At 43.5% G+C, this 72,089-nt stretch overlaps 1 long non-coding RNA gene across 1 annotated transcript; it reads right to left on the minus strand.

Moving 5' to 3' along the window:
- Positions 1-6,002: 6,002 nt before the first annotated feature.
- On the minus strand, positions 6,003-32,626 carry LOC125323595. Its single transcript, XR_007202578.1, has 3 exons — positions 32,516-32,626; positions 9,962-10,182; positions 6,003-6,083 (listed from the first exon to the last, which is right to left on the minus strand). It is a non-coding gene; the product is annotated as an uncharacterized LOC125323595 (long non-coding RNA).
- Positions 32,627-72,089: the final 39,463 nt, after the last annotated feature.

Consider the following 72,089-nt stretch of genomic DNA (forward strand, 5'->3'; position numbering starts at 1 on the left):
GCTTTATCTGCAGAATCTTCCTCCTTGTCACACACTCATCGCAGGGGCCAACACCAGCAGGTCCAGCTCCTCACTACAGAGGCCAGTGTATTTTTGCTGGGACTTCTGCAATGCAAAAGTACAAATGACCCTCAGATATCACCTCCCACCAGTACCCAGTAGCACCTCAATATAATTTTTAGTTTTTGTTACTTCCCATATTTTCAATTCTTCCATGTTTTCACTGACTCAGATTTCATGTTTGCCAGCAGTTTGTCTTGAACCCATCAAATATTTATAATCAAGTGAAATGTTCCCAGAAATACAATCCCCAGCAGCTTCCTTTAAAAAAATAAAAGTTATGTTGGGGGGAAGGAAGGGCAAAAGGAATATTCAGCCTTCACTGAGCCAAAGGCAGAGCAAGATCAACCTTCATCAAACCCCAGAAAAATCTACCAGTGACAGGATACAGTCAAGGAAACACTACATTTGGCATCCATGCCCAGACAGACTCCTGAGAACAAAGCCACAAGACCCAAACACCAGATTTAGTCCACTGTACTGATAGCTTTCAGGAGATTATTTTTTTAAATTTAAAATTATTATTATTTAAATAAGGGTTGGATCACAGAGGAACCACAAACTTAGGACCCTCAGGGCAGCCTCCAGTGCCATCAGGGGCCCTCAGCTCTCACAGGTGGCAGCAAAAGCCTCTGGTTGGTACAGACAGCTTTTTAAAATTATTAGTAGCATCTCTCTCTAACAAACTTTAAAACCAAGCAATTACTAACCCCAGGAAAACCTGGCAGATTTGTCAACCCCAATCCTACACAGACTGGGTTGCTTACACTACACTCAAGGTGACTTTGGTTTGCTAATAAAACAAGAGAGAAGCATTACAGAGCAAGGAAAACAAGCAAAATCTGCTCAGCAGAAGTAAATGCCCACAGTTCACACATAACACACTCAAATACATTAGTTTGTCACTGTTGAAAGGAAACAAAGCTCCAGATTTGGCTGCACATGTCCCAGCAGTTTACACTAAACATCTGAAATAGAGGCTCAGCAGGTGAAGCCTCTGCAGATGTAATTTTGTCCCTGAGCTTTCTAAGACATTAGCCACATATCCAGTTAAACATAACAGCAACCAACCTTAAGGCTTTAGAAACCATAATGAAAGGAGAAAATGGTTGGTAATAGGGCCTTGCATCACAAAGCCATCACACACACTAACTGTTTCCACATCACACTGCCCAACAGAGGCCTTTCACAATTTTTTCTGCTGGGACAAAAGAGCATGGATGCACCAGCAGGTTTGAAAATGTCAAGATCATAACAAGCCCATAACATCAAAAGAAGTCTTACTTGCTGCCAGCAGTAACTTTCAGTCAGATCAGACTACTCACTGCCCTTGGTTACAAGCTCCAACACCGAGATGCTGCAAATAGTCAGGGATGAGCAACCCAGTGTTATCCAGCTCTGCTGGCCTAAAACACCTTGGCTTGCCACAGCTGTGACAGGGATGGGCAATAAGCCTTTATTTCCCTGCCAGCCCCATGTGGCTAGTGATTCCTGGGTTCAGGTGGCTTCTATTAAGCTGTAGATAGTGCCACTGCCTTCCAGCTCTTGGCTTGGTTATATGAACTCAGATCTACCAAGGGAATAACCCCCTCTATGGTGCATTCTAATAAATTTTGCTACAGCCTGTCTCACTTCGTAAAGGAGATGCATCCAACACAAACAGTGGGATTCTGTTCTAGAAGAGCTCAGTGCTTGAGGAGAGAAGGGGAAAAAAGGCTTAAAAATCAAAATCCAGCACTGCCAGTTAGAGAAGGCTGAACACGAGCACATAAAGCTGGATGTGGAGGCTGGTACTGTGATGAAATTAGCTGCTTTCCCCACAGAATCTTACTGGTTTTCATGTACAATTTCCTTCAGGTTCCCAATGAAATTGACCCAATGCTCTGACCTAGAAATTAAAAAGAAAAAAGGGAGGTCTCTCACTGCTATAGGTGGAGGAAGCAAAACTCAATGGCATTCTTTTACTCAGACTGCAAAAGCAATGTTCCTGTCCAACAGCACTGGCCAGCAGCTCGACCTGCACTGGCACAGCCAGCAATGACCCTGCTCTGACACTGGCTGGTGCTCAGCGAGCCCTTCCAGCCTCACACATTTATTCTGTTTTGCTAAGCTGCTTTCATGCTGCTCCAAAGGAGGAAGCAGGCGGTGGGGCAGCCTGGCTGAGCTGCAGGGCTGCGAGAGGCAGGGATGTGGGGGGAGCGCTACAGGGGGAGCAGGTGTCTCTCAAGATTCCACACAATCCCTCACCAGGGATCCCTAATCCTGTCAGAAGCAATTTGTTCTCAATTTTTCACAGTGCTCAAGTACCAATTTATCACGGGAAACACTTCCTCTCCAAAGCTTTAATTATTTCCATATAGGTTGGGTAGGTGTGAATGTGTGCAGGAGTGATTTACAGGAAGGCGAGCTGGAGAAAGAGAAGAACAGTGCAGGGACCAGTCCAGATCATCTCCAACACAACACATGACTGCTCCTTATAGATCCTGATAGTGTTCCATGCCATTTGGTTTCTCCCACCCTAGGGGACTGCAGATTGTAAAGCTGCACTTCATCATAACAACATTAATTCCTCTGCCTGTTCTTCTATCAAGGAGCCTCCTGTGCACAGAGAGGGGTTGGTCCTTCTCCCTGGCAACCAGAGACAGAACAGGAGGACACATCTTAAGCTGCACCAGGGAAGGTTTAGGCTGGACATTGGGAAGAAGTTCTTCACAGAAAGAGTGATGGGCATTGGAGTGGGCTGCCCAGGGAGCTGGTGGAGTCACCGTCCCTGGAGGTGTTTAAGGAAAGCCTGGATGTGGCACTCAGTGCCATGGGCTGGTTAACATGGTGGTGTTGGGTCACAGGTTGGACATAATGAACTCAAAGGTCTTTTCCAACCTAGTTAATTCTGTGATTCTGTGAATCTTGGCCCAATTGCCATGTCTCAGACCACGGAGAATAACCGTCCCTCTTTGCACTAATTCATCACACCAATCTGGCGACCTTGAGGTGTCTTGATCTGTAGAATCAACTCTTTCCAGAAGCCAGGTCACTAACACTGGGCAGCAGATTTACTGATCTATAGTATAGCTGCAAGAACTTTTACATACTGGCTCTTGCAGCAGAGTTACAATGTTTCAACTACTGTTGGGAAGACTTGAGAAATCCTTCCAGAAAAGAAACTTCTGATTTCATTGCCATCATTAAAACTTCCCATGCCCCTTCTTCATTATAGTGTTTGGATGTTGTTTGTCACAGTAAGACTTGATTATATTCTTCCAGCTTCAGGATGAATTTCTCCTCAAAACCAGAAACAGAGAAAAGGAATCACACCAGAAGAGCCAGATGAGTTTCCTAACCACTGGGCTGGTGGATATTCTGGGTGGTCTCTTGCATTCTTCAGTGAAAATTACTTAAATGCTTGAGCGTTAAAACCAGATGTCATAACTTTGGAAAGTGTGGGAAAAAGAGAACCTCATTTCTCAACATGTTCTGCCTGGACTGCAAGTCCACCAGGAGTTCATGAGAGCTTCTGAGGCTCAGCATTTGCAAAAATCAAGTTTCATCCTGGATTCCTAAGAAAAGCCCCAGACTGGACATGCACTTGGGGCAGACAGGCATGCCCTCCAAAGCACAGAAGACATCCAAGAGAACTTGGTTTCTGGAAATTCAATATGGCTCTTACTTTTCTTACACAGCCCATACTAACTTAAAACTGGTTTTGTACTCACTTAGAGGGGTTTATCAGCCACTGCAGTAGAGCTGATAAAACTTCCTCTTTTACGGCATTGCTTCAAATCTGAACAAATTACTTTAAAGTTGGCATCATTTCTATAAAGACACAGTTGTAAAATTGTCTGGAGAAGAATGAACTTCCTACACACTAGTATAGTAAAATTTACCCTCTAGTAAATAACAAAATGATCGAAAATGACACAGAGTCACGGGTGGTCCAGATGCCCCATTGCCTCATGTGGTCAACAGATCCAGTCTTTAGGAAGGATGACACCAGCTACAACATCCTAGAGGAATTCATTTTTGAACAAAGTGTTTTAATGAATGTCCAAACAGTGTTAGAAATGAGTGCAGGGCTTGTCTGCACTCTCCAGCTTCTCCATTAACAACCCCAGTACATTGTTAATCTGATGTTTTATCCTGCCTGGAGGCTGAGGAATATCTGAAATATTCTTGACTCCTCCCTGTTCAAAATAGAAATCAGAGGCTCTCAGTTGCTGCCCTGAAATTAGCAGAGGAATTTCTTTAATAAGCATAAGCAAATAATAATTTTCCTATGGAAAATTCAATATATGGAAAATCTAGACCACTCTGCCATGAAAGCAAAGAAGGAAGTAAACCCAAACCAAACCATTCACTGGAGATGTCTCATTAAAATAAGAAAAACCAAGATTATTATCAATAATAGATTATTTAGAAGGTTTCTAAGTAAGAGATTCCAGGGCTGGGCACGGATTCACCTCCTTCATTACGAAAATCACTTGGAAAAACAGTGCTTCTTTCAACATCATTATCTTGAATTAGTTGTTGTGTCCACTTAAGACTCTTTCAATCACATTTTTCCTTCACTCAGGCTGAAAAAAACCAATTTTTCATAAACATCTTCAGGATTCTTCCTCCTCCTCAGAGCAACTCATCATTCCATGCTCCTGAAATGAAGCAAGCAATTGTTCAGCAATGTCGTGTCTCTCTCGGTAATGGTGATATAAATAAGGAGAAATAAACCCTGGGGCAAAAGATTCTATTAGTTGCTCTCATATTTTTACTGGCAGAATAACTGGCTGCACTGTAAGCCTGCCCCTACTTGATTTTGCTATCTGTCACTTCTGTGGCAGGTTACAATTACTTTCTCCTTTCCCTTCTCTCTGTCCCCTGGTCCCACGTTTTCCTTCCACCTGGGCTTCTGCCATCACCCCTTCCTACCAAAGTCTGGTACAATGCTGGCAAAATTCACTTCTTCCTTCAGCTTGTCTCCTCTCTCACTGTACCATATAACAAAATACCATGGGATAAGGGATTTCAGGAGGGAGAGGCAACAGCCAGAATATCTGATGGCAAATGAAGTTGCAATGGCATGGTGTGGCAAGGAGGGAGGAAGGAAGGACAGTGCCACTGAAGCAGAAAGATCAGCCAGGTGCCATGGGAAAGCTGAACAACAGTGATGTGACTTAGCACAATGAGGGCGCTTCCAGAGGGCAATTAAGCATTGTAAGAAGAAATAGCCTAGCCTACTTCCAAACTTCTCATCTCCTCCACTTGCACTCCTAACTATGATAGAGCTGGAATTGTTTTAACTTGGAGGTAGGTGAGAAAGAGGATTTTAGAGATGGAGCTGAGCAGCAGCCAAGTTCAGGGTGCCGTTTGCCTGCCGGACCCTGATAACAACAAGCTAAGCCTCTGGAGCACAGCTTCAGGGATCAGCTTGGCTGACATCACAGTCAAGGTCTGTGTGTGCAGTGGGACTCGTAGCATTGAGCTCCTTGCCTGCTTTTAATATCATTAGGACTTTCAGGGCAGGGAAGGTGTCTTTTTTGTGAGAAAAAAAAATTAAAATGCACAAGGGGTTGTTCCCCACAGCTGAAAACAGGAATCTGTGGGAGGAAACAGAGAAGAGGGTTTTGGTTCTAGTTCTGAAGGGCTTGTCAGGTTTCAGAGCTGCCAACTGAGCAAATTGAACTCCCACGTCCCTACAACCTGAATGTGAGCAAAACTGGTTTTGAGATGGAAGGCTGAAGAGGAAGGAGAAAGAGGCCAGATTAGCATCACTCCACTGAGCCCAGCAGAGAAGAACAGGAGTGGATAATGCTGTATTCTGTGACCTGTATTTTCACTGTCCTTTTATTTATTAACAGCCTGCCAAAAATAAATCTTGCAGAGCAGCAACATGGGCCCTTTGAAATTTTCCTGCATTTTGGACTCACCAGTATGGCACTCATGACACAAACACACTCCCAGAGACAAGACAGGAGGCAGGCAAATCAGGAACCCCCATGGTGTGGCCCATGCTTGAAATCTCCACAAGATAGCTGGGAAAAAGGAGGGGAGATACATGGGAGCTGACTTTAACCCACAGAAGGGAGTCATTTAGTGGATTAAGCATAGCCTCTGCAAGAATGATATTTCTTGCCTGTACATTTTTCATTCCTCTCAAGGCAGACACACTCAATCCTTACTAAGATACATGAGCCAACACCCCTGTATTTACTCTCTGAAGCACAGAATGTAAGTGTATCAAGGCTCCTGGAATAGATAACAGCAGTTTGCACTCATCTGGATTTGCTCCAGAGTGAATCCAGAGTGAAAAGAACTGGATAAGCACAGTGATTCATGGGGTTCCAGGGCCTCAGGTTCACCCCTTTGAGCAGGCTTGTGGCTCCACAGACAACAGGAGAACTGTCAGTGAAGACTAAGGCCCTCTGTGCTGTAAATAGGCACCATTTACTCAGTTCTCCTTGTCCATGTATCTAAACAGTGGCCTGCTGTCATACAGGAATATTCAGTATCTTTAATTAAGGTCTGCATCTTTTTAGAATAATGGGATTGATACCTGGCCCAGCTGTTGGGAGAAGGCAAAAGACCAAGCCCTGACCACGGCAGGAAGCCAGTCCCTCAAGACTGGCTTTGCAGGGACACCAAAGACAACACCCAGGAGCAGTGAACCAAAAATGAATGATTATCTAAAGTTATTCACTTCAGGGAGGCAGAAAGAAGAGAAAGGAAAGTTCAGGAAAATTTGAAAATTCAGGGGAAAGGAAAGAGGAAAGGAAAAGAAAGGGAAGAGGGGATGGGAGGGGAGGAGAGGGAGAAAGAGAGGGAGGGAGGGAGGGAGGAAGGAAGGGAGAGAGGAAGAGAGGAAGAGAGGAAGAGAGGAAGGGAGAAAGGAAGGAATTCGGAAGGAAGGAAGGAAGGAAGGAAGGAAGGAATTCGGAAGGAAGGAAGGAAGGAATTCGGAAGGAATTCGGAAGGAAGGAAGGAAGGAAGGAAGGAAGGAAGGAAGGAAGGAAGGAATTCGGAAGGAATTCGGAAGGAATTCGGAAGGAATTCGGAAGGAATTCAGAAGGAAGGAAGGAAGGAAGGAAGGAAGGAAGGAATTCGGAAGGAAGGAAGGAATTCGGAAGGAAGGAAGGAAGGAAGGAAGGAAGGAAGGAAGGAAGGAAGGAAGGAAGGAAGGAATTCGGAAGGAAGGAATTCGGAAGGAAGGAATTCGGAAGGAAGGAAGGAAGGAATTCGGAAGGAAGGAATTCGGAAGGAAGGAAGGAATTCGGAAGGAAGGAAGGAATTCGGAAGGAAGGAATTCGGAAGGAAGGAATTTGGAAGGAATTCGGAAGGAATTCGGAAGGAAGGAAGGAAGGAATTCGGAAGGAAGGAAGGAAGGAAGGAAGGAAGGAAGGAAGGAAGGAAGGAAGGAAGGAATTCGGAAGGAAGGAAGGAAGGAAGGAAGGAATTCGGAAGGAATTCGGAAGGAATTCGGAAGGAAGGAAGGAAGGAAGGAAGGAAGGAAGGAAGGAAGGAATTCGGAAGGAAGGAATTCGGAAGGAAGGAATTCGGAAGGAATTCGGAAGGAAGGAATTCGGAAGGAATTCGGAAGGAAGGAATTCGGAAGGAAGGAATTCGGAAGGAAGGAATTCGGAAGGAAGGAAGGAAGGAATTCGGAAGGAAGGAAGGAAGGAAGGAATTCGGAAGGAAGGAATTCGGAAGGAAGGAATTCGGAAGGAAGGAAGGAATTCGGAAGGAATTCGGAAGGAATTCGGAAGGAATTCGGAAGGAATTCGGAAGGAAGGAAGGAATTCGGAAGGAATTCGGAAGGAATTCGGAAGGAATTCGGAAGGAATTCGGAAGGAAGGAATTCGGAAGGAATTCGGAAGGAAGGAAGGAAGGAAGGAATTCGGAAGGAAGGAAGGAAGGAATTCGGAAGGAAGGAAGGAAGGAATTCGGAAGGAAGGAAGGAAGGAAGGAAGGAAGGAAGGAATTCGGAAGGAAGGAAGGAAGGAAGGAAGGAAGGAAGGAAGGAAGGAAGGAATTCGGAAGGAAGGAAGGAAGGAATTTGGAAGGAAGGAAGGAAGGAAGGAATTCGGAAGGAAGGAAGGAAGGAATTCGGAAGGAATTCGGAAGGAATTCGGAAGGAAGGAAGGAAGGAAGGAAGGAAGGAAGGAAGGAAGGAAGGAAGGAAGGAAGGAAGGAATTCGGAAGGAAGGAAGGAAGGAATTCGGAAGGAATTCGGAAGGAAGGAAGGAATTCGGAAGGAAGGAATTCGGAAGGAAGGAAGGAAGGAAGGAATTCGGAAGGAAGGAATTCGGAAGGAAGGAATTCGGAAGGAAGGAAGGAAGGAAGGAAGGAAGGAAGGAAGGAAGGAAGGAAGGAAGGAATTCGGAAGGAAGGAATTCGGAAGGAAGGAAGGAAGGAAGGAAGGAAGGAAGGAAGGAAGGAAGGAAGGAAGGAAGGAAGGAAGGAAGGAAGGAAGGAATTCGGAAGGAAGGAAGGAAGGAATTCGGAAGGAAGGAAGGAAGGAATTCGGAAGGAAGGAAGGAAGGAAGGAAGGAAGGAAGGAAGGAAGGAAGGAAGGAAGGAAGGAATTCGGAAGGAAGGAATTCGGAAGGAAGGAAGGAAGGAAGGAAGGAAGGAAGGAAGGAAGGAAGGAAGGAAGGAATTCGGAAGGAAGGAAGGAAGGAAGGAAGGAAGGAAGGAAGGAAGGAAGGAAGGAAGGAAGGAAGGAAGGAAGGAAGGAAGGAATTCGGAAGGAAGGAAGGAAGGAATTCGGAAGGAAGGAATTCGGAAGGAATTCGGAAGGAATTCGGAAGGAAGGAATTCGGAAGGAAGGAATTCGGAAGGAAGGAAGGAATTCGGAAGGAATTCGGAAGGAAGGAAGGAAGGAAGGAAGGAAGGAAGGAAGGAAGGAAGGAAGGAAGGAATTCGGAAGGAATTCGGAAGGAAGGAAGGAAGGAAGGAAGGAATTCGGAAGGAAGGAAGGAAGGAAGGAAGGAAGGAAGGAAGGAAGGAAGGAAGGAAGGAAGGAAGGAAGGAAGGAAGGAATTCGGAAGGAATTCGGAAGGAATTCGGAAGGAAGGAAGGAAGGAAGGAAGGAATTCGGAAGGAAGGAAGGAAGGAAGGAAGGAAGGAAGGAAGGAAGGAAGGAAGGAAGGAAGGAAGGAAGGAAGGAATTCGGAAGGAATTCGGAAGGAAGGAATTCGGAAGGAAGGAAGGAATTCGGAAGGAAGGAAGGAAGGAAGGAAGGAAGGAAGGAAGGAAGGAAGGAAAGAATTCGGAAGGAAGGAAGGAAGGAATTCGGAAGGAAGGAAGGAAGGAATTCGGAAGGAAGGAAGGAATTCGGAAGGAATTCGGAAGGAATTCGGAAGGAATTCGGAAGGAATTCGGAAGGAATTCGGAAGGAAGGAAGGAAGGAAGGAAGGAAGGAAGGAAGGAAGGAAGGAAGGAAGGAAGGAAGGAAGAAAGAAAGAAAGAAAGAAAGAAAGAAAGAAAGAAAGAAAGAAAGAAAGAAAGAAAGAAAGAAAGAAAGAAAGAAAGAAAGAAAGAAAGAAAGAAAGAAAGAAAGAAAGAAAGAAAGAAAGAAAGAAAGTTTGTCTCTAATCACTTTCTGCCTTTCAGGTGCTCTGATCACCTCACACCTATGGGAAATGGGAAAGAAATAAAGAAATATGGCCTTTTCTAGCAGTTCCGTACCTGTCTACATCAAACAACTCACAGACCCCTTGGCAGGGAAAATCCTTGTCAAACTGGGACAACGTGTTACTCGTGTCACTATCCACAGCTCTCAGCCTTGTGCCTGCAGATCTCAGCCACACCTTGGCAGGCAATATGCCCTTGGGCGGGTAATACAGTTGGGGTTCCCTCAGGCTGAAACACAAAGTATAATTTTAGTACACTGCAAATGATCCATTTACATTACCACTTCCTGTGGTGCTCCGACCCACTCAGGCAGGGAACAGTCACCAGAAGAGTGCTGTAGCTGTGAGAGGTGGGTGGTAACACAATTAAGGTCTCTTAGTCCCAGGGAGTGAGTAGTGCCCACGTACACCTTCCAGATCGTTACAATAGCCTCATTTCCTTGATGTTTCTTGTTGGTGAGGTCACATTGCTGTTATCCTCTGGTGTTGTCTGACTCAGGAACTGAGGAAGGAAATTACAAAGCAAAATTTAAATCAGGGGATTTTTTGAAGAACTTGAAGTAGCACATAATAAAAATGCTAATAATATGTTGCAATCCAGTTCTCCTCCAGTCAGTGGTTTTGCACCAAGAGGAAGCTGTTGCAGATGCCCTGCAAACTGGTTAGTGTAATATCTGGGCATGAGAGGACATCCCAGAACAAACTGTTCTGCTTTGACTTCCCTAGAGAACGATTAACACTGACAGCTCTTTCCTTTTAGGCTGGGAGGATTTAATAATTCAAACAGTGTTACTGCATTTTCATCTGTTTCTGGTCTTCTCTTTGCTAGTCCTTGATGATGTGAGGTGTAGGAATCAGGGTGAAGAACAAATCCAAACTGGTGGACAGACATGATCCCACGTTTTTAAATAGCTCCCAATCCTCAATACATTGCTCTCTACTGCAGTAGCTGTGACGAGAGGCTGGTGACTGGTACGAGTGACCTTCAAGAGGATTAGCCAGAGATGTGTGACTGCCAGTGAATAACTCCATTCATTTATTATGTGTGACGAACACTAAATCATTCTAGTAAGATTCTTTCCCATTCATTCGTTGCTTGAGAATGATTAGGAGCAAATAGCTCTTAGAAGCTTTTCCAGTGGAGCTGAGCAAAACACGCACGGGGAGAGTCAAAAACTTTGTCCCGTTCACTCGTGGTCAGCTCCCATCAATGGAGTTGGTCAAATATTGGGGGAAATGGTGGGTCAGTGTGTATCTGTGTGATACACAGGTATGTTTACATCCTAAATCTTCTATCTTCTAGTCTCCTCACCATGCCCATGCTGCTGCTGGAGACATTTGCCAGTTTTTTGTTCAGATGGAGCAATGGTTACTCTTTGAACCACAGAGTTTCTCTGTAAACTAGCACAACTATGGGTAAAATGGAGCATTTCTCTTCTCCAGACAGCCAATGGATGACTGCTAGGATGACTCTACACCTGTCTATCACTGTGCACACCAACAACTTTTCAAAACCAGCAGGCTTAAGCTGCTGATTAAGACATGAAGCTGCCATTTCCACCCACCCAGAGGTGTAAATACCATACCAGAGTTAAAATGAAAGAAACCAGGGATGCTGAATCAAAGTGGAAAGCAACCTCCCGCGTCATGTCCCCATGTGTTGTTCCCCTTTCTCCTCACATATTTGAAATATTCCCATGTCATGCTGACCAGCGTGGTATGAATGCACCACAGGGCTGAAGCATGGCCAAACTGGATACTACCCAGTGTGTCCCAAGACTGCTGCACCAAACACTGCCCTGATATGTGTGAGACCCCGGCTCGAGTCCCTGCCACCTGATTTGGAGCAGAAGCTGATCTTCACAGTCTAAGAGATCCCATGGATTGGCTGCAGAAGAGGTGAACCATGCCTTCAAGAGGCAGATGGCCTAGCAGCTCTCCTACCCGGCATAACTCAGCACACCTTGCTTATCTTACCTCTTTCCTATGACCTTGAGCAACTCTGTCTCCCCAGTTGTCCCCACTCAACTCGACCATTACTTCAATTTTACTTTTGAGGTAGTGACTGCTACCAGGTTTATCCCAAAGGGACTCCTCTCTCTATATAGGCATGACTGAAATTCAAATAATAGCAAATGGATTTCTCTTTTCAACTACACTTCAAAGTCAAAAGAGGTCATGTGTACATGTACACAAATAGAAAACCGGTGGGGCTATTTGCTTCAGATAATAATGCTGTATTTCACATTTTCCAGCAGCAAAATTGTTGGCTTTTTGCTCAACATCATATGACTCTAGAGCAGTGAGGACTCTACGCATCTCCACGTGGATTTCACAAAATAATTAACTGTTATTCAGCACAAAGAGAAAGTCACAAGATTGCAAAGAGCAGCGCTAAGAATGCAGCTCCATGGCAGAAGAAGAAGAGCAGCTCTCTCTGAGCTGATGATGAACTGCCCATGTAGCCAGAGCCCTGGCTGCAGCACTGTATCATTTTCTGTCTATTCACAGCTGCTCTTGGCCAGTAAGAACTGGAATGAAGCACGGGCTCTGGATTAGCTCATGCTCATGCAGAGCTAACAATTACCTTTGGTTTTGCCTGTTGCAGGGAACTCCAACTGCTTCCTCCCTGATCCAGACTCAGATTTTCCAACCCTCAAAAATGTTGTGTGCTCAGAGAAATAAATTTACAGTGGGAAGGAGTGGGTAAAAAACTTTTGTATTTTACTGGTCGGAGGGATTTCTTGGGGTAATGGCAATTTTCCTAACTTACATCTTTTCTCTATGTGACCTTACGTTTCCTCCCTCTTTTCTCTGGAAATCTATGCTGCACATTTTTTTCCCAATACCCATAACATTTATAAATTATTCACAAGATGTAGCCATAAGGAATGACTAATGTTTCATCTTTTAAAAAGGGCTTACAGCGCTATCCCTCCAAATGTACAGTGGATGTGGGACTCCCAAGGCTTCCCCAGTACCATTGCCAGAGCTCCAAATGGCACTTCATCCTTTCCTGAAGACCACGGGGCCTCCATGAAGACTACTTTGCAAAGATAACCAGTAACAGCCACAGGGTTTTCTGCTGGGTCTTCCCACACAGCACTAACTAGGAATTCCCACCGAAAATAATCAGACTTCTCATGTGAGTAATAATGTATTAATTTGACAGAAAGATGACATGTACTCATTCAAACCAGGAGCAGCCAATAATTCAGCCTTTTAATTAAGGAGGCAGTTTGTTTGCTTCGCACAGTTTCCTGAGCAGACAGATCTCTCAGAGACTAACAACTGGTCTTATCTATGGCTCAGCACTGCAAAAGCACAAGAAAAATGCATTCCAGTCTGGAAACCAAAACAAATAAATCTGGCTTTATGAGCAGAATAACCACAAATGGTACATGATTGATTGATTACATGTCGTCATCCAACAAGCCCACAGCTAATGAAGCATAATGCTGAATAGATGAACATGAATTGAACACCATTAAATAGCCTATAATAAACATTTTTCTAGACTCTTTTAAAAGCCAAAAAATCACTGTAATATTTAATACCTAGACTGCTACAACACAGCTAATGAACTCTCAAAAACTTCATAACAAATGTTGCAGTAAAAAGAAAAAAAAGTACTTTGGTCATCCACGATGGAACGCTGTACAAGACCATCCACACTGGCTATGTCAGAAACTCCCTCCTGGGGCAGGGAGAGCAGTGGAGCCACCAGTGAACTCCAGCCTTCTCTCAGGTGGTTTCCACCTCACTGAGGACAACACAAACAGCCATTTCCAGGTGGCTGAAGTAAATGGCTCAGCTGGCAAACGATCCACTTCAAAACCTGGCAGAGTTAAACACAGCAGTAGAGAACACAGCGCAGGGAGGAGACGGGAACTCTGAACACGTGGTGTTAACTGGGCTGTGGAGGTTGAGCCACCATGGATTCTAGAAGCACCTGGTCTGTGCCAAGCCATGTGGGTTTACTTCAGCTGGAAACTCAAGTGCCAACTGTCTGCTGTCCTCACTAGCATTCTGCATGCTACTTCTGCTCTGCATTATCGACAATGATCATTTTCATGGATTATTTCCCCTTACTGGGACAAAACCAACATTTCCTCAATGCCAGCCAAATGTTTTTCAAACCCAAGACATGAAATCACAAATTTTTGAAGGCAGGTAAATGATCAAGGCTGAAAAAACACTATCTTTTTTTAAGCAGTGACAGACTCCCAGAATCAAGATAACACTGAAGCAAGAACACCTATGGGCATATTACAGGAGTGAAAAAGAAAAATCAAAGTATTTTCTTCTTCTGCAGCATCTCACAGCCTGATGTATCACAGCACTTTACAAGTCAGTGATCCTTCCAATGTATCTACAAGTTTTGCAAATACTATGCCAGTCTGAAAGCTGGAAAAACTGAGGAATGCAAAAAGGGTGTTTCTGCCTATAGAAATGAGTTCTCTCAACCACCATGGGTCAATATGTTATTTAGAGTCCTGAAATGGAAAGGATGAAGAAATGTTCACCAGGACTATCGTCTTCCACAGGTAAGGAAAAAATGCTTCCAACAGCTGAACTTTATGATACTTCTAAGGAATGACGGTACTCCCACAAAACACATTTGCAGGATTAGGCATTTCAGGCAGAGGCAACTCTTATGTTTTCCTTTCAGAAATGTTCCCAATGTTTTTGTTGTTGTTGTATATGCTGGAGTGACTATTTTTGCAGGCGCTCAAACAGCAAATATCTCCCTTGACTCTCCCAACTTTTGAAAATCTCAGTAATAATTATAAAGGATTGAATGGAAAAAGGAAGCTATTTTTCTTTCTCTAGCCAGTGAGAATCTCAACAGGTATCCATGGCTTATGGTCCCTGCAGGAAATGGGCAGCTGAGCGTTTAAAGACTCCAGCTTGCCAACCTCCTTTTGTACCTCCAACTTCTTCCCACTGCATCACCAGAAGACAAATATGCACCTTCACCCCTCTGAAATGAGTTAGTGTAGAAGGAAGTAAATTAACACATGAGAACTTGGGCAGATCATTGACAGCAATCCATTCATCCCCCTCCAGTAGCTGCTCTTAAAAAGCACAGTAGTGTCAAAGAAATAAGTGTTTCCAGAGGTTCCCTGTTCATACTAGGTTTCATGGGCCATGCTGACATCAACACTTCTGATGGCATGGCACCATCAGACCTGATAAAACTTATTCCTGTGGAGAGTCTTGTCTATCATAGAATGGTGGAGGCTAGAAGAATATTTCTGTTCCCCTGGAGTTTCTTTACATTGCAATTTTGATAGGACCAGACAGTCAGTGCGTTCCTTCCATCATTACCTTAATAAAAGAATACAAGTGCATTATCTCTCAGTAACTGTGCTGACTCTGTAATAGTGGGTTGTGATGGCTCAGTGTGATGGGAAGTTACTCTAGAAATCCTGCATGACCTTTCATGCTCCTGGTATAAGGAGCACCCTCCCTGTTCATCTCTGTTTATGCCGATCACATCATAGGCAGCATTTCCACCAGAGAGGACAGCTAGGAAAGAAGAAAGGCACACAGAAAGAGAGGAAGGAAAAGTGTGTTTCCATACATATTATTTCTGTTCTTCCAAGGACAACAATCCTGAGATTCAGAAACAGAGTGAAAAACTACATTTCTACTAAAATTTACAATACCTATTTGCCACAGCCCTCTGAAATAATTTCGGCTGCATTTTTAAGTGTAGGAGTCAGGTTAAAATACTTTAGCTGGACTGGCTTTATTAGGAGCTTATGAATTAAAATTGAGAAAGAATGCTTTAGTAGAGGTTTTCTGGCATCAAAGAACTAGCTGCAATAAGCTTTCTTGGACTAAGCTGAATTATTAATGTTGATTATGTAAGAGTACCATTCACCTTTCAAACGCTGAGGGTAATTAAGAATCACTCAACAGAATAGCTGGGGAGAAATCACTCGAACAACTTTCTTATGCAGCTCCCTTGAAAGAAAAAGAAAATTAAAACCCTGAAAGAAAGGCTGCTCTGCTAATATGCATGCTTTCAGCAGATTTCAAAGGCAAAAAAAAAAGAAGAAAAAAGAATTATTTTCTCACAAATTACATTTGTAGTTAAACATTTGCTTTTGAGATGGGATGTGTTTTCAGCACCACAGCATTAGAAAGGAAATGGAGACGTTGCTCTGAATGTTTAACAATACACTGAGCTGCTCTCTTTTAATGAAATCTCATTTCACTACCATCATTCTGCTGAGAAAGATGTGTTGAATAATGCCAGAGAGCCACCGAGCCAGCGCCTCGATATTACATCATCGCTATTAAATATTCCTCTTTGTGCATTCACGGCATGCTTCCACACATTTGATGCATGAGAAGTGAAAATGGCAGTGAGCTAAAGCACCTCAGTGTTCCCTTCAGCATTAATCAAGCTTCCAGGATGTTAAATGCCTGCAGGGTTACATCCCTGACCCAGCCACAGCACTGCCACCAAACTTTATCTCATGCAGGCAGGAGGTATCACCGAGTGAGTACCTGATGCGGGCAGCTCGCGCAGCACGGTCACGCACAGGGCTGATTTTAGGTGTGCTCTCTTCCCAGACTATGTTTCTCCTAACCTCTGAAGGATGAAAAAGTACAGCAACAGAATGTATGGATTAAAGAACTGTTTGTCTCTAAAACCCCCAAACGAGCAGTGCCCCAGATAGAAGAGAAACCAGGGCCTGACTCCACACCTGCTGCTGAAGCCGAGCCTGCCCCACCAGTGGAGCTGGTAGAGCCAGTTGTGCTTGTTCCTGGGATGGGACAAGCCCCCAGAAGCCAGACCCATGCCCTCTACTCACAGTCTTCCATCTTCCTGTTTCTTCCCAGCCCCTGTGCCTTTCTCCCCTCAATACCCAACTATCCTTTCCCTTCAGAATTAGCTTAGCTCAGCTGAGCCCCAACAGCCTCCCTCTGATTCCCAAAATCTCATTCCCTACTCACTTCAGTCCCTCTGGGACTGTTTTGAACATCAGAACACATTAACCAGCTGTATGCAAACACTCAAGTCACCCCACGGATGAAGAGAAACTGAAAGGAGTAAAACCTTTGAAGAAGTTGGGGACAGTATGCAGTGCCCTACTTCCCTGTGCACCAGAGGGAATCTGTTGCCAAAAGCTACTTTTAGGGGGTTTCTCTGTTTCTTGGCATCAGTGTTTCATAGCTGTTTCTGCTACTTTTCCTGATGTGTCTGTTCTTACTCTTCTCTCTCTCCTTCAAGCACACCCCAGACCAAAACCTAGCAAAGTCTTCTTCCTGGAAGGCAAGGACCAAAACCTAGCAAAGCCTTCTTCCTGGAAGTCAAGGTCTTTGGGTTTGTTTCTGGTACCGTTCTGTGCATCTTTCTGCTTAGGGGCCTCTGCATCTGCCTCCTGCTACAGAAAGTTTGCAATTTCTTTCTCCACAGGGCAAAGGCTGCCTCACTATAGAATTATTTAGATTGGAGAGCATCTTTAAGACCCTGGAATCACTGTTAACCCAGCACTGCCAAGCCCAACACTAAACTACGGCTCCAGGTGCTACATAGCGGGGAATAAGTCTCCCAGATACCTCCAGATTAAGGGTACAGCAGTAATAGAAAACCTGGAGGAGACAGGGGAAGGAGAATGAGGGGGGCCTTGTTCCAGGCTTTTAGGAAAATCTTTCTTTAGATTTTTAAGGAAACTTTGTTTCAAGTTTTTTAATTTAGACATTCTTTAGGAAAAAGGAACAAGGTGTGATTTATTTGGACACTCTCCTGTTTCCCTCGCCTTGACAAAATTCTGCTTCTTCAGGCAATTGTTTCTGCCAGGAAAAACAGACCACTGAGCTCAGGGTCTTCAAACGGGGTGAAACTTGACTGGGGCTGCTGTTGCTGCCAGTCATGCCTTGGCAGAAGGGTTACACACACAGTAACTGATCCCTCAGGACTTCATCTGCTGGCTCCCTCACCAGCAGAACAGCCAAACACATAATACACACTTGCCATGTGATACTTTAACAAACCTTTTACTGTCTACATCTTCATAGGCTTCATCTCAGCCACCTGGGTTCATGTGTGTGAGACGGACAAGTTACACCAGCTCCCCTGCACCAAATGTGTGATTTCTCTGCAAATCAGTGGCATCTGAGCAACGTCACACTGTCCTTTGCCCTACAATACAAAGGTATTCCTGTTTCCTTTGCAGGACAAAAAAGCACGCCTGCACTTACCAGGCTGATGTCACCCTAGAGGGACAGACCAGATCCTGGGGCAAAACTCTGGACCTAAACTTCAGTCACACTGGAGAAACAGGCCTCATTCCAATCCTCATTCAGGGACTCTTCCATGTCTTAAATGGGGCAAAATGAAATCCCCATTCAAACTATTTCTAAATGCTGAGGCAGTTCATTCTCCCTCTGGTTTGAAAGGAGGGAGTTCAAGAGAAGTTTTGGGGGACCAGGAGAAGCAGCTTGTTCTCAGATTTGGGGGAGAAGAAAGGTATTGCTTGTCCACAGAAAAAGCAAGCAAGCAAACAAGTGACCCAGTCTTTACTTCAGAAGATCACATAGACTGTGAGGTTAATAAAAAGAAAGCACAAGAGCAGGATTCCACAGGGACACCTAGGCTGGCAGTCAGTGCTGTAACAGACCTGGAAAGTCTGTCTGTCCTGTCTGCAGCCCCAACCACCTTGAGCAGATGTGCAGCACACAGAAAGCAGCAGCTTGGTTATCAGGCAGCTAAGCCAGTCACACATAGGGGCCAGAATATACAGCTCAGCCCGAGCTCCTTGTTAACTTGAATTTGGTTGCAAGACCAAGGACACATGACCTACTCGATGACGATGCTGCTCTCGCAGTGGTGTCCTTGTGATTTGATTAGCTTACCCGAGCAGATAATAAATAAGGGGACCTGCTAAGCAAGTACATGCATACAGAAAATAACTTCATGCTCAGTAACATCAGGGATGGCTCTGCCAGGTGAGCAATGCCTTTGCTGTGGAAACTGACTGTATACCATTTATAGGAAAAACATTTAAGAGAAGTTCTCCCGGCCTTTACAGCAAAGGATTGCCTACAGGGAGCAAGTTTCACTTTCCTTAGTGTGCCACACAAATGCATTGCCTTCCTCAGGGCAACATTTCTGCATCAAGCAGAAGAAAAGTGATCGGGAGGGGCATAGCTCCAGGTGTGAGCTCAACCAGGGCAGGTTGGAAATGCCCTGCCCCTCTTATAAAACCAGCCTTCAAGTCCTTAACATCCTCCCCTCCATGCACTGGAAATTGCAACTGTGCAGGGGAAGGGTAATTTGGGCCCTTAGTTCATCAGTTTACCTGTGAACATTTTCCACAAATTCATTTTAAAATGTTGCTCTACGTAGAATCATAGGATCATATCACAGAATCATAGAATGGCTTGAGTTGGAAGGGATCTTAAAGATCATCCAGTTCCAACCCTTGCCAGGTGCAAGGATGCCTTACACTAGATCAGGTGCCTCAGAGCGCCATCCAACCTGGCCTTGAACACTTCCAGGGATGGGGCATCCACAGCTTCTCTGGGCAACCCATGGCAGTGCCTCATCACCTCACAGCAAAGAACTAATACAGATGGGAACATATATCTCGGGCCCTACCCACCCTCAAAATATTGTTGAAACCCCTTTTTGGCCCCAGATGCTACAGCAAGGTGAAGAGGAGTGCAGGGAGCAGCTCTGGGTACCACCCAGGCTCTGGGGGCTGAGGCAAGGCTGGAAGCCCTGGTGCCAGTTCCAGATGGCAGAAGCAGGACTGCCTGAGGCTGGGCTCCAAACAGCACAACCCTGTGATTTTTCTGTGGGTCAGCTTTTTTCCAAAGAGGATGAGGTAATCAGAGTCCCCATATTCACCTTGCCTAAGCAGTCAGAGAAGCCAGTCTGGAGTATGGGATATCCAATTTCTCATTTCTCTGCAAAGGACATGCACACGTATCTGATTGTGACCAGTATGTACATATAGCTAGAGCTGATCCAAACCTGTCTCAGCAGGCAAGAACTTACAGTGCATTTTTACCAAGACTGTAGAAAAATATGATTGCACTTTGCAAAACATATGTTAATCTGTTCCATTTTACCTTGGGCAGGCCAATGGTATGCGTTTCATCTTGATAAGGAAACCCTGATCTCATCTGGGACATTGCTTTTCTAATGTATCCCTAGTAATGATGATGACAAATCTAGTCAACAAATAATTGGCATTATTGGGTGAGTGTAGCACTTGATGTCCTTAGATCTTTCTATAGATAGACATAAATGCTGTAGATGAATCAGACTACACTGATCATTCACAGTTCACTGTTACCCTTTTCAGGGTCAGTACTTTTCCTGTCTTCAGCTCCTCCTTGTGTACAACCACAATATGTTCTAAAAATCGACTGCTGGCTGTGAAACTTCCAAGTTGAAACTGTTTAGCCTCCCTTGCTAAAAAAAATAGCACCGGTGTTGCCATGGTTTGTTGCAAACTCTTTGTGAATCTTAAGAAACAAATGGTACCCAAATTTATGTATTTCTTGTTTTTCTGTTCCAAGTTCAGATACAGACTTACCTTCCCACAGAAGGTAAATCCGAAGTGCAAGCTATATGCTCCTGAGTGGTTATTAATAAATTTAATCAGCAATAATTGTCCAAAATAGATGCTCAAAAAGATCAGATTACTTTTGGCTTCATCTCCCTGCCTAAGAATGCTCTTTTATAACAGGCAGTTGCAGTGCAAATGACAGTGGTTTTCTATAGTTGCTGTCCAAGACATACCTGGTAAGTCAATGCTACTGGTTAGGTGAGGGAATGCTCACATGCTTTGCACTGCTGGGCAATCTAATCAATGCAGAATTGCCTCACTACACAACTCTGCATCTCAGTAAGTATTAGTATGAATGCCAACACACTCCCTTCTCTCTTTCACTCACTCAGGATGGCTTTTGAGAAAAAGATTCTGCTACCTTTGCAGACAAGAGTGGATTTAGGCTTGCCCTCGAAATAACTAAGAAGGTAAATAAACTCCAACATTCTTTCACTTTTTTTGCCTGAGTTTGGGGAACAAAAGATTTAAAGGCTTCCTTCTGGAGCATGGTGTCCTTGCCTCCCCTCCCTCCACTCCTGGCTCAGCCCTTTGGCTGACTGCACCCTTGTGTGCTGCAGCTTGTTCTGGGCATTCATCTGAGACCTCTGCCCTTCTGCCTGTACCTATTCCCATTCACTGTCTTTCTTCTCCCTTGTCTCCCAGGGAGGATTCACCCCCTTTAAAGAGAACAGCTTTAGAGGGAGAGAGCAAAGTCTCTGCTTTGCAGCCCCATCACCCAGGAGTCAGCGGCAGGTTGACCACAACTGCTGCACCACTTCATCTTCCAGGTTTTAAGCTCTCATCTCATCCCAGGAAGGAATTGGATTGATAGGGTCCGATGGCCAAGCAGCTTTCCCACTTTCAATCACAGTCCCTGATGGCAAAGAAACGTCAGTGAATATGAGGCAGGTAAGCAGCCAGGAAAAGGAGTGAAGCAATTAAAGCAGATTATGGATAAAGGGGGCTGGATTAATGTGGCATGGTAGAAGCTCACAAAGCTCTTGTTTAAGGGGAACCAGAGCTATTAGTGCCTCTCCTTCTTCATGGCATTTTACCTCCGGAAAATCAATGAGAAAGTTGATCCTGGAAATATGAAACAGGTTCACTACAAAATGAAAAAGTTGCACGTGTCAGTGAAGCTTTGCAAGCAAGAAGAAACAAATGCTTATAATTCCTAAAAACCAAGATAAAACACAGATCATTGGCCTGCAAAAAGTAAAGGGAACACAGTAACACACACTGTTCAAAGTGCAACCATATTTTTCCTCAACGCCTCTGAACGAAGGATGCATTGTTTGATTTCTGATTTCAGTATCTAAGGATCCCTTCAACCAAGAGCTTGATCAGTCTGGAAGGAGAGCACTAAATGAGTATCTGCCTTCACCATCACAGTTACAAGATGGACAATCATCTGTTTTCTGCAATAGAAATAAAATATTTTCCACCACTGACTCCCACCTAGCTTTCAGAGCCTAAAATTAATAGGGAAATTTCCAGGAGTTTCAAAACTCTTCCCATGGCAATTTAGGGCCACTCAGATGCATTAATTTACTCAGAACCTGACAATGTCTTTCCTGGCACCTTTTCCCATCCTCAATCTTCCAATGCAGCCCTCAAACTGTTCTTATCAAAACTTCTCATGGTGGAGAAGCAGAAACCACGAAAAGCAAAGTCTCGCTGATTTCGTTACATCACCTTGCTGACACAGTGGCATTTTCAACACCTCTAATGAAACTTCTGCCAGTGTGGCTTCCCTGCAACCATCCAACAAGTACGTGCTTCTGCTTATCAGCTCACTAAGATGAGCTAATCCCACAGTTCCACACAAAAACCTGGTGTTCAATACCTTTGGGTTGTGCCTCTATCTGTTTTCAAGATGGGTTATTGCCCCTTTGCCCAGGTGAGTGAGACACCACTTGAAACCATAAGTAGTCTGTGTGAGTAAATGACCTACCAGGAGCAGGTGGCACAGTGTCAGCCTCCAAACATGTAATATTAAATACCCATTGGATTATGTGGATGTTACAAAGCTTCCACAGGTTAAAGGAAAGTCTTGTTATCCTTTAGAACCCATCACTTGAGTAGGATCTGGAGCCCAAAAGACAATCTCTGTGGAAGAGCACCCATCGGTTGTCATTAGTGTTTCTGACAGCTTAACGGACACAGAAGTGACAGGCACTGAATAAAAGCATTTCTAAATACATATCTTCTGCTTTAGTCAAGATTTATTGCAGAGATTATACATGATTGCTCCAGTTTTCCTTTAGAGAACCATCACTTTGAATCAGCATCCAGGAGCCCCCTTCGTACCCAGTGTTTAGATTGCGAGAGTTAATAATTGAATGAAATCATTTCTATGTTTAAGAAGGGAATATATAAATCTTCAGACAGATAGTGGACAGGGTGAGTCACTGTGCTATTTCTCCTCCTTCCCTAACCCCTCTCCCTTCCTTTTCTTGGTTCATATACTCAGTTACTCACAGCCTATAGCTGGTGAAAGGAAAAACGCCATGGAAAATAAGGGGATTTGCTCCTGTTTATCTTCCTCCATTGGAATAACGACTGCCTAAGTGAAAAACAAAGCTGAGGATGGAAAGGAGCCTGAATCCCAGTTTGCTTGGAGGGCATGACCCAGCTGAATCTTCAAAACTCTGTGCTGGAAGATGACTGCCAATGTACACAAGAAACAGGAGGAGGATGACCTTGTACCTTCACAGTCTGCTTTCTCCCATGCCACAGGAAAAAGTGACTATAAATATAGTTTCAAAGAGTGCAACCTATTGGTTGTACAAGTTGTTTTCTGGGTACAGAGACATACTGAGATGTCAGATCTCCTTTTCTGTCTAAATCACATCTGCAATTTTATTTGCACCACAGTATGCTAGAGAAACCTGAAAATATAGACACTCTTTAACAGAACTAACACCTCAACATTTCTTTTCTTTGTTCTTCTCACCATATAAACTTCAAATAATTCTACACAAAACATTTAAGATGGCCCATTAACACAAAGAACGCAATTTACTTTAGTGAATTTTCAATAAGGCCTGGTCAATGAAACACAATATTACTGTTAACTTACATAAAATGCATTTTTCAATACTATTATAGAGGATTGATTCCATAGTCACAACTATATGTCGCCCCAACTTGTACTTTATATCTTTCATTGGCCTGTTTTCTTGGGATTCCAAGCCTGGGCCATGCTGAAGACAATTTTACGTTTCAAAGATAAAATTCTTCTAATTGATATTCTCACTCGGGTCTGTTCAAAACAGTGGAACAATTAGCTTCATATACCAGTTGTGCTCACTGGACATAACTCGCCTTTACACTTTAGCTCAACACATTTTCCTTTCTTTCCACCTCTCACTCTAAAAGTGATAAATTCACTTTTTATAGGATGCTTAATAATTTATCTATGCTGTCTGAAATTGGTATGATAATTTTTATTCCCTCTAAAATCTTCACCACAGTAAAAGCCAGAGCAGTCCTGATTTTGGACTATCATTGCCTGAACATATATTGGTAGAAAGAGTAAATGGATCATGAGGAACCATGTGTTAATTGTTTCAGAAATCAATATGCTCAACTGGAATATCCCCAAGCAAAGACTGTCCTTTGCTGTGTCAAACCACAGATATTTCGTGCTTGCTTGCTTTTTCCCCAGCTCTGAGTACACCACAGACTTATTGCCCTTGTATTCCATTTGTGGTTATGATCAGTGTCCTGAAAGCTTAGATGCAATAAATATTGGGGTAAATGGACCCACTGGCACTGGAAGAGTTTGTGTATTAATCTGACAAATCAGATACTTTAGCTCCAGACATGGGAATTAATTATTTTTAAACAGTGCTTTTTTAACTACAGGAGACTGAAAGCCTTACTTCTCCAGCCAGCTGTTACAGCACTCCTCAGGCAGTGCTGGGGGGGGTTTATTTCTGTTGTACTGTTCTTCTCCACTGCAAAGGCACTTGCCATTTTAAGTTCAAGCAGAACAAAAGCAAATGCCAACATTTTGGGGCTCTGAAACAGTGTGTCCCCTTGTACCTTCACCAGAAGAGGTAATTTTCACCAGTCAGTATGTAATGTATGCCTGGTTTAAGACTCAGCCAGACACTGAATTAAACTGACTTATTTTAAGTCACAATGGTATAATCAGCATCCCTGGGTTATTTCTTGCTCCTCCTTGAAGGCCAAATGTTTTTTCCTTCCAAAGTCTGTGTCACCTTTGAAATCATTTACTTTTCCAAGTGTTTCTTCACAGAACAATTCGCTAGACACAAACTCAAACACAAAAGTTCGCTCGGTTTTTTCCTCTCCCCCCTCTCAGGCTCAGTTTAAAGGCACAGAAAGGCACAAAATTAATTTCTGGGCACAGAGCAGCGATAGAGGATACACATCATGAAGTCACCCCAAGACAACTCCTCATCAAAATAATCTCAGGAAAGCTGCTGGTCCCTTTGGCCACAGATGGCACATACTGCCAGGTCCAAGCATTTGCTTTGGAGGTCACATTACAGAACAGCTACTCAGGTATTGCTCCCTTCTCCTGGACACCAGGCTTTTGGATAACTTTCATTTTGCTGTTCTTCCAATGGACTAATCAACGCCATCTCCTGGAAGCGATGCACCTGCCCATGGCTGTTGTAGGACACAAACATCATCTGGTTTCCTACGCTTGCCAGCTGGCCAGGAGGAGATCGTCTCACCGCTGAAAGAAACCACAAAGTTCCATGCTCCCTGTGGCACACAGAGCTCCTGTTCTGCCATGCTGTGTCCATAGCTACACCAAATCACTTCATCACAGTGGGCAGCTGAGCAAATGACAGCTACCCCAGGGGCTTTGTCCGACAGCCGCTTCACTCGTGCACTTGACCAAATTACAAAGACTTCCTGGCCATTACTGGGACAAGCAAAAGCAAGGGCTCATATCAAATTATTTTAATCTACATGTACAGGAATAAAAACTATGTGATCTGCTGTTAAGCACAGGAGAACATTTATCATGCCATAACTGTAAATGCCATGTTGGTTTTGTATCACTGTGCCTCTCGTTATTGGAGCAAATGAGGCTCGGGTGACATCGGCTGCCACATTCCAGCTGCTTTTTGAAGCGCCTCCACCTGTTGTTTTGCCCTTCTTGGACCACAAGCAGTTACATTTAATGAATCCTTGTCATACCAGAGGAAGATCATTGTTGAACAGCTTCTGTCACACAGACAATGTTCTCAGGATTTACATAATTTTCACTCAACAGCTCCCAGGGTTGGGCTGCAAGAAGCCTGCCCTCCCCGGGGTTCCTATGTGGCAACCAAAAATGAGTAAATAAATAGAAGAGGAAGAGAAGAGAAATCCGGCTTTCTCAGTGTCCAAAATAACACCAAGAATGCATCCTGAATTACTCCACCCTCTACCCTCAAGTGGAAGAGGAAGAGCCACGCTCTCTCTCCCTCCCCTACCCGAAACTGTTGCTCCCTCCCCTACCCGAAACATTTGCTCCATTCTTCCTGGCTATAGCTCTCAGGAAAGTGCTTTCTGTCCTTGGAAGACAACCAGTGACCACAGGCATTGCCCCACAGGGTGTTAGATGCTGCAGCCTGCCCTTCAGGTCACTGCTCTCCGATGCAGAGCAGGATGGCACCTCCCTGGAGCTGGTCTCCAGAGTACATGCAGGGGCACAGCAATGGCCATCTCCCTGTATGTCACTTGTACAGGAATGTGTCAAGGACTCCTTGGCCAAAAGGATTTGTCTTCAAAGATATGGGTCTTTGAAGGTGAGACATCACCTTTGAAGAACAGCTATAAAAAAATAAGCTTTGCAACATCTCATTGTGTTTTACCCATTTCTTCCTCCATCTGCTCCAGCTGTAACACGTTTCTGTTTCTCCTTCACCTCTCTGGCTATTGTTTTGTTACCACATCTGTCACTGCAGCTTTTGACAGATGCTCCTGCAATCTTCTTGCTGTAGAGTCCCATTAACTTCAACAATAACTTCAATAAATAACTTACTTCCCTTAAGATGCTCAAAAGCCTGTTTTTGGTCATTTTCTTTTTTGCTTAAATCTATCATTAGAATTTATTGCAAAACATCTGGACATTCCCTCGTCTCACTTTTTTCCTGCATGGCTCTGTTTTACTTTTACTTTGCACTGTAGCTCTTCTGTACTTTTTATTTATTTATTTGCAACTTCAGTTAAATGTCTGTTTGGTTTTCCAACAAAACAAATGTCATAAATTCATAGAAACATCAGTTGGAGGGGAATTTTGGTGGACTCTAGCCCAGCCCAACAACTGAAGCAACACTACCACCAGCACTAGAGCAGGCCACCCAGAGCTTTTTGTCCAGTCATGCCATGAAAATTCTCCAGAGGCTTTCCACATCATCTTGGCTAATGGGGTGCAGCTCTGCACATCCCTCCTGGCCTCCTCATCCCGCTGGGGGGGAAACAGATACCCTGCAGCAGGAATGGGGCTGGTACAAGAGGGTCATCACTGGCAGTTGGGGAATTTTGCAGCCATTCAGCTGGTTGTTTTTACTTCAGCTGATCACAGGTCCACCAGGAGTCAAGGAGAAGGAAAAGGGAAGTTTGGGAAAGATACACACACAAGTGTCTTCTGGACCCAAGCATGCACCCCCCAAATACTGCACTCCTTAGAAGGTATGAGGAGAAAAATGGACAAGGCACAGGCAGGCAAGCCAAACTCTGCAGTGGGACAGGACTCAGGAACAGCACTGCAAACCAAGAGTGTTGTGTACTTTTTCACACGGCCAGAACAAGAAAAACAATTTCTCATATATAATAGCAGAAGGTATGGAAATGTTTCTACACATTAGTGCTCAGACTGGTGATCCACAGAAGACATGCACCATTCCAAAGGAACCAGTTAGGAAAAAATTCCCTGGGAAAAGATTTGGCCCCATTGAAGTGTTTACACGAACCATTCAACTGTTTTGATCAATAGCCAAGAGAATCATGTTGAAAAGGGAGACACAAATTTACTCCAAAAGGTGGACTATCTCTTTTACTAAAGGAGATGGATATTGCTAACCTTAAGAAATCAAACTTAAAGTGATTTCAAAACATTATGTGAATCCCCAATACATCTCAGCCTCCCTGTTTTGAACCACTGTCATGTAATTGAAACTACATTAGCTTAATGTGAATCATTCTCAATTTATGCTGATGTAAATAAGAGCTGTTCAGCTATAACAGATAAAGAATTAAGCTATACACTGGAGAAGGATGGGATAAGTCATCTTCTAATCTAGAAAATGGAGATAGGTTGATTAACATCCTTTTATGAAAAACATTTTAGCCTGCTGGAGCAGCCCAGGTCAGATTAAGCTTACAGAGACAAACTGCCTGCTGAGATGCAATCCAGATGACAGATGTTCTTCATATATTTCTTTCTGGTTCTGGCCTAAAATTCAGAGGCTCTAAAGCAGGTTTCATAAAAGTGAGTTGTGTTGGGAAAATAAGAATGAAAAGACTGTTTGGAAGCTTCCAAACATGGACAAATTGATTAAGCATTATTGCCTGGTAGTGGTCCACACATTAATTATTTCAGTGGTGCTTTATGGAGTTTATAAAGCTGTTATATAACTGCAGGCACAGTTACTATTATGGATAGCGGGATCTACAAACAAATCTAAAGGAAAAGGGTCACTTGAATCCCGTGACATTAATCCGCGGTGGGGCACGAATGCCTTTTGCTTCTTGGGATTCCCCAACCACTTCTACCAGATAAAACGGGAAACACTTTCTACAGCTAAGCCCTCATGACTGCCATCATCCCTTCCCTCTGCTCATTCTTAAAACATCACTGGAAGTGCTTTTGGTGTGAGTAACAAAGCACAGTGGATTCTAAACTCGAAATAATAGGATGTGATTTACCACGAAACGCTAACGCTAACAAATTGTTTTCAAAGGCTTGGATTTCAGAGACTGGGGAAGTTCATGCCAGGAGGTGCAGAGCAGAGCTTCCACTGGGGTTTCCTCCCGTAAGACTCTTGTTTGCACACAGAGATCTGCTCTGTGAACCAAACCAACACACCAGAGAGTGGGGGATTCACTTCCCCACTGCACCAGTGCTCCAAAGGGACTCACTACTGTCAGCTCAGCTGTGGAACAGCTCTGGCTCAGGGCAGTGGTGAAACACACTGCCTGGGGCTGTGCACTCTCAGTTAAGAGGGTATTGTGGTACTGCTGAATAAAGCTGGAGAAGCAGATACTCTTCCTCCACATCATTCAACTGACAGCTGGCTTTGGAGGGACTGCTCAAAGACAATTCCTGGGCATTTTCCAGAAGATAGTTCACTCCAAAGGCTGCTTCCCCAACAGCAAGACGGATGATGTGACATCAGCAATCATCTTTTTCCTTACAGTGTATTCCAAAATACCCCCAGAAAGCCTGGAACCTTCGGGCATTCCCAGCATTCTTCATGCCACATCCACCTCATCCACCTCCCATTTGCTGCTGGAAGCACACCACTCGGAGTGGGGGGACAGGACATGCAGTATTTATAATTATGACCCAGGGTCACACAGGCAGAAACTAACCTTGGAGATGGCATGATCTCCACCCAGCATTTTCCACGTGTTTCATGTGTTCTTGAAATTTGTTTTCACTTTGGTTTAAAATAGCCACTAAACAGAAAAGCCCAGCATTTTGAAATTTCCAAGATAGGATAAATCATAATCCTGAAGTCATCTGTGACCTGCTGCTCCACAGCCAAAAGCTCTGGAGATGGGTGTCTCTGGCCTGGGAAACTGGTGGGCTGAGAGCCTGCAGCCCTGATGGGAGATGGTAGACATCCACTTAGTTTTTCCAGCACCACTTTCTGTGATGGACTATTTTGTGGAAAGTTTTTTTCTAATTAATTACCCTTCTTAATGTGAAAAAAAAGCAAAAGTGATGCCAAGCTTCTGCATCAATTCCAGTGCTGAAAGAAATTGCAAGCCTCAAACTATCAGTTTGTCTTTGAATAGTATCATCACTGAAAAACAAACAAGCAAAAAAACCCACCCTACTGGTAAGATTACCTTGTTACAGAGTGAGGGATATCCCCCCATGGTATGTGTGGGGTTTATAAGGCAGAACAGTTGGAGCCACTCTGCCACTGTATGGTGAGAAATACTTGTTACTTGTGCCATTACCAAGAGGTCAGACTGGGGAGAAAGAGAATTAAAAAAAAAAAAATCTGCTTCAGGCCTTATTAGCAGTTTTCTTTTGAATTCCTTCCACTATGTTACTGCTAATTCCATTATTTTTTATGAACTACATTATTTTCAAAATGTCTATTCCTCAAAACTACACAAAGCATCTTCCCTTTCAGGCATCACAAATTCACTTTTCCCACAACTCCCTCCCCTCAGACAAGCAGCTGAATGTCCCAGTTCTGCCAAAGCCAAGGAATGGGCCAAGCAAAATATGGCAGAGGTGCCAAGGAGGAGAAATTTGCCGAGTGCCCTCAGGAAACCCAGAACAGGTGGATGCAGCATGCCCAGATGAGACCATGCTGAAAGGACAGCATGGAGACATGGCAGCAGAACAGGTGGTGCTGGAAGCCAGGCCAAAGCACAGTCCCATTTTATTTTAAACAGGAACAAAAGTGTCTATCTCTGAACGGGTCCTTAGGACTTTTGTCTCCCTTGCAAGTGATAAAGGAGAACTGTAAACCTGCAGAAGTTAGACACAGTTTAAAAGGGCCCAAAATGACAGAGGATGTATCAGTATAAAGGTCAGTTTAGACAGAAAAATATTATTCTCAATTTAGCTGTGAAGTTTTCCACTCAAAAAGCACAGCATAAAGCCTCCCACCTAAACTTTCTCTACTCAAAAATGGGGTTGGAGTCCTTTGTCTGCAAGCCAAGCAAAACAAACTCCAAGAGCTGGCTTTTTTCATAAATCATGACAGCATCACTCTGCAGAAAAGAAAAGCAGCTTGGGAATTTCAGGGCTCACCAAAACAATTGCGTCCAGGGCTCAGTCCTGGAGAGAGAGACACAAAAGCTCCACAAACAGAGGTGATGAGAGATTCCCAGCCATTAATCTTTGACAATAAAGCATCATCTTTGAAATGAGACGCAATTGCAGCCACTCTCTCAGGTTCACCTGAGCTCTTAAACTGTAAACTGCATAGATCAATCTTATGAGGAATGCAGAGGGGAGTGTCTGATTTCAGTTTTATACACATTTTATACAGGGTTGACCACATAAGTCAAAGTGGCTAATTTCTACAGTGAACTTCATACTGTTTCTGTACAGCAAGTGTGTATTTCCAGTGAGTTTATGCACACAGCCACAGTAATAGCAGTTTTCTTAGTTTATGAAAGATTTGACAAAAGGGGATTTCAGCTCCAAGTAGAAGAAGTCTGGCTGTGTTTTAGAAGATGTTGAAGAAGTTTAAGAGAACCATACTTAAGATTAAACAAGTTTTCATTCCAGACATTTAAAAGCATTTTTAATATTTGAGTTGCACTGAAGAATATTGCCAACCAAGACATTTCCAACAAAAAAATCCAAGTGTTTTATTTTGAAACTCTAGAGGGATTTTCTTTCCTTGAATACTTACAAAAGTTTTTTCTAAACAAAACACCCAAAACACTTATAAAATGCACATATCTGAGCCTTACTGAATCTGCTCTTCATCCTTTCTTCTCCAGAAACTTCCTTAGAACTTTGACTCCTATGATGTCTGAGTGCCTCACTACAAAGAACACTCGGCATCCCTCTTTTACAGGAGGAGGAAATGAAAGAGGCGGCCCAGTTACATGGAAGTAATTTGCTCAAGATCAACCAGCAAAAGCAAAACAGATAATAGCACCTAGTCTGCCCCATGTTAAGAGGCATTAGACTCCACTGATCAAAACCTTTTGCCTTGCAATATGCAAAGCTTCGTGAAAGTCTCTGTATTTTCTTTTTTTATTTGATGACCTTCATGTCATGTGTGCCAATAGAGAGCAGGCAGATAGACTGGGAGTCTGTGTACTGGACATCTTAGTGGCTAAGGATTTCCAGAGGATTCTACAACCCAAGCAAGTCCAGGAAATAAAGAGAAGTTGAGACTTAGGCACCTAAATTTATTTTCTAGAGCTTTCTGAAAAGCAGGCAGAGCAGGCTCCAAACCCTTTACAAACATCACTGTGAAGATGTGAGGGATTGGAGGTGTTTTGGAACATTTAACTATGTCCACGTGCTTCAAGTAGGAGCTTGAAAACATGACCACAAGGATCTTCCTGCAAATACCTGTCCCATTTGTGTAAAATCTGAGACTATGGACACAAGTGCTGAAATCAGTGCCAATGACTTTTATGACTGGTTTTGTCTCACCACTATTTTTGTGATTTTTCTTTTTTTAACATAGCTATTAAAAAAAAAAAAGGCAGTAAAATAAACAGACTGAATCCATAAGTCTGGGGTGTTTAAGCACTTCTGAAGGTTTGTGGCACAGTTCACACATGATTGGTTCAGTTCCCCCATTGTTTGGCTGCAATTTTTAGGGGAAGTTTCATGGGGTGAATGCAGACTTAAGGGCTGGGCTTAATCACAAGGCTCCAGCAGGAGCAGGGCTGATGTAAAGCACCAGCCAGGGAGCGGGGCCAGGAGCTGCCAGCTGAATTTGCTGGAACAGCCATGGAACAGAAACAAGCCATGATGAAAACAGCTGAATTCTTTTTTTTTTTTTTTTTTAATTTGAGCTCATTTTCAGACTGTTTCAAAAAACTATTCCCTGCTCATTCCATTACAAAATGTGAAGTTTACTCCAGAATGACTCACTCTGTCACCAAGGGAGAAGGTATGATCTGCCACATGTGTCAGAAAAGGCCTATGAGGTCATTTTCATTCTCTCAACATATGAAAACTATTATTTCCTCACATAATGAAAATACAAGGATGTAGGTGGCTATCCCCAGATGGACACAAAAATGAAAAAAGCCCTGGTGGATTGCTAATCATGTTTGAAAAACACAAAAGCATTTCTATCATAGCGAATATTTCCGTGTATGGGAAGTAGGTTTTTCTCATCCTCAGCATCCACATAACACTTGGCAATGACAGCATAAGCCAGAATTCATATGTGAGTGTAGCTCATTTCTGATGCTCACATTTCATGATGAGCTGAGCTACCCAGGAAATTCAGGTGCCATAAAGGATAAGTATCCACACAGAGCATATCTTTTGCTTCCTCCATAGTTTCATTACTCTTTGGTACACTTCCAGATCATATGAAATACAATCTCACTTACCAAGTTTTCTGGACCCTCAGCATTTGAATTAAGCACTCACAGATGTTCCCTTTGCTCTCCCTTAAGCACGATGGATCCCCTCACTGCAGGCTCTCCACTGAGGTACAGTTGTTGTCTCACTTTGAAAGGAATTTCAGAAAACATTTCAGCTCATCTGTGGAATTTTCCATCTGAGTGTTGTTATTTACTTGCATTGTCACCACGCACCAGAGGCCAGCCACTTGCAAAGGCCCTACTCTAAAGGTACCAATGAAACTTATACGTTCCCACTACAAGTTTCCCGGAGGACTGTGACAAAGCAGAACCCAGAATTTTTTATTTTTAATTACCTCAAGCTAAAAAGAGGAATGGAAAAAGGAAGTCTTAAGGGAAAGGAACCAGGAATTAAGATTTGTCTGGTGAATCAGTAGAGTCAGTGCTGTAACTCTGCTGCCTGTGAAAGTATCACTGAGACAGACAGCTGAGGATCCACGCAGCTGAGTTCTCAATTTGATGAATTTTTCAAGCAGCATTTCACAACATCCAGATTGGGAGCATCTCTTTCCCAAGATGGGAAAAGATGTCTTGATTTTGGTCTTCAGAAACAGACACAGTTGAACAAACAAGGTGAATATTTCACGTGTGCTGAGACTTGCCTTGAGTGGAAGGTCGTATACCCAGAAAGGGCTTGGTGGGCAGAGGCAGACCCCACCTCGCTTTGCTACTGAGGTGGCACACCCACACTGCAATCCCCCTGGCATTTGCACTCCAGCGCTGAAGGGCTTCTTGTCCTTTGGAGGGCTGCTGGAGCTCTGATGGCCCCTGTAAAACCCTCAGGGTTGAGTTCAAACTAGCCCTTGGTGAAGCAGGAGAAATTCCACTATTTCACCAGCTCACACCAGACAAGAGTTACACAGGTCACAAGGCTGGGTGGCCACCATTAGACTCGTATGCTGAGAAATGTTGAGTCATTCTGGAAAGTGTGTGCTGCTGCACAGAAACCCATGCAGAAATAAGCTCATGGCTTGTGTACATGCACCAGCCTGCCTTAGAGGGCAAGCAGGATCAGAGACACAGCTGGGAGAGGAGCCCATCCTCAGCAGCAGGGCTTAATTTCACAGCACTGGGCAATCAGCTCGTTTGCTCTCCACTCCAGCACTGATTGAGGTGACACAGCTGGTAGAGCCCAGGTCTTGTGCCCACTGTATAGCACAGGCTTTGCTGCTCTCCTGGGTTACAGAATCCCACTGGGAGACACAAGCAGGACCCAAACGGAACAGAGCCTCTCCGCAACAGGAACCCAGCACAATCACTGGAGAGGCACAGCTGCCCAGGCAACCATCATCATCATCATCATCATCATCATCATCATCATCATCATCATCCTACCACCTGCCCAGGCCAGAGCTGTGCAACAACTCCTTTACCACCCTGAATCTAAATCCAATTCCATGCTCAAGAAAGCAGCAGAGAACACCACCAGAAGCCAGTGCTACAGGCCAGAACTCTTCTCTTGCCTCTCAGAGCAGCTGCACACCCCTCCAGCTCCCAGTCTCAGTGCAAAGTGTCTGCAAAGCCTGCCATGAGATCAACCAGAGTCTGCTCCACAAGCTGGGACCTTGCACGTCAGCTCAGTGCCAGGGACACAGAAAAGGGTGTCCTTCAGCTTTCCTCAGCAACAACAGCAGTGATGTCCACACAGCTATGGGAAACAGCAGAGGCATACAACTCCTGGGCTGGTTTTCATTCACATTTCCCTTCTCTCTGGCAGATGGGTTTGAACTTTGACTTCAAACCTACACCTTCAAGTGCTCTGAAGGGTGACAGCACACCAGGCAGCATCCAGGAGCAGGAGTGGCCAGAGCATGGCTGGCATGGAGCATGGGCTCAGTGACTGTAGCAGCAGAGTCACAAGATGTGCTACTTGTGGGGATTTGGGGATGCAGGTAATCAGCCAGATGTAAGAAAGTTTTGCAGAGGCAGCAAAAGACATGTCACCCCTGCAGGGTTTTAAAAAAAATTTTAGGCACCTGTTCCAAATGGAAAAGTGTTCCTAGAGGAAATATTTTTCAGAAGAGATTAAAAAGACTTTGGCAACTCAACCTATTTTCTTCCAGTTCTTGGATATTTACTAGCTTACTAACATTTTCCCCACCCCTGAGAATTCACACAGCCAAGGCAGAAAGCCAATGCAAATCCTCCATCTGACTCTTCCAACTGAAAAATGTAGTGAAAAGAGGAACTTTTGGGGGGTAAATTCAACTCATCTGCAATGGTGGCTTTTATTCAAAATGGGCCTGAGCCAAGTTTCCTTGCTCTCTCCTCCCTCCTTTCAGGACTGTGCTGTCGTGGGAGCCTGGGACTCCACACAGAGTTTCTGCAGAAGGCCTGTTTTAGGAGGTGAAGCACCTTGTAGGTGCAGCTTCCCCTTGCCTCAAGTGGTGATCAAACAGGAACCTCAGGGGCCCAATTGCCCTTGTACTCGTGCACGTTCTCTGTGCACTGACGTCAAATGTGCTGCAAATTTGTGCTGGCATAAATAGCAAGGGAGAAGAATCAATTCCTGTTCAGCCAAACGCAGGTCACTTCCATCCCCTGGCCAAAAGTACTCTCAGGATAGCATACAATTTGGTCCATTGATTTTAATATATTGGCATTTCCTCCCTCTTATTGTGTGAACACATTGTTTACAATTTCAGTAAGCCACTTTGGAAAACACTGTTATAAATCAGGATACATAAAAGCTTGTCCTGTTTGCCTCCAGTATCAGACATTGCTAGTGTGGGAGGTAGGTCAATTGGGGATACAAAAACACCCCACCTCATGCCTTCTTCACTAATTCCTTAGTGTTTCAGTTGGGTTTCTGAAATTCCTTCGTGTTCCTGGACTGTAAATCTGCTGAGCATTACAACAATCACCCAAGAGGAGTCTTGTTCCGTGGAGATATTTTAATGTATTAGTTCATTTACAGTAGCCATCAATACCCCTTTAAGGTGGCCATCGCTCACACACTGAATCTCCTGGCAGGGAGAATCTCTTGTTCATTTGCTGTTTGCATGTTACTTTAAACCAAGGAGTAAAGGGATAATCTGGATCCAATGTGAATTCAGGATTGGTTTGGCTCTGTTGCAAAGGGTAAGCACGGAGCTTCTCTTCAATTAGCAGGAGAGGAGGCAAAGCTGGAATTGCTCTATGAATTGCCTATAGTATTTGACGAGACAGCAGAGGATATGGCTGCACTTTTCAGAGCAAAATGAGTCACCTGTTGTCTTCAGGAGCTCATGCCAAGAATGGTCAGATCTGAGCTCAAGGGAGTGCTTTCCAGAGGACTTCAGCCAACAGCTGTTTCCCTTCAGCTGGATTGTGCTGAGAATCTAGCCTCAAGTTAAAGCATGAAAAGAAGAAGTGGTACTAGATGCCAAAAGAAGTGTGAAGGCCAAATTTCTCGATAAAATGGAAACATGGATTGTTGGAATTATCTACCCTACTTTTCTGCTCACACACTATTCCCAGTTTAGCATGGTGACCCTGTCAGGCAACCAATCAACCAATCGAGAGAACTGGAAAGTTCCTGCTTCCTCAGGAACAGATCAGAGGATGAGTCTCATTAATACATGTGTTCAACCTGATCCAGACTTTTAAGCAGATAATTGTTCAAGCAGTGTTAAAGTCCAGGAATCATTTGGGAGAGGCAATTTCCATAGTGGCCAGTGATGAGCCACTAAATTAAGGATGAGGGTATGTTAGATCAGTGTTCTGCTCCATCACAGACTACCTCTAGGCATATTGCTTGTTGCTGACCTCCTCACGGTATTATAGATGCCTGACCAGCCCATCCAATTTTGGTGGGAGCTTGGTTCTCTGAATCTTCATGGATCTGGAGTTTGGTCAGTTTAGTCATATTTTTGTGAAATTGTGAAAAATGCTTTCTTCCTCCATATATGAATTACTGTGAGAATAGCTGAGGAGCACAGAGCTCCTCCCCACTTAAGGCCTCAGCAGTGAACTCCCTTCCTTGCACAGCCCTGCAGCAATTTTAGCACCCATGATAAAATCCCAACCAGAGCCCACACTGTGCTCTGCAAATGACAAGTCACTGCAGAGAAACAGCACTTGAAACCCTTTCTGTCACCACCTCACAAACATAAGCTACTTTTATGCAGGATCTTAAAGGAAAAAGCTAATCTTTTCCACTGCAATTATCACCAGAAGCCTTCAGATGGTCACTGTAGGATGCAAGAGTAATTTTGCCTAGCGGCTCTAACACTTGGCCAGATTATGCAGAGATTACAGAGATCGAGTGCCCGTCAGGGCAGCTTGCTCTTACTCCCTGCCCCTGCTCTTTCCAGAGGCATGCATGACTACCACACCTATCATGCTTTTTAACATCTTCACCTCTTTGGCTTCTATCTCATTTCAAGAACCCTCCTCAACCTGCCTCCCAGAGACTGGTGATTCCCAGCATGGACAGACAGCAAAAAGCAGCTATAAAATGTTCATTTCTGTGTGAAGACTGAAAACTCTTTGAAAAGCCTCAATTCTTTAAAAAATTACCACTGATTCAAAAGAAAGACATCTTTTCAATAGACTTTAAAAGCAGGAAGGATCACTGATCAAGTCTGACTCCTAGTAGAATACAGGTCAGTGATTTCATCCAGTGAAGCCAGTGTCCTGCCCATGCATGCAAAATGAGCCTCCCAATTAGTACTGGTTAGAGCCTTCCAGTGCAGTATCAGGAAATGTTATTTCATTGGAAGTGAAATGTGTCAGCTTCAATTACCATTTCATTTTGAAAAAAGTATCCGTCTACAGATTACCAGGACAGGCCAAATGTAAAATTTTCCTTTTCCCTTTTGTGATGGCCTTTTGTGTAATTTCTTGGAAGAATATAGAAGCATCAAAAATAAAATATTTTGATGAATACTTAGCTTTCACATGAAAATTAAATAAGTATGTTTACTCTTCTCTTCAGAAAAAATGGAAAACCTCATTCTCACAGACAGTAATGGGATTAGCAGATATATGGCAACATTCACGTTCCCTTTTATGCAGTAACACCATGTTTACACCCACATAAGTAAAGGCACTAAGGACAAAAGCCAGTTATGAGTCCCTCAAAACCTCTCAGAAAGAAACCCTTTGGCTAAAACACGTGTGTGATGTTCAGCCAGAAAAATATTTTCTTCCCTGTATTCATATTCCCTGCATTCATACTGATGGGAAAGAAATGTCATTCTTGAGACATAAAAAAAACTACTTAATCATTGAAAGCTCTAATGAATTTTCACACCCTGTGTCACAAAGCCTTGCTTACAAACATCAAATGATCTTCTAATTATTGAAACCTTCTTTAATTCAAGTTGCTTTGAGGCTTTCCCAGAGTGCTGAGAGTTTCCTTCTAAAGAAATTCCAAATTACAACACAGCTGACTAAATGAACCTGCATGTGCTACCCTTGCTTTTGGCTGTCTGGGACAATCATAAGGAAGCTTCACAGTGCAGCGCATTTTCAGGCATAATACCTACCTAAGATTTTCTCCTTTATCCATTTTCTCATTTCCCCCCCTCACCGTTTATATCACTACAATTTCCCCCCTAGAAACTTCAAAAAATTTTATTTTAAAGAGGAGAAAAATAAGGATTGGGGGAGAAGTTACTATATTTGCATGGTCTTCCCTACCCATCAGATAAACAATATAAATGATCAAAAATCAAAACAAATCCAAACAAGCTTAGGCATTAGGACTACAAGGGAAGGGTGGGGGAAATGTACGATTTTGAACTGGGTTCCAATTCTGAAACCAGTTCTGTGCATTAGGTGTCAATTTTAACACTTTTCTGCTGCGTATTAATTCAAAGTTCTCATTTTCTCACTTTCAGCCCTAGTGAGCCTGTCCTTCCTGAACAGTTACTTTCTAGGAAGCTGAGCTCAAGCATAAGGAGGCTCTCCAACAGCGACACCACACCGAGGCAAGTGCTGCTGATGGTCCCAAGGACAAAGCACACGGAGCACTGAAGGGACTCGCGCATTGCGGAGTGCGCTCCACTTTGAAACATGCTCACCCTTGCTATGAGCCCGTTTCCATCACTACAGTGTCCTTCAATACTTATATATTTCAGGTGGTTAGTACCATATCAGGAGACAGGATAATCTGAACAACCAGCAATGTATTGCTCAGATGGGTGAAGCAACCTGTAGGGCATACAGGGTCCTGGTGGAACAGACCAGAGCAAGATTGATCCCCAACCCTACACAAACCAAAGCTGAACCGGCTCTGTAGACATCTATCTATGGTACAGGCACTGCCTGGAAGCAATTGTGTACCACCCTATGGAGATATCAGTGGACTGGATGCCTTTTACACACCCTGAAAGTCTCAGCATGAAGAGATAAGTCTATAGACATAAATAAAAGCCCAAAGCTTCTTTGTCTGAAAGAGTAATTATCTGTCTGACTTCAGAATTTATGCTGTTACTTATTACTAGAGTATCTGAGAACAATTCAGTTTAAATCAGAGGGAACAGAAAAATCTCTAGTGGTGGTACTTTTTGAACCTCCCTACTTAAAAGCTGAACAAACATGCACCTTGCATCCATAAATATTTTTTATTTCATCTGAGAGCAGGCAACTGTGCTTTGTTAATGTTTGCAAAGACATTAAGGTCACACAGGTCAAAACCTGTACTTGTATTAAACTGAAGTAGCAATGATAAATCATCAATTAATTTGACAGTACAGGGAACAAGCCACAGAGGGCCTACAAATGCACAATGCACCGGTTTTAAACGTTCGTTTCTGTTGCCACGTTTGCAGCTGCCAGAGATGCACTATGTTCACCTTGATGTTGCAAGGAAAGAAGGCAGAAAGTCCTTACAAATGGTTATGAGGGCAATAAGAAAGGGCAAACAATTAACTATGTCAGAAAAAGGCAGCATTGCCACATTTGAATTCAGCGATAACCACTGAAAACCACCCTGGGCTCCGCGTGGCCATTCACCTAGAAAAGCAGGGAATTATAAAAAGGGGGTAGGCTGACACCTTCACCTGGAATGGGGCCCCCTGAATTTTGTTTGAGCGTCTCTCTAGATTTAAGATACCTACATCTTAATTTCCAATCCAGCTACAAAGAGATCTCTAAGCATCCCTGATACAGAGAGCTTAGAAATTTAGCAACTCATCCCCAACTGCACCAAGCACAGCTGTTATCAGCGCCAAATACAGCTCTTATCAGCACCAAGAGTCAAACCATTTGTCCCACCCTCCACCTTCATTAAGCATGTCCACCTAAGAGGAGTGACCATGGAAGGACAACTGTGGCAGAGGCAAGCATCAAACTGAAGACATCAAGCACTTACCACAAGGAGACATAAGTGCAATTTCTGGTGATCCCTCATGCATTTTGCAGGGGAATGCTTTACTGTGGAGGTCCTTGGAAACTCAGAATGGAATAGGACAATTTTTTCTCCTGCTTGAGCTTCCCTGTGAGTTGCTTAGAAGCGGAAACACCTCCTATCCAGGAAAACCTGTTAAAGCCAGTGCAAAATGGGTCATTTTGTTAAACTGAATGTTTTCTGCTTTCCTGGCCACTTGCCACCATGGCAAATGCAGTGAGAGATAGGAAACTCCTCAGACTTGTGGGAATGACATCTCCAAAGTTAACTCAGGGACTTTTCTAAAAAATACAGAGCCTTGTTCTGCTCTCAGTTACGTCTGTGTAACCCATTTGACATTTCTTCTATAGTCGCCTCTAACACAGGGAGGCAGCTAACGAGCTCATTATGTGCTGGATTCTGACTTGGCACCAAAAAAGAAGTAAACAAATTGAGTATTAGACAGTCTACTATACCAGATGAGATCCTGAGACAAGATCTGTATTGAACACAGCCTTTGAGAAGAGAAGGGAAATTTCCTCAGGTTCTGGGGTGGAAAATCCTTTGCATATTCTCTTGTGCTGAGTTTTGTAGGCTGATTTTCTACCAGGCAGACACACTGTAACTCCAGAGATAGTGCAGGTACTTCAGAGAGGCTGCATTCATGTAAAGACAAATGGGTGAATTAGATATAATCATTTTCAGCCTTTTCACATAAGAAATGTGGGCTTGTCTGCAAGTGTCAGGCTCATGAGTGTGGTCAGGAACCTGATAGAAAAAAATACAGATCTTTAATATATATATATATATGTATATATATATATATATATTTATATATGTATGTATGTATGTTTGTGAATTACTTAAGGCATGACACAAGGACCTGCTGAAATCAATGCAAAGATCCAAGCCAGCCCTCAAGGAGGCCCAACAAAGAGATTAAAATGAAGATGCAATAAAGTATACAGCTTCTACTTAAATCAGTCCCACCTGGTTGAGGTTGACATGCTGTGGGTGATCAGGTGAGGAAGCTTACATCATCTCCACATCTGACTGACAGATTAAACATTTCTGAGAACTGACTCAAGCCTTTTCACATGGAATCACTGAGCAACTTCTTTTTGACAGCCGTACTACTACACTTACACTCCACCAACGTGGGTAGTGAAGCAATAATCTGACATGCCAACTCCACTGGAGTCACTCAGAAACAGAATGAGAGTGTTGGCTCAGCCTCGTTGGGATACACAGAATTAACTTTTTTGTGACTATTACTGTCATCAGTGATTAATTGGAATAATGAGCCATGACAGTGAGCTAGCAGAGGATCCTAAAGATGAAAGGTATACCACAGAAAGAAAACCACTAGCCCTTACAAAAGACATTCACTGTCTCTAGGGAAAATAGAAGTAGTACAATTAGAGGCATATAGTAGACATTATCCCCTCCTAGAATATAGTTTTGGAGTATGAAAAAGTGGCATTTCACCCAGAGATTATGAAATGTTCAGTTCTGACACAGTGAAGATCATTTTCAGCAGCCTTGATCTGGTATTGCATTTAATATGACATAGGGACTTAAGGGCACTTAAACACTATCTGTGGGGTACATGAACAGAAATTTAGTCACACTCACATACTCAGACAAGAGCATGTAGAAGTATGACCCCTCTTTTGCAATCTCACAGCTCTGCTTCCTCTGTCCAAGGAGAAAACAACAGGAGCACATGCCTGCTGCACAAGTTTCTCTTTGGTCTCTGTTCTTCATAAGTGATGTTATATTTATACCCAATTGTTACAACCAAAAGAATAAATAAAACATCTAAAATATACACAAAGAATCTTGTTCCCCAACATGTGATGTTCAAATGCACTCAGAAACACAGACATCAAATTCATGACTTTCCTTTACAGTTGGGCTGCGTAATTCCTCTAAGGCCCAACCATAAAATTCCCTTCCTTGCCTGAACCCTGCTGAATTCCTGTGTTTCACAAGGGAATCATGTCTTTTGTGGAAGAAAATATTTCCTTCTGCTGCTTCTACATTTGCTGCTTTCAAATCTCTGGGTGTTTGAGGAGGAAAGATAAATAAGAGCATGCGATTTATTTTCCTTAGCTAGACAGAAAGTGTGGTCTGAATGAAAGATTAGGGCTCCAGATACTCTTCAAAATCATCACTCACTGCTTTCAATGGACGTGCAGCTCTTTTTAAAAAAGGACTGTTTCCACAAAGTCCTTTAGCTGAGGCCAAACTTTGAAAGCTTAACCTTAAATGTGAGCATCTTCCCAAAATTTTCCCTTACCCTTTAGAGTGGGTTTGACACTCTCCAGCCCCCTCACCTGCCCTCTTGCTGACTTCAGCTGCTGGGTGTAACAGTTTTTCAACAACACCTGGTGCTGGCCAGAGAGAATACATAGAGTCTGCTGGCACTCCTTAGGGAAGGCTTGCAAAGGCAGAAGTGAGTGTCCCAGTCACTCCCCATGAGTGTTGATAGTAGCTTTACATCAACCCACACTTTTCTGTTTCTGGCAGTACTGTCTGCATCTATCAATTAAAATTGCTGAGTTTTGTGCCAGAAGTCCAAGCCTGGGAGGAAGACCCTGAGAGCTACCAAAGATAAGGAAATCTTGAAAGCTGAGTGCTACCTACCTTCTCTTTATCTAATTGTATCAAGAAAGATTTCATAAAGAGAGCCTGACTCACTTCTCACACTTGTTAATTAAACTTTGTTTCAGCAGTAATTCAGTGTTAATACTCCTCCCTTACAAAGTTCTGTAAGATTTTTGTTAAGTAAAGGCCTTTGTAAGAAAACTTACTGACAATAGAGAATACCATCCAGGATCAGACTGAGTAGCGTTTTGACATATAAAACAGAATGGCTAAAACCAAGGATGGTTTCTTCTGCAATCAGCCCAAAGCCTGGCAAATTAACACATACCTGGTCCTGAGAAATTTAGGTCAGATGATGGGTTTGGGCTCCTGAGGCCATAGACTGCAGCCTTTGTCTTCTCCACCTCCCACAGCTGCCAGCTCCAATGTTTGATGGGATTCTTATGGATGGCCTCATGCTTGTCTTATGTGGAATAGAACACAAAAGTCCCAGGTTAACCCCAGACTGAAATGAGAATTATAATCCAAAATATTGATATGAGATGGAGAAGCATTTCCTGTAGGGTCCTGGGTAAGACACAGGACTATTTTGAGCAGCCAAGTGTTGAGGAGACAGAAAGGACACAATGGCTGTGCCATTGAAAGGTTGTTTATCTGCTGTCCCCCTGGCCATGTGGCTTCAATGGCCTGTGCTCACACAAAAAATGCCACACCTCTTCCTCCCATCTTTTCAACAGCCCAGTCCTGCCTGAGCCCCCATGGCAGGACATCCTCCAGAGAAAGGGATTTGCTCAGGTTTAGAGCCAGCCTGACCTAGAACAGCTCATGAGATCATGGGTTTGGTTCTTGCAGAGACTCCTGCCTTTTGCTCTGCCATGGGAGAAGCACACATGCACATTAAGGCAGTCCCAATGAGCCACGGATCCCAGGAGGAGTTTTACACCAGCACGGTCTGCCCCTGACTGAGGCTGAGCACAGCATCAGAGCAACAGATGTGATGTCAGGTATGCTGCTGCCATAATTAATCAGTTGCAATTATTGTTCAGATACCTTCACATCTCATTTGGCCAGCAGCACCAAGAGTATGAAAGGGCTCCCTTAGCACACAGTCAGCATGATTTTATTGTTATAGATGAGATAAAGCACAATAAAGCAAGGGAGAATTTGCAAGGAAGAGCCTGAGACTTGGAGAGAATTAGAGTTTTGTACCCAGCTTTACCACAGGCCCCCATCTGTGACTTGGAGTGAATTACCTCATTTTTATCCTGTACAATGGGGATTCTTCCTTCTCTTTGCTACTTTTATCAGTTTAGGGAAGAGTCTCTTACAGTGTGCAGGCATCTAACAGCCAGCACACAGGCACCTTAACCAATTAAAGGCTTTGAAATGTCTCTGTAAGAAAAAAAATCTGCTTTGATAGATGAATTATGTTGTTCTGTCTCATAAACACGTTTGCTTGCACAACATTAATCAAGATGAGTTTTTTTCTTAGATATTTTATACAAAAAATATCATGTTAGAATCCAAGGAACTAGAAAGATCTACTGTGTAGGCACCCATATTTGTGAACCAAGTAGAGAGAGACTGAGCACATCCTTCTTAAGGACCTCTCTTTTAGTTACCTCCTATAGTGAGCCATGGGGATCAGATGTTGGGTCAGTGTGGGAAACTGAGCCTCTCTTCAGAGAACAGTAGATATCATTCAAATGTTTTGCCAATGTTAAACCCAAGAAGGCCCTACAGTCTCATCTGAATCAGAGGATTGGTCCCTCACAAAGGCTGTCTTTACCAGCATGTTCTACTAAAATGCAAACTTCTGAGCTTCTGAGCTGCTGATTTTTCCAGCAGCAAAATCTTAAAGTCTGTCCTTAACTATCAAGACAACCTTATCTTCATGATGTTTGGGTTTTGGAAAGAGACAAACTGACTTGCTCTCACTGTGTGCTGCTCCAGCCCACCACCACTCCAGCACTGCTGAATGTGTGAGTTCTGACTCAGGAGAACATTTTCAGTTGAGCCATGCACAGGGGTTCTCTATGAAATAAAACCCTGTAACTCCAAATAACTCTTTGTTAACTTCAAAGCCCTGGCAAGAGCTTTGGAGCTCACAAGACACACTAAGAGCTGGCAGCTGGGACTACCAGGCTGACAAAGAAGCCTCCTGGCCATGCTTACCATATAAACAAGAAAGGTCAGGTCATTCTCCTGTGCAATATGACACTGATACTGCTTCCCCATGAGGTAACTATTCGGTTACATGGACTGGCACGACCCAACCCCTGCACAGGGGAGTGACAGAGCTGTACACACCAGACTCTTCTTTTGTAGACCCTGCAAAGCAAAGCCTGATTGATGGTGTGGCTTTCTAGTGACAGCGCACAGAAAATACCTCTGGCCATGCCCTTCCCTGAAAGGTGAACACAGCCCTTCACCCTCCTGAAAGAGCAGTCAACACCTTGGGGCCCTGGCTCAGCTAAACCAGAAGCTGGCAAAAGCTCAGGCAGAGGAGAAAAGCGACTGTGAGCTGCTCCTCCAAGGCTGATGTCTCACTGGGACATTTCACAACAGAATGAGGACAACCAAAAAGACTCTGCCTCATCCTTTGCCATTGCCTGCCTTCTCCACTGCTGTTCCACCCCATCCTGCACTCCTCCTCTCTGCAAGGAGGTGGGACCCACCTCAACTATGGCTTCTGAAGGCAGGGATCATGTTTGGTCTACCTTTAAACACATTACTCCCAGGCCCAGCAACATTAACCCTCTGCTAGTGCAGTTTGCTGGGAGAGTTCAGGTGAGAGTGGGATCCATAGGGAATGAGTCACATAGAGGTGAGGTGAGCCAGCAGACCTGTAACACCACCAGGTCTCCAGATCATCAGAGGGAAAAAATGTGAAGTACATATTGCAAAATGTGCCTCTCACAGACATGGAGTCACTGATAAACAATCCTCAAACATTGTTGTTCAAATAACACTTGAATCATTCTCTGACTCAGTGATCAATGAGCGACAGAAAGAACAACAGTTAGCTAAGACAGGAGAAAATGTTAAAGAAAGCAGTGAGCCAAGTGTGGCATTCCCAGCTTAGCCTTTGGTGAGCTGGGTCAGAAGATTACTGAAAGAGTCAGTGTTCTGAATAAATCCCCTACAAAGCTATAATAGTGGAGCTTACATTAGAAAATGTTCATCAGCTGCTTTGCATTCAATGGCAATTCCTAAAGTGGGACAGCATTTATAGCTCTGTCCAGTTTCTCCTCATCTTCATGTGTTTCTTTGGCACTTTTCCGTTTTCTTGCTCTTGATTAAAGAGCACTGATAATCTCTCTCAAAAAATAGCTGTCAGGATCAGATTACATCCACTCCAAAAGCAAGAAAAATAATAAGAAAATTAGGAGAAAAAACTTAGTTAAATATTGCTTAAGTGTTTCATTTAGGGGTTTGCTTGACGAACTCTTTCTTCAATGAGTTAAAAGTGAAATAAAAAGAAGTTGCTGTCCCATGGAGAAATCCACGGAACTGCTGGCTCAGAGCAGTGGCTTCCCATTTGCCCGATAGAAAAAATGAAAGTTTTTCAGTAAATGACTAAATAGATACGTATGTCCATGACAGGAATTACCCATTTCTGTAGTTGCCCAAAATGGTCAAGGCATGACCATACAGTTTTTTCATTTTACAGAAGTAGTCTTAGTCAAACTGTTTCACCACAGGCAAGCAAAGTCAGCAAGGGTTTTAATTGTAAAAAGACCAACAGAAGCATGCACCCACACCCCCCCCAACCAAACAACCCTCCTGAGGGACCTAGGTGTACCTCTCTTGAGCAAAACAAAAGCTGCTGATCTTTGGAAACACTGAATAGAGCCACTTCCATTTACATCTTAAGATGTTACAATGATTAAAAACTGCTTGTGTGATTAAAAGGGCTGCAAGGCCATGTTTTGTATGTTTGGCCAAAGTAGCACCAGAAGTCAGTGGCAAAGCAGGAATTTAACCTCTGAGCACCTCTCCAGCACTCTAATCCCCCAGCAACCTCCCCTCCCTGCCTGATGAAACCGGGGCAAAGTCCAGAAGATACACGAGGGGATTGTGCTGTCCAGGTGAGCCCAGACGCGCCACCAGCCACTGCTGACATGTGGTCCATGGCGATGTGAAGGAGGACAGTGTGCTCATGCCTAGAGTCCTTCCCCAGCAGGCAAGGACTGTCTCCAAGGCACCTGCAGAGAGCACAAGGTACCCAACAAGGCCTTCACCCAGGCAGCCCAAGGAAATAACAAGCTCCATTTTACAGTGAGAGATTTTTATTTGCCCTGGAGCTATAGTGAACTGATAAAGATGCTTATCTCTCCTCACAACACCAGCCTGAAGAAAAGAAATAGAGTGCCTGTGAAAAGGGCCACCCTTTCAGAAAAGGGCTACTTTTGACAAGGGACAGAGAAGAAGAAATTGGGAGCACCTGAGGCTTTAAAAACCACACAGGTTGACAAGACCTAGTGAGGAAGGTGGTCCTGGGGTGAAACCCCCTGCCAGGGCTCAGGAGACGGGTCTCCCAGCTGCAGCAGCAGCCTCTCTGAGGTGAGAGGAGTGGAAGGGGTATTCATTTCTCCCTCTCTCACTTTCCCCCCATGCACACACCAGAGGTGAGGTGAGGATAAGCTGATGAACACACATAGGGTGCTTCAGGGCTGCAGGGATAAGCACCAGAAAGGTCTCGCAGACACAAGAGAAGCAGGATGCCAGCAGCAGCTGCCAGACCTGAGCATGCATCCAGACCCCGGCAAGAGCTCCCCATGGCTTTTAAAGGACCTGTTCTCTTAGGGCTGATTTGTTTATTCCCAACCCAATATGTTATCTTTACATCGCAAAGTTTATTTCTGAACATGTCAACACACTTGTGAAAAGGTCAGACACATGAGGGCATGCACCCGTGGTGATGCACAGGGAGGCACAGACACAGCTGCATTCCTGGAAATCACTATTCGAAGGGTTTTCACAGCAAAGTCTGACACAGCAGCTGGGTTGGCAGACACACGTAGGCAAGCCACCATCCTCCCCCTTTTGTTATCCCTCCCATTTCTTTTCTGTGCTTTGCATGAAAATCTGAGGGCTGCTTCTAAGTATAGGTTTTGCTGGCTTTGTTTGAAAGCTTGCCATAGCTCTCAGACATGATAACACCAGCAGGGTGCTAGCTGAACTATATTTATCAATGTATTTCATAAAGGAAAAACTTGAGTGGTTTCGAGAAGTTGAGGTCTTTTCTTTTCTTTCTTTCTTTCCCTTGCAGCAGACAGCTTAGTTGTCACCCTGACAAGTAGGATATCATTAAAAGAGGAGACCCAAGATCTGTTTACAGGCAACAATGCTTTGGATAAGCAGCTCATGTTTAAATGAGACTTGAGAACCACGGTTATTCAGTTTTTTCTCTCCCTTTTTTTATTTTTAAATAAATAAAGAAGAAATTCCTTTGGTTCCTCCCATCCCTCAGCCTGCAGCTCACAGGTTACCCATTGACTGCGACACCCCAGCAAAGCCAGCTGATGGCTGGGGATTGCTGTCTGCTCACACCAGGAGCACTGACAGTGCCCAATCCACATTTTTAAACAAGGGACTGCAAATAGGGCTGCTTAAAATAGCAAGTCAGTGAAAACAGCCTTTAAAACAATAAAATGAGTGGTACCCTTTTCCAGATGGAAAACATACCCCAGGAAGGCCACAGGTCCTGCTGGGCACCTCGAGGTGGTCCACAGCCTGGTGCCTGCTCCTCACCTCACAAGCTCCTGCACAGAAGGGAACATCTCTTTTTCAGAGCTTGGTCCCCACCTTCCCAGCCTGACTGAGAAAAGAAGCATGGAGGGTGACAGAGGGATTCCCAATGCCACAATTTCCCTCATTAATGCACAGTTCTGCCCCACTCCAAGTGTCTGGGGTGGCAGTAGCAGGAGAGGCTGAAGGGCAGCAGCACTGGGATAGCTCTGCTTGGGCCTTTAGGCACAGAAGCATGACCTTGCCCCCACCCCAGAAAACCAGAGCAAAATGAACACCCCAGGTCTTCCCTACCACACCTCTACTTGGCAGCCATGTCCCACCAGGAGGGCAGGGCTGGAAACGACAGGAAAAGCTCTCCCAGGGAGAGGTGACAGATAAGAGAGCGCTGAAATGCAGGCATTCAACTTGTCTGGTACGTCAGCACGTCAGGGCTATAGCACTGATGAAATGTCTGCAAACGGGCTGGTGAGAGGAGCTGCCTTTGGCACTTGTCACTGGGGCACTGGTGCCTTATCCAGAGCCTCCAAACACTTCCTGGCAAGGGATAACCGAGGGTGTCCATGCTTGCTCCCCAGAGAGTGCGGGGCACCCCGCCCCGGGCCTGCCACTGAGTTCCCCCATGAGCTGCTCTGCCCCAGGCAACCACTCTGGGCATTGCCCATTCCTCTCCAGGTATTTTTGATGAATGCATAACGTTAGATCCAGCAAATGTCCAAGGATATAAATCCCAGTTACCTGAAGGTAACAAGTCACAAGAATAAACATTTGTGTCATCAGCCTTGGAATTTTTTTGTTCCATGTGATAACAAAATTGACCCCATCCATTGAAAGGATCAATGTAAAAACACTAGAAAGTTAGGAAATTTTTTTCACAGCAATGTTCTGATTCACTCCGTAGGAAAAGATTCAAATATTTGATAAATCACAGACTAACCACTGAGCCATCTGTGGAAAATTTTAAAGATATACTCATGAAAATATTCATGGTTATTCAGAAACATATCATTCACAATTTCAAACCATTTACAAACTGCACATGGATTGATCAACTTGGCAAGAGAGCAGGGTCTGAATGACACACAGCACTGTGTCGGCAGGAAAACATTCCACAGCTCTTCACCTTGAGGTTGATGTTGGTGCATTAACCAATAATTTTTCTACTTGCCGCCTCTCTTTCATGAGGGCAGGCTGCACTGGCCCACCTGGCTGCCCCTGCCATCCCAGCCACACCACCAGCAATGAATGCTGCCCGGGGAAAAGCACATGTTGGGACACAAGATGCTTCACAAATGCCAGACACTTGGCCTGATGCTCATTGAGCTCGTGTCTGTGTGAGGATGGAGAAGTGGTCCCTGGATGCATGGTGAGACGTGATAACAACAGCGAAAGTATAAACTGATCCCAAATCACTTAGTCACATTACATGCCTCTAAATTATTCCTTTAAGTTGTAGCACGTCATTAGGAAATCACAAGGAAGATGCCTTAAACCTAATGAATCTCCACTTGAAATCAAAGTTGACAAACTGATTAAAAATACCTACATGCTTTTCTTTATACACAGCTAAAATTACTCTTGGCTTCAATGCAACTATTCACCTATCATAAAATCATTTGAGGGGCCACAGATTTGTTCTGCTGAATGTTATTTAACCAGCATTATGTTCCACCTCCCAAATGACCACCTTTGAAAATTAGAAAAAATTATTTCTGTATAATTTTATCCCCCTGGAGTATAGACATTTGATAAATACATATTGCCTTTCTATTGTCAATGACAGCTCACCCCCTTTTAAAGTAATCCCTATTCCCCAGCCCTCTGTTTCTAAGTATAGAATGTTTAAAGAGTGAGACTTGATGTTTGCAATCATTTCAGACTTATCTTTGGCAAACAAGGAATTGACTCCAGTATAATACCCAAAAGGAATAGATCTGTCCTTCCAAAATCCACATTCAGCCTGGCTGCCGTTGTACTAAGAAATTCAGGTCCAAATCACATGGCAGCTGTCTTAAAAACTGCAATTTAACCTTGAGTTCACTCTCAGTTTATCTTTTAGTGGATCCTCTAGAATTAGTGCCAGAAGTGTTTTTATACCAAAAAGAAACAGAAGTAACCATAAGGTAAATTGTTCTTCTCCACAACAAGAAAACCTGGAAACCGCAGCATTCTGAGAGCTGAGGGGTGGTGAGGGAGGCTGAGTATATATATCTATAGACACCTAGCTATAGGATCTAATTATTTGTATCTGTCTCAGTATAAATCCCTCTCTACTACTGCTCAACTGCATAACTATGCAGACACCATTTTACTTTTTTGTGCCTCTCTCTCACCAAATGAAGCTTGCTTACATCCAAATTGATACTGTTTGGGATTAATTCAGCAGCATATTTGAGACTATTTACAAGACACTATAAGTGAAGAGAGCCCCTGCTCAAACAAGCTCTCTACATCCATCCCTCCGGAGACAATGGGTAGGTGGGAAAAACAAAAGGGGCATGGAAGGGATGGATGGAACCACAATAAAATGACAAAGCTGCAGCAAATGTTACAGTGCATCATTAAAATTAAATGATGAACAGATCTTAGCCTCAGAGGGTGTCATTAAGCTCCACCCAGTTTAATGGATACAGTTGTTTCCATGGCAACAAATTATTTTCAATAAAAACTTAAAACCTCAAACCCAATAAAGTCAGGCAAAGATGGGACATGCACAAAATATGGAATGGGACTATTAAAGTTTTATCACTGCTTGTCTGGCATAACCTGCACAATTCACCCATGCTTCTGCCACTCCTATTTACTGTGCTCATGGCTGTAGAATTCCGCAGCCTCCTCACAGCTCGGCAACTCCTCTATTGATTTGTCTCTTGAAAACACAGCAAAGGAAAATGTGAAAGTGCTAAAGCACAGAGGCACTGCCTCTCCCCTTGCAAGACAGAGTCGCATGGAGGAGCAACCTAAGCTAAGCAGGATTGTGGGATGTGCCTCCTTTTTCAGGTCGCTTTGTATTGCTTCAGTGTCTGCACTTGTTGGTCTTGGCCCAACAGAACAAACAGCCACCAGCAGGGATCTCAGACACTTGGTGGGTGATGCTAAGATGCTGCCACCTGTGAAGTTTGCTGCAAGCACTGGAGCAGCAGAGCCAGGAAGGTCCAGGACATCTGTTCCTGTGCTTTCAGCAGTACAAACAGAAGATTCGCCACAGGGTATTGGCAATTCAGCCTGCTGAGCATCGTCAGCATTCACATCACAACAACCTCTTGGTGGGAACGAGAGGCCTGCAGTGGCATATAAAGTGTGTTCTAGGCATCAGGTAAGGCCCTCCTCAAGGTGTGCAAAAGCCAATCACTCTGGCAATGCTCTGCCTCAGCAAGAATTGGTTTCTCACTTTTAAACATGAGGGCATCAGGAAATTTTGAGCTTAGATTTGTTAGATTGCTCTGAAAGCTGCCTTCAAGACACAGGCTCACAACATTTGGGATAAATCCATTGACTCTTGAGTCTATGAAAGTAAAGACTCAGAATTTCATCCCCAGACTTTTTGTAAAGCACAGCTCTCAGAAAAACAGAGTAATAGGACTTTCACCACTACAGCCCAACCCAATGCCACCCTTATCCTCAGCACTCCCACAGGGTGGGTCTTCAAGCCACACTGATGCCCTAAGTTCATTTAAAACTCATTTAGATCCAGCATTCTCATTTCAGAACACGTTAGAACTGGAGCCAGAAGGGTACTGAAGACTCATCACCCCTAGCAAAGGCAGCATGATGGAATTTGAACGTATTCAGTGCTTGGTAGGATCAGCCCTCAGTGCATTGGTGTTGCAGGCAGGAAAAATTATAAAGTCTACAAGGGTAAACAGCTCAGGGCCTAGAATCAGTCTGGAGAAGTGGAACGTAACTGGTTAGGCTGGTAAAGTATCCCCTGTTACACTTTTGACTTGTGTAACTATTTCTCTCAAACATGATCTCTTAGAACACCCCCAAAAAGCAGTCTGTCCGCAGCCTTGCTATCCTAGCTGTTAAAAACATAAAAACATTTACAACATGGGCATGAGGCTTTCCCTCATAGTCCCTCGGCAGCCAGTGCTGCTCCTGGAGGCAGTCAGCTCACAAATGTGCTGCAAGGCCTTAGGGTCTTTCCAAGATCTCCCAGAGTCATCTACTGGAAAAGCTGATGCCATTCTTCTGAGCTCCTGCAGACAAGCACTCCACATGACCTAAATTTGGGCTCCAAATAAAATTAGAGTCAGACAAATAATGGATAATTTGGGAAAACTGGAAAAAACCCTGAAAGCTGAAGAAGAAAAAAGAAAGAAACCTGAAAATTCAGTCAGGTTTTTCTTTCTGTTTAAAATATTTGGTTTGGTGAGACTTTGGTCTGTTTTCTGGTTATGGGAGCCCATTGTTTATTTATCAACTTGAGGATGGTGGGGAGCAATGCTCATTTTATAAAAATGACCCTGGTCTCTGCTGATACTGTACTGTGATCATGCACATGGGAAATGATAGTTGTATGTCCCACTTTTCTTACACAGAAAAACCACTACGGACTTCAAGAAGGAAATGTAATTTTTTTAATGACCTGATTTAATAGATAAATGTTTCTTGAGAACCTCATTAAAAAATAGAAACAGCAGCAGGTCAAAGAAGCCATCTGCAAAATAAATATAACAGGTCAGATCCTTCAAATACCATGAAATAGATGCAATTTCTGTAATTTCAGAAGACCGACCCTGCATTTGCAAGAGCCCCAGGGCAGAGTCCTGCCTGCCTCTCGTGTGATCCATACAAGCTTCCTGCTGATTTCCCTGTGACTGCAAAATACCAAGCCAGGTGGAATCTGGGCCTTCTGTATTTGCCTAGAAGGGAGAGTAGTTCTTGTAAACCTGCCTAGTGAGCGACAGCTGCTGGACTGTGATCATCCAACCATCAGCCAGAGATAAATCTGTTACTCTCTGAAGCATGGGACAAGCTCGCCCTGCTTTTTGGGAGGATAGAAGGAGTTTCCCTTTCACCAGACAAGGCTGTCACCCAACACAATCTGTGCACTGCTTGTCCCCTTTGTCAGGACTAGCCACCATTGGGTGCTGAGATACACTGAGCCCATGAGCAGCTCAAATGGGGCTCCTCTTCATCTCAGAAGCACTGGGGACTGTGCTGGAGCTGTGATGCAGAGACCTGGAAGGCCTGAAAGTACACTTTGCCAGAAAGGCTGAGACGGGACAAGTACTGAATCCCTTCGTCTTTTCAGTGTCCTTCCTCACAGTATCACCAGTTAGCAACAGCCCTTCTCCTGCTGCCAGTGTAGCTGTAGAAATGCCCTTGTTGCCACTCATACCCTTCACCAATTCTAACTCCAGACTAGGCTGGGCCTGCCTGTTTGCATCCCTGCAATCCCAGGAGAGGCTTCTATATGCTTCTAGATTTCTGCTCCATGTCCTGTCCCCTTTTCCAACTCTCCCTAGCTCTGTTTTGTTCACTAAATTGAGTGAAGGGTTCCCTGTTAAGCCAAGGTTACCTCCTGCCACACCAACTCATCTTGCACATAAAGTGACTGACCCATGCATCCCAGGGCAGCCCAAAATAGACTGCCCTACTGGTGGTTTTCCTGGGAATGCTTCTCCACTGGTTTAAAGCCCTCCCTGTGTCTGTGCTAAGGAGCAATCTCTGCTTGTGTTTGCTCCCACAGGAGAAAGGCTGTCCTTCCAAGCAGGGAGAGTTTGAACTTCTCTGTGAACTATTCTCTCCTAAAAACCATATCAATGGAGCAGTCCCACAGAGAGAACACAGCCTCAGCTTTGAGACCCCTCCATCCCTTGGTGTGGAAAAAGCTCTCCTTCCTTCCTTGCCAGAGGACTGGTAAAATTTGCCCTTAATTCATGTACAGGACAGGCTGCACAGTTATGTTCTGTTGAACCATATCACAGAATCACAGACTACCAGATTGGAAGGGGACCTCAGTGATCATCTGGTGCAACCTTTCCTGGCAAAAGCACAGTCTAGACAAGACGACCCAGCACCCTGTCCAGCTGAACAAGTGTCTGACTTTGGGGAATCCACCACTTCCCTGGGGAGATTGTTATAAAGGCTGATTGTTCTCACTGTGTAAAATTTTCCTCTTGTGTCTAAATGGAATCTCCCCAGGAGTAACTTGTACCTATTACCCCTCATCTTTTCCATGTGACCCCTTGTAAAAAGGGAGTCTCCATATTCTTTGTAGCCACTCTTTAAATACTGGAATAACAGAGAAACAGAGACACCTGTGAGTTGTCACAGAGGTCCTTTGCCCCAGCTGAGCTGATGGATCACAGCAATTGTAGCAAGCAAAAATGAAATAGCTATAGCTAAATCCTCCCTGATCCTATTCATTGTGCTTCTAAAAGTGCTTACAAATTGTGTCAAAAAACAGACGCCTGAGGTCAAATAAGTGGCCCTGGCTTGTCGCTGTACACAAGGCTTTGACATAAACCCCATGTAAGAGATCAAAAGGGCAGAGCTGTGCCCTGTGAGGGCACTTCTGCAGCGCTGGTGCAGTACTCAGCTGGCAGAGGTGGCCTGCAGCACTGCTCTGCTGCGATGCCTGAATCTCAGCTCTGCTGGCTGCAGTCAGGGCTTCAGCTGTGGATGCAGCAGACCTCAAAAACACTTGACAGAACAGACAGGCTCTTCTCTCTACGAGGAGTGAGCTGACCTGCAAGGAGGGGAACAGCTATCAGCTGGTTTTATCTTGACCTGGTTTGATCTCATCAGAACCGCGAGGATAATTTAGAAAGAAATATGTATCAGCAAGCCTAGAAGATGGAATATGTATAGCCAAGGATGCAGGAAGACTATGAAGGGTGATTTTTCTTTAGTCCCTCTGTTATATGATCAATGTGAGTGTTTTCCTAAGTGTTTGAAGAAGTGTATGTTACATGTTTTTCCATATGGATAAATGATCAACACAGAACATTGCAACCGCATTAAGCTGTAAACAGAGATTTAGCACAAACAATGGAAAATACAATGGTCATCATTAAAAAGTGAACATTTGCCAGAAAAAGTACCACGCTGTGGTATATGAAAAGACCACAGTTACTTCCTGCTCTGAGTATAAATGGAAAATGTGGTGTCTCAGATACCAATCAGCTGGTAACTGTTAGCAAATGTTGACTTTTCTATGGTATCCCAAACTGAATCTAAGCCTTTTTTGAGGTCCAGCCATTGCTATTTTCCAACCCACAACAGACTGCACTTCACTGGTGCATGAAACGATCCCTCTGCCATGTACAGTAAGTCGTGCAACCCTTTGACAGAGCACAGAGAGGGTCACTGTGTGCAAGCACCACTGCCCTCTGATGAGTGTAATCCGAACTGCTCCCAGAAGCACCTAATCCCCTCCTGCCCTGCATTCTGCCAAACTCCCCCGTTCCAGGATGCTCTCGAGGCCAGGAGAGTTGTGCTCTTTCCCATGTGTGCCATCAGCTGCCAAGCAGCCTCTCTGTGAGACAACTAGAGCTGCTTGGAAAAGTTGGGCTGGAAAGCTTTTTGATGAAAAACGGAAATTGTTTCCCAATGAAATGTTTTCAACAAAATGTTCTATTTCCTCGTTAACTAAAGAAGTGGTTGGAAATTTCCATTTAAAAATCTTTCCAATGGAAACCAGATTTCCCCCCCCCACACCCACTCCTTCCTATCCTGCATCACCTCCCCCTTCCAAGTAAAAAAAAATCAGTGGAGAACAAACATAATTTTTTAGTAAGGTCTTCTGAGGACCACCAAATTTTTCAGTGGTTGTGGATTAGTCCTTAAAATAGCACCCTACATTCTAGATCTTGGTTGTTTTGGTTGTTTCCAGTTCCATTAGAAGATACCAATGTTTGATTCATTGAGGAAGACAAAATCATCCCACATTATTTCTCAGTCGTTGCCCTCCAAGTCCACTCCCAGTTCTGGTGACACACAAGTTTCTTTAAGTTTTGCCCACAATGCAGTGCATCAGTTTCATGCCTCTGATCCCATGTGAATTTGTCTTTATTATTTGCATTACTGTTAATTTGTTCTTAAATGTACTGATTTCTCACCAGTTTCACTGGAACCCTCAGCATCATTTCAGATGAAGATCTCCAAAACCACCCCACTAGCTTAAAGCTCCTTCAAATTGCAGGTTGTTAAAAATATAAACAGATTTGGCTTTATGCATTCATTTCTTTCCCAAATGCATTTTATGCCTAGACTTTCCAACAAGCAAAAGGGCCGTGACATCTCCCTCTCCCTGAACACCCTAGTGAGCCATGTTAAAATTAATCACTTTTTAAGAGGTACATGCACACTCCTGAGGATAGGATCATAACTGGATTTTTTTTGTTGGCTCAGTGGCAAATGCAGAGCTGCTCTTAAGAGGAGGGGGAAGAAAGAGACACAGTTTTATACTTACTCAGAGGATATGAGAGGTGCCAAGAGCAACATAATAGGAATACAACCTATTATACCACATATGGTCTCACTTATCTGTTATTCATGTAAGAATTCCACATCTTTTGCAAAGAGCAAATAAGAATTTGAGAGCAAATGAACATGTATTATACTTGAGGAGCTGAAAACTTCACTCTGTTTAAGCAAGCCAGTGTTGAATATGGAAATCAGACCTGACACAACCTTCTAGCAGCAGTTAAAACAGGATTCAAATGTGAAACTTTCCTAATGGCCTTCTCTTATTGTTTCTGCTTCTATCAATCCTTTTATGCAGAGAATTTAAGAGAGACTGGCACCCTCTCAGAGAATTTTTTGACCAGTGTGGGTAATACCAGAGTAGAGCCCTGCTTAAAAAACAACTGCTTGATTTACACATCCTCTTGAAAGTCTGTCAATTGCCTTCCGGATTGGCATACTCATTTTCAATTCTGCAGGATCAAAAACCTCTAATAGTGCATTCTATACATTTGCCAAAATGACCTTTAAAGGGAAAACAGTCTCAAGGAGAGACAGCAAAATCCAGATCCTGCTCCGTTGCCATTCCCAATCCCCCAACTTTCAAACTCTGACCTGCAATCAATTTATCATGACTTTACTCAGTACTGCCCACCAGTCATCTCATGCAAACCATCCATGTGCTGGCTTTAACTTGGAAGAAATAAAAAGCAGCATGAGTAAAACCCTGGCAAGTTTGCACATCGAAGAATTTAAGCTTAATCCCAGTCCCTGTTTCCTTTCCACAGGCTCGTGGCTATGTTCAGCTGAACCAGTCACAAAAGCCTGATTTCCAATGTCCTTCAGGGATGGGCCTGCTGAGAACCTTCTCCCACTCCCCCATGAAGTTCTGGACATGTAACTCCACAAAGAGTTCCCTGAGCTGAAAAGCATTGATTTAAGACTAAATTGTGATTCAGGATGAATGAGGGTGGTGGCTTCCAGCTCCATACAATCATGGAAAGATCATTCCTCCCTTTGTGCCATGGAAGTACAAAGCATTACTTTTGTCTTCTTTGACCAACTTGCTCTCTCGATGCTCTTTAAATACAGGAGACAGCTTGTTTAGTTTCTGTGTTCACTTGGCACTATCACTTTATCTAACAGTACTTCCTGCTGAGATACTTAAGGAACTTAACACTTAAATTTAATGAAAATTTATTCGTTCACCTCTGTGATGTTTTCACATACTTAAGACTCCTTTCGCTTGTGTTTTATTTCTTTTAAGTGATAAACACAGAGAGTACAAACCTCATTAATTTACAAAAGAACTGGAAATAATGGGTGTTTGCAATCTGCTACTGAAGAAATCCATTTCTAAGTGTCCTGCTGTGACCCATTCCCTTTTAATAGAACAAGTTGCTTTTGGATGGGTGCCTAACGTAAACATATTCCTGCACTGAATAAACAAATGAGTAGATAGTTACTTCCAGATCTTCAATTCTTTATAATCCTCAAGGAATAAAGTGAGCAGAACATAGTCCAAGAAATACAGGCTGCTCTGATCTTTAGAGCTCTGGTTAATAGAAGCTTTTTTGCATCCCCAGTTATGGTTGTGTATTTGTTTTCTTGGCATTCATATCTACTGTTAATACTCATTGATCAACACAATAAAGCAATGAAAACCTTCCTTAATATCAGTCCCACTTCTTTTTGTTTCATCTTTAGAAAAAATACAAGAGGACAAATGAAGCAATTAATGTATTTAAAAATATACACATTTATGTAAGATTATTTAGTAAAGGGCTTTTATGCAATGTACATAGTGGAGTTAATGAGCTCCTGTCTAGTTTGTGGAGCAGGTACAGCCTGCAGGCCACACCACAGCAGAGGTGGACTGCACCACTCCACTCAGCCTGGGCTTTCTTCTGAAGAAAATATGCCCTGGGACAGAGGAAAGACCAAAGCCTCTGAGACATTTAAAGAGTCCACACAGACTGACTGTCGCAAAAAGTTTGGAAATTTTAATAAAGGCAGAATAATCCTATGGGGTTGTACTTCTGCTTCACTGAAGTCAGCTGTCAAACTTTCACAGCATCAGAGAAGCTATGATTTCACCTCTGAGCTGCTGGGAGGTGATGTGGCCCCAGGATATTGAGTAACACCCAGCTCCTGGGTTGCAGACCCTGTTTCCAGCTCTTCCCAGTTTTGTTACCCTCAGCAGGTTTCTTAATGCCTCTACTTCTTCATTTGTAATTTGGGTGGCAGTAATTAGCTTTTATAAAATCCTTTCAATTTGATGGATGGATAAAGTAATGGAGAACATGACACTGTAACTCAGCCTGAGTTTTGGAGCCCTTTGCTGTAAGCCTAACATAGAATCTAACCTGAAACATCTGAATCTTACATGGTGCTACATCCACCGATGCGTTTGGCTCTGGTGATTTTCTTCTGAACTTGGCAGGGGCTGATAGTGTTGAAATGCTACAGAATGTCTTCATCTAACCAAAAACCTGCAAGACTTCTGATGATATTCCTAGAGCAAAGAGAGCTCTTTGGCTTTCCTTGACAGCTCCCAACATTGTAAGTGAAGTTTGTAATCTTTGAAAGACCCCTTCATCACTTTGAAAAAAAATCCATTCAGCAAAAGTGCTGTTAAAGCCTCTCCTGTCACCAGCAGGACTTCTTATAGGAAATATGGTGGCCATAAAACACCACTGAGTTCCTCAGCATCATATTTGGGTGTTACATGCTCTCATGTAACAGGCAGCTAAGGACACTTAGAGGGCAAGATTATTGCTAAAAAGAGAAGGGAATTGAGGCAATCGTTCCAAGGCGATATGGAGAACAAAATTTGCCAGGCCTGGGTAAATTGTGTTTGCCATGGAACTCTGCTTCTTGGGGGGAAAAGCTGTTAAAACACTTAATTTAAAATATCTTGCCTCAGTTCAGTTACCAGATGTTTTACATGGAAACAAAACCACGTCTACTAACACAGAACTAATGACAGGGAGCTGAATGACTCTGCACGAAAGACATGGTTGTACAATTACTCCCTCCTGTACAATTACACCCTCCTCATGCCTTTTTTTTAAGTTCATTTGTTTAGCCCTTTTATCCCTAGCCAGAATCGACATAATTAATAGGACTGCTGGCCACTAGCCTGGCAGAAGAGATCACAGCTTGAACTTGGCTGGTTTGTTTCTACACAGCTTGGTCTTTCATGACAAAAGATGTGCAAACAAGAAGAAACATTCCTAGTGCAATGTCCAGAAAACTGGCGGGGCTTGACAACATGGCACCTCAGAACATCCCAGCCAATCTGTTGTCCTGTGTGCAAATCAATTAAGGTTAGCAGATGCTAAAAAATTTCAGTACGATATGCCAGATCCCATGGAGCCTTTGATTATGCCCCCCATACTGACCTTAGCATGCTCTTTAATTAAAGCCAGACATAAACTTTGGTTGTTATCATTGTTAGTAACAGAAACCCTCACTGACTTTGCTATAATGTCCTACAGCACTACAAGGAGTCTATATTCTGAGTTGAGAATGATGTAGCCCTTTTGTTACAGTTGCCTATAACAAAAAAAAGCCAAACCACCTGACTCAGTGAAACAAGTCCTCTTTTAGAGGGCAAGTGAAGTGAGAGGAGCCTAGCAATAAAGTCCTAGGGCCTGGCTGGAAATGCTGGATACACTTATCTGTTGCACCTGCATTTGGAAGGGTGATGAGAACTGGCCTGAACACAGCTCACACTCACCACATGCAGTAATTCAGTATCACACAGATGTGCCAGCAGGTGAGACTAATGACTGTCAAGCTATGCCTTCTCTGAATTCTGGAAGATGATTATTTGTCTACAGCAACTTTCTCAGTGCCTCCATTACCTGTCTCAGGTACTACAGCAAAACACAGCCTTGATAACTTGAGATATTTCAGGTACCTGGCTAAAGTAACTGGGGATCTTTAGCCTGTGCTGTAACATGGATCCATATGGGCCTTTAAATGCATATTACCCCATTATTCTTCAGCCCTCTTCTCTTCCTGCCTGGAAGACTTTGGGCAGTTTCCCCAATATGCCAGGAGCTCCTTCTGAATGGAGTTCCAATGAGCCCAAAACAGAGGCTTCAAGTAATTTAGATCTGGGGTAGCTTCACTTTTTAAAGACACGGGAGCTGAAGTTCAGCAAGATTAAAACATCTGCCCTTGTTGAGGTACCTTCCACATTGCTGGAAGCAGGGTCAGTTCCTGACTGTGCTACGACCATCTACAATGAGGAACTTTGTGGAAAGCTGTATTGATTTCTGGTGATGTTCTCTGAGCCCCTGAAAGAAGGCCATGATAATCTGGTGCTCACTTAAGGGTCTCAAATCTATGTCTCCTGCAAAATTTACAGCCAGGAGTGAAAACACACAGCAGACATTAAGACAGGGCACTATTCTTGTACAGGCCCTATGCTACCAGGGTATTTCCTACCCTAAATAAAAATCATGATGGCAGTTGCTTCATGAATAAACAGCAGCAAGAATGAGCAAATGTTGGATAACTTGCTTTGAACTGAAACAGCTTCTTGCTTGGAAGGGATTTCAGTAGCTTTGGAAATAACTAGTCTTGTATGGATGGGCCTCAATCTCCCTCTGTATCTTATTACCACCCTTCAAGATGATTTCATGCAACAGACGAATGGCAGGTCCCTCAAAAGTATGCCTTGGAAATGAGGAGGGAACTACCACATTCTTATTGTGAGTTTTAGATGTTTCCAAAAGCAACTAGAACAGACAGAATAAAGGAGAAGGCAAAACATGACAGCAACGTAGAGCTGCTTCTGTTCTGCTGTCCCTAATTCACTGTATTCTTCATTGGCACGTACCCATGTGTCTGCAGCCCAAGGGTTGTTCTTTAACTCCCAGGATTGCTGCCATTTTCCGTTCTGCCAGCCAAATGAGCACTGTGTGAATTCTGTCTCAGCAAGTGGACTCAATAAGTCCTTTTATTCTTCTCTGACCCTGCTAAAATGGTTGTTAAAGCTACCCACCATTTGTTCCCTGTGAGTATTTCACACTTTGGTTTCTCATGGCTCCTGCAGCTTTCCCTTCTTTCTTCCCTGTGAAGCCAAAGCAAGACTCTTCCCCTCTGCAACCCCACTATCTGTTCCCTACTGAAGATCTTTCCCTTTTGATCACTTCTATTATTCACATCCACTCAGCCAGCTCTAGAGCAACAGATTTGGGGGCAGTGTGTTCCCTCCCCCTCCACTGCAGAGATCATTGCCTGCCTAATTGAAGGGGATGATGTCATGCTGGCTGCTCTTTTTAAGGCAAATAAAAAGACATCCTGTCCCTCTGGATGCTGCTTTTGAAGCTCAAACCTAGCTGGAATCAAGAAATGGGTTAAAATCCAACAATGTGCTCATACTATACCCAAATCTACCGCTAAATCTTTTTAAAATGACACCACCCTACCGACCTGCTGTACAAGCCATACTCGGGACCCCACGGAAATTACCTTGCTTGCTTGTCAGGCTGTCACACATTGGACAAGGCACAGAGTCCTGTGTTTGCTTCGTGGCTTTGCCCTGGCTCACCCTCTGTGTGTCCTTCAGCAGTGCTGTGCCTTGGCTTAATCATCACTAAACTGAAGACATTGTGTACCTGCCTCACAAGGAGATGAGCTCACCTGCAAACCTCTGATGAAACTGCAGCACTACCAAGTACAAAGTAACTTATTAGGGCTGGAAAACACAAATAAGTGTTCATGAGAAACAGGAGCCAAGTCCTCTGATTCATTACTAAGAGGTAAATTCAGAACAAGAGGTAATTTGATTTAGGCTGATTTAACCCTGATTTCTTGTTTAATTCACCTGGTATTTTTACTACAAGACTTAGGAATTTTTTTGTTCTCTCTCTTATCATCTGTTCTGTGGAATCAAAGGAAATTTATCTCAACTCAGAGTATTAAAAAATATACCATCAGAAGACAAAAGACTGGAATGAAAATGTATTGTTTCATTTCAGTGAAGCAGAACAAAGCACAAAGTCACTTAACCATTTAATAAAATCACAGAATTTGGATCACATTATTCATTCAAACCAACTGTTTCTGATGTGCTTTTTCTTGAGTGCTGAGAAGTAAGGCTTTGTTGGCATTGTCATCTTATTTCATTTAATGGAGCGCCTTGCTTTCCTTTTCCCAGCAGGACAAGTGAAGGCAAGGGGTGTGTGCTGCTGCTCACATAAATTTCTTTCTTAACCCCAACACTACACATTATCTGAGGTGTCTGCTCCACACTTCACCTCTAGTACAATTTGTATCACAGAGAAAGAAAGACATAAAATACCCAGTGTGAAATCCTCCATTACATTGTTCTGTTTTACCTCCACTGAAGCTGACAATGTTTTAAAAGAGAGCCAAGCCTTCAGAGACCAACACAGGAAATGTGGACCACTATTTCAGGACACCAAAAGTCTTGGCTATCTGCAGACCCCATCTCAGCTGGACCTTTTATGTCAAAATTCTGGAAAAATGTTTCATCAATCCTCCCTCAAAAGTGTTGAGATAGGGAAGTGAGGAAATCAATAGAACCACTCTGCAAACACCACACCTAGAATTATTACAACTATTGCAGTCACCACAGATGTGTTACTGATGCCACTGAAATACTCAGAGAAGAAATAGGTGGAAGGAAAAAACTGACTCTTCAAACTCACAATGCAGCAGAGCTTGGAAAACAATCCCCAGATTCCATTAGTCACTTCCTAGCATCATGTATCCCAAGCAACTCGACGAGGGTTTTACACAACACGGTCTATGTGGATATGTGCTGCAAGCATTTAGGACTAGAGGTGACTTCATCCACACAAGGCACCTGATCTCATGCAAGCCCCAGGACTCCAGGTGAACGGTCCAGAGCACAGCATGTTGAAGTGAAGGAGTTCACAGCTCCCACCACAGCTGATTTACTATTGTAGAGATCGAGGGAGAACTAGGGAGAGAGATGGAAAAATACCAGGAGCTAGAAGCTGTCCAATATTTACTTTGGAAACAAGTTCAACACATTAACTGTGAAACTGGGCAATATCTGACATCTTCCTTCATGTGGTTGCTAAAGAGAGAGTGACCCATAAATTAGATCCAGTCCAAAGCCTGCCATGGGGTTTGAGGAGTTACACGTAACTGAGCCCCAATTCTTGCTCACTGGGGGAATATCATCTTCTCGGAGAAAAGCAAAGCCACTCTTCCTGAGGGTGGTTACAATAATGAATGAACTTTTGTCTCCATTTCAGGTCAGTTTTCCTGTGGCATATATTAAAAAATGCAGCCTTTATAACGAAGTGGCCTTTCTGTTCTCCAGGTTGTGTGGTACCTGCTTCAGAAATAGCATACATATCTAAAATGTGAGTGGTGCAGGTCTGGCATTTCCTAAATAACATCCTTAGGAGGGTTTCCTCACTATCCCTCTCCTCTTATCGGGCTGTTGTTCAGCTATCATTAAAAACAGATATCAAACTAGTAGGAAGCTGCTACCTTTCTCCATGGCTAACGCTGGGGACTTCAGCAGTGCAGTGCAGTCCTGCAGACATCTGGTAGGTGGTGTGTTCTTACTGAGACAACTGGGAGAGCAGCACACAAACACATGCTTAGGACTGTGCCCATTTAGAACAAGAAATTGGAGTTGAGCTGCGTTCACGTCTTCCCACTTTTCTGAACCCACAAGAGAGGGAGAGAAAAAAAGCAGCAGGGGAAAAAGACAACATTTAGCCAAATAGTGGGTATTATCTCCCATTTAAAAATAACCAAACAATGGATTTACACAAGGAACTAATTGAAATAAAGTATGACTTGCTTCTGAACAAGGAGACAAAAATGTGGTTGTAGCAATACAGGCTGCAAAGCATTGTCTCACAGGCAAAGAAGGCCAAGAACCCTGCACTTCACAAGATGTTCCAGCTCTGGAGGAACAGGACAAGTCATGTGCTCACATCAGGGAGCAGTGTTCAGCACTGCAGCTGTGAAACCGGGTGACACCCACCTTTCTGCCTCACAGCTGTAAAAGACAGACAAACCCAACCACTGTCTGCTTAGCATGTCAGGCAGGAAAAAAAGCAAGTATCTTCTCTAGATGCTGTCCTGAGACCCAGAGCTGTTTGCATCAGATAATAATATGGACAGACCTTGACACCACGCTTTTGAAATTATGTTTCCAGAGCTCTTCTATACTGTTTACTCAGAATTTTGCATTCATTGCTGGGGGGGGGGGGGGGAGGGGGAAGGGAAATTAGTTATGTTTTTTCTAATTTTGATGCTTTTATTACCCGAGCTGGGCCAAGCCCGGGTTTAGGCATGAAGTAGTAAAATTCCAAGTGAAAATCCAGATTTCTTCAGCAGAGAATTAGCCCCAGAGATTCCTTTCATTGTTATTTAATCATTAGATTGCAGTAGCAGACAAAATCCCCATGAAACAACCCCAGCAGTACTAGGCACCATACACCAAGCTAAAAAAAGAACTTGCCTCCCTCAAGGGTTTGAAATTTAATATAAAAAGCAGGTGTGCCATATAAGCAGTCAGGAAGAAGAGGGTAATTGTGGCCCAGAATCTCTAAGTGGATTCAAACTGATTTTTAAAGCACAGGACATAAGTCAATGCATCTCTGAAGTCCCTCTCACTCACACATTGCCCAGTGGGGCACTAACAGGCTGTGAGTGCAAGGCACTGCTACCATGGGCTCTCCCATCCATCCATCCCAGGGCTCACAGCACAGCTCAGGGCTGTCCACACACATCCTGGGAGGCACTGCTTACTAAGACTGTCTCTGCTAAAACCTATACAATAACATAAATAATAGAAATTCATGTCAAAGGAAAGGCAAACACCCAAAGCTCTATGACTTCATATTTCTGCTTTTCACCTTACAGGCCTCAGTCAGATCTCTCTGCTCTTTCTCTTGCAACATAAATATGAAAGTTTCCTGGACTCCGCTATGAAAAAAATCTCAGTGATAGAGCGTCATGTAAATCAACGTGGGTGACTCAAGTTGAAAGCAAAAATCAGACCAACAGTAAGAAAAGCAGTATGACAAAAATGTGCATTTTTGCCTAACTTGGTTCCAATTAATGCTGCAAAGCCAATACACTCTCCAGGAATAACCTGAATTGTTCACACTGACAAGATTACATTGTCCAGCTGTGAACAGCAGGGCCATGCCTTACCTTTGTGACCACTTGGTACAGTCATAACACAGGTGATTTACTGTGTCCTGTGGCACTTTCTACCAGCCAGCAATCCAAGACAGGCAGTGAACAGCTCTTATTTCTATTTGTTTTCATCTCAATTTATTAAAGCTTTGAAACTTTATGATTGTATTAAACATGAATGTCAATAATAGGAAATACAGAAAATAATATCAGGACCTGGAATGTGCATGAATCCAGCATGATGGACAAAGATTTCTACAGTTTTGGATCCAAACTAAACATTTCAACATTCCTAATAGTTTAAGTTTCCCATCAACTGTAATTGAATCATTTCAGAGCCTCCTATGAAATGGGCTCTGGTGTTCTGGAAGCCCCAAGAGCGTCACTATCATATGATATACAACAACAGCTAAGGTGAACACAGACAAATGACAGCCAGACCTAAATCAAAATTTCATTTCACAGCCTCCTGGTGGAGAATCAAAACATCTGTTTCTCCTCAGATTGCCAGGACTTTGCAGAAGCCATCACTTCCACAAAAGACTGCCGAGGACATTCTGCCTTCGCTGTTTTTCACTGCAGTGTTTATTGTTATATAAACTTTCTACATGAGTGTACAGACCAGCTTTGATGACAATGGCTTCTGGTCCAAAGTGTAATTTTCTCCATACTCACTTGAGCAAAGAATAGCACAAAGTCTAGACAATTCACTTGAGTTGCAAGTGATGCCTTAGGATTTTGGCTTTTATATTTTTCAGATCCTGTACTGCTTTAGTGTGTAACTCTAAAATTCCATAGCCTGCTAGCTACTGTTCTCCCATTCTGGTTAGACATAACAAATCCTCTCTAGGCCTGAGACTCAAGGACACCTTGTTGTCCCAGGCCCTGAAATATGTAAACATCCCTCTAAAGGGGGGGAACAAACTTGGGGTAATGACATCGTTACCTGAAACTGTAATTGGAAGATTAACCCTGACATGCAAATGGACCAAACTTATGAAAGTACGGAAAACTGGTGACCAGTCGTCCATTGTGGGTGTAGCCCTAGGGCTCTGTCTGCCCAAAGTGTACCTTATTGAAGGCCCTTCAATATATACCCACTTTTATCCTCTCAATTTCCTCCAGCCTCTGTGTTTAGGTATCCCCAACAAGGTATCAGCAGAAATATGGCATTCAAGTGCTTCTTTTGTCCAGCTTCCTCTAGTGACTTCCAGGTAGGCCCTCAGTTCCATGATCTGAAGCATCCTTTGATCAGCATGGTACAGGATATTCAAGGTATTGTAAGATCTCCTGAGGAAGATACGCTCCTGTCCATAAATAATCTTATTGCAGCAGAGACTTGTGTCACAGTTAGGCTGTGGTCTCAGCTCAGCTGAGGGTGATAAAAATTCTCTCCCCCTTTCCCCATCCCTCTGTCTGGCATGCCTTTCCATAGGGACTTCAAATGCATGTTTGGCTGACTGAAAGCTGATGAGTAAAGAATGAGCAGAATATTCAGGAAATTACACCTTCCAGACAGGATACTTCCTCACATCATCTTTGTTTCTTTCCTTTAGTTAAATCTGCAGCTTAGGTTGTCTGCTCTGTTGACAGGGAAATAATATTCAGGAGGGTAGCTGTGTATTGCTCATTTTCGTGCTAAGCATAAATGCCTCACCCAATAAACCAAATAACTCATTTAATACGAAACAATATAGCTGATAAAGAGGATCCAAGGGAGATGCTGAAAAACAGAACTGATGAAATTTTCTGGCTACTGTAGTAGAAATAATGTACAAGCTTTTCATTAAAGTGTAATTTATTGTCTTCAACGATGTGGGGAAGGGGATGCTAAATTGGTTCCTGGGATGAGAAATCAGCTGCCTCCAACATTGTGCTCTCTACATACAAACAAACCAGCCCATGATGTAATGCCTCTTTCTGCTCAGGCAGCATTTGGTGGTTGGGTTTTAGGGAGCTGGGTTTTATCATGCAGTCAGAAATGCTTTCACAAAGTGTCCTCTCAGTCAGAGACCACCTTAGGTATGGGGGCCACCATCCTCCACAGCACGTGTCTTGTGAGAGAGAAAGTGGGGTCAGCCTAAAGGCCTGGTGAGAGCCAACTTACTCCATTTGTTGGGAGCTTCATAAAAGCAGCTCCATTAAATCCCCAACCTCCCTGGGGTGTTACCCCTCTGCACAGCAAGAAAGAACAGGATCGATCGGGAGGTGTTTTACACCCACTTTGTGTTGGTGAAAATCAATAGACAGCACTGACTGAAGCTGCTTCACCAGCACTCTGCTTCTTCCCGAAACATAAAAGGATTTGTAACCCATACAGCTGCTTGTGCTTAGCTGCAGCAGCTTTGTGCTGCCAAAACAGCAAAAGGCTGCCAGAGGATATTCAAGAATGAGTGTGATCTAAGCTATAATGACTTTACACTTCTTCTTCAGTTCAGTTCATATTTAAAGGAATAAAACTTTCCCTGGTGTCATATTTAGGTGTGGCCTGCTAGCTGCCCTCTGCCAGGGGTCTGGCAGGTTTAGTGTGACTGGGCCGCAGAACTGGGCAGAGGGGATTTTGTGCCCTCCCTGCTGGGTGTTGGTGCCCATGCCACACTCACTGCTCCCAGATCTGCCCACTTTCCACCACATTCATGTCCCATCTCACACAAGTGGACATACCCAGGGCTATTTTCACTTGCCTGACTCAACTCAGTGCCATTGGCCTGTTCCAGAGCATCTGAGACTTCCCCACAGATCTAGCAAACTCAGCCCAAGATCCATGAGAAGGGTTCACCTCTCTGGAGAGACAGCTAGAGGCCAGGTGCTACCCTCAGATGACACTAAACACACAGTGCTAAGCAACCCTCACTGTCTTGCTGCAAGTGGCAAATATTTTTATTGAAAGCCTGTGAGGATTTTTTGAAAGTACATGTTATTCTGGGGTTTTCTTATAGAAATCAAAGGTCAAAAGAATTCATCATGCACAGACAGGAGAAAACGCATGACAGTTCATGGGGAGTTTGCCCAGAACCACAGCCCACCTTCCTGACAAAATTTAGAAGAGCACTCCCAGCTGAGAACACATCTGAACTCTAACACCAGTGCAGCAGCTCCAAGGACTGCCTTCCTCCCAGCCCTCTGGTGTGCAGCTTAGGCCCAAGCCAGCTCCAGGGTTTAAACATGATCCTGTTCAAGAGCTGATGGAAAGCCAGGCAACTGAAAAGCAATTGCAGGAGCTGCTGGGTCACTGAGGGCAGCACCACTCTCCACCAGACCAGTGGTTTTGTTTCCACTGCCCCACACCAAGCAATGCAGCCACAATGTGATGAGGGCATGACATGAAATCAAGTTGTCATTATAAGAATGATGGAAATCCTCCACTCATTTTGTGGATGGTAAAAAGACTTTAACACAAATCCTGCCACTAAGCACCAGCAAGAAACCTGCACTCAGAGCAGCAAACTGGGAGTCTGTACAAAGGAGGTCAGGAGCTGCATAGCAGCTCTTAAAAAATGTTTTCTCTACCAAGCAAAGTCCCCTCTGCTGTCAAAGATGCTAGACAGCAGGGAAAACACCGTGGTAAATCACATCCTGAGAATCTCAGAGCATAAACTTCCTTTTGATTTTTGTGTTTTAAACTATCACTACACAGCTATCTTTTTTCTTTTTTTTTTTTTTTTTTGTCTTCCTGTCTTTGCAGCAGAAAATACAATACAGGAGGGTAATTACTTTCCCCTGAAAACACAGACTTAGGAAGAGCTCATTTTAGCATGAGGCTGTTATCTGTTTAAGTTTGCATTTCTTTGTTCCTTCTATGCTGTTTTATTACCTCCTTCTATCAGCTGTATCCAATGGCTTCTTAAATTCTGCCTCCAGCCACAAGGAATGTAAGCAAGTATAGCTGATGTAAAATGACATCCATGCCTTCATTCACTGAGCAGTGATTGTCTGCTGAGTACTTGCAGGGAAAGTCTTTCCCTTTTTTTCTCCCCAATACAAATCCCAAGGCAGCTGAGGTTACACAACCAGCTTCATACTTAGTTTAAAATATGTCTCAATTTATACGCCATCTGCAGCACTCACCATTAAATGAGACGGCCACAAACAGGAAAACTCACAACAACGATAAATAATCAGGACTCAAATAAGCACTCTAGTTTGAGGCAAGAATCTACATTGCTCAAAATGCTCCAATTGGTGCCAGCTCAATGAATGGGACAATCACATCACAAACCACTTGTCTGGGGCACATGGCCCACTTTCCAAAGTCACTGATACGTTTTCTGGCTCAGGAAATTCCTGACCTGCAAATCATTAGAGAGTAGAAGAAGCATCATCAGACGCTTGCCCTTTTCTTTTACTCTTCCTGAGGCATCTGCTTTTGCACCACTGCCAGAGAACAGATGTGGAGGTAGGAGAGCTTCTGACCTGACCCACTGTGCATGACAATTGCTGTGGTCTCGGGCACAAATCCACGGGGCTGGGAGCAGGGTATGGGATGTGCTATGGAAAACAAGAGGCAGAGGGCAGTTCCATGGATGTCCTCACCTTCCCTCACAGAATCTTTTGTGTCCAAATTACTGTGAACTACTTCATTTACTTACATTCCTACTCATGCAGGAAGAAATATGTTGGGAAGACTTCTGACTGGAAAAAAAAGAAGCAAATCAAATAAATTAGATTCTGCATTTAGATCTGAACATGACCAAGTGAGAGTCTACCCTGGTATTGTTCACAGAATAAAGCACTCCCCACAATGTCTAAATGCATTACAGAAGGCAGCCATGAGTGATACCACTGAAAAGAAATGCTGGACTCATAGAAATTGGAGCCTTCAACTCTGAGAGCCTGTAAACCCAAACTCATCTATATCCCATGACGAAAATTACAGGACAAGTGGCATTTATTTGTTTGCATAGTGAAGACCAGGCAACTTGTGTCTCCTAAGATTTCCACCAAAGTATGTTGATTGCCTTTGGGATTTCGATTTGCAGAGGGTTTTATGATTGCATTTCAAGGCACATTATATGCTCTGGAGAGGCACTATAATTTCTTTATTTTCTTTGTAAGGCCTCAGGAGGATTCCTAGATTTTTGAAATTAGAGATGGAAAGATTTATCTTCCCCTCTTATGAAACCCCCACCAGGACAGGACTCACTTCTAAAGTGTACTGCCAAGGACTTGCCTAGTCTGAATGACAAAATTTGTATCTGGAGGCAACTCCAAAATTTTAAGGGTCTCACATTTATTGACCAGTCATCAACATGACCGGTCCTATCATCAGCTTTTGTTTATTAATCCTCCTTTTTTTAAAACTCTCATCCCTCCCCATTATTCTAGGAAAACTGCTTAACTTCAGAAAAGTTTGTAAAATAAGTCACTTTTATGGTTAAGCTGGACAGCCTTTTGCTCAGTGGTACCTTATTTTCTAAATAAATTCCCATTGAGGTCATTAGGGATCTCTGTAGAGTAAAATCAGCAGGCTTTGTCCTTCAGAGCTCTCATGCAAGAAGAATAAATCAGAAAGCAGTGGAGCAGAATCTGTTCTTGTACCATTGTCTGCTTTTTTTCTTGCTATTATTTTCTTTGAAACCTCTCACGCTTGATTAAAGAAATTTCTCCTCAGTTTTCTCTTCTGTTTTTATTATGCTTTTAGATAAAAAGCCTTTGCACGGCAGGAAGAAGAGCAACAATTTGCCAACTCAAGCTGCATTTACCATCTGGTACACAAGAACTTAGCAGACTGCCTGTTCCATCAATGCAATAATATTGTGTTGTTTTAAATGACCCCACGCTCTGATTTGAAGATAAGAAAGTTGGACTCAAGATGACAGATAGGGACATTCACCTCCTGTAATAACCTGCATTTCCTCAGCCACTGTCACCAATTACCACAGCACTGATCACAGACTGATAACAAAAGTCTGTTACAGTTTCAGAAAAACAGCTTTCTCTGCTTTTTCCTGTTTGTGCCTTCTTTATTCGGCTGTAGATGGCTGTAGTGTCAGATGCAGACAAGCTGCTCTGAGCGAGACCACAGAGTCCCATTTCCCCAGAGAAAGCATCACTAAAGCCAAAATTTCCAAAGGCACCAGCAGTTCTGAGGGATAAGTGTTAGACACCTTAAATAAGTCTTATTTCCCAAAGGAAGTCATTCAACATAATGCAATAAATGATAGTGGGACTTTTGAAACCTGGCTGGTCAATGATTGCCTCTGACATTAGACCTCCACAGCTGTGCAGCAAGAGAAATAAAACATAGATTTCCTAGGAAGAGCACTACAGTCT

The sequence above is a fragment of the Corvus hawaiiensis genome, chromosome 3, assembly GCF_020740725.1.
Source record: "Corvus hawaiiensis isolate bCorHaw1 chromosome 3, bCorHaw1.pri.cur, whole genome shotgun sequence".
Taxonomy (NCBI): Eukaryota; Metazoa; Chordata; class Aves; order Passeriformes; family Corvidae; genus Corvus; species Corvus hawaiiensis.